The sequence below is a fragment of the Leucopleurus acutus genome, assembly GCF_964270905.1.
Source record: "Leucopleurus acutus genome assembly, chromosome: 2".
Taxonomy (NCBI): Eukaryota; Metazoa; Chordata; class Mammalia; order Artiodactyla; family Delphinidae; genus Leucopleurus; species Leucopleurus acutus.
Genome location: NC_139143.1, coordinates 96,519,974 through 96,590,791, shown reverse-complemented (window position 1 = coordinate 96,590,791; position 70,818 = coordinate 96,519,974). Strand labels below are relative to the sequence as shown.

The 70,818-nt window shown below is 50.4% G+C and overlaps 2 protein-coding genes across 2 annotated transcripts; both read left to right on the top strand.

The window, feature by feature from the left end:
* Positions 1-21,049: 21,049 nt before the first annotated feature.
* On the top strand, positions 21,050-25,462 carry PROK1 (prokineticin 1; the record flags this gene model as incomplete). The annotated part of the gene is made up of 3 exons (XM_082833735.1): positions 21,050-21,121; positions 23,684-23,809; positions 25,343-25,462. The coding sequence occupies 3 exons, from the start codon at positions 21,050-21,052 to the stop codon at positions 25,460-25,462; spliced, it is 318 nt and encodes a 105-aa protein (XP_082689861.1).
* Positions 25,463-49,754: 24,292 nt separating this feature from the next.
* On the top strand, positions 49,755-61,620 carry LOC309957303 (chymosin; the record flags this gene model as incomplete). The annotated part of the gene is made up of 9 exons (XM_082832483.1): positions 49,755-49,816; positions 52,202-52,352; positions 53,179-53,296; positions 54,303-54,421; positions 56,743-56,942; positions 59,039-59,152; positions 59,917-60,061; positions 60,647-60,745; positions 61,483-61,620. 9 exons carry the CDS (start codon positions 49,755-49,757, stop codon positions 61,618-61,620), a joined length of 1,146 nt encoding a protein of 381 aa, XP_082688609.1.
* Between the last annotated feature and the right edge of the window lie 9,198 nt (positions 61,621-70,818).

The window sequence follows — 70,818 nt, the reverse complement described above, 5'->3', positions numbered from 1 at the left end:
GGGAAACAACCATTTGCTTCCTCACGGCAACTCACAGACCACAGCCTTTTGGGTTTTTAATGGCAGAGCCCAGAACGGGCAGGAGGGCTGTGTTGGGTCTTGCGCTTGTATTAGCTCTTCCAGGTGGATGGGTTCCTAGTAGGAGAAGACGAACTGTTTCATTTTTTCTTTCTCGTGTTTTCGCCCTCACCAGGGACCTGGACTTTGCATCCCAGCCAGGTGGGTTGGGACCTTGCTAGCATCTGCAAGTGCAAAAGCTGCACTCAAAGAAGGTTTTCACAGTACGTATTGTTATAATGACCATCTGGGTGATGCTTGCTAACCTTCCCTCTGCAGCAGGCCACTCAGAGCACACCTGACTATGTTCTTCTCCTCTCAAAACCCTTCAGGGGTCCCCATTGCCTTGAATTTGATTAAAAGTCCAAGTTTGGGCATTCAGTTCCTTCATGAACTCCTGCCTGCTTACCCACCGAATCTGGTCTCTCACTCCTTCTTGCATTGAATTTTTAACTAAATTAAAAAAAAACTTTAAACTAAACACTAAACTGAGTTCATTTCTGCACATTCCCCCGCACGCTCCCCCCTCCCTCCAAAATCAGGCTCTGCTCATTCCCAGGATGCTTTTCAACTTCCCTCACCTTCCAACCTGCCTGATACCACACCCCGCCCCCCCCGGCCCCGGCCCACATCCCGCTAACAACGGTCTGCGCTCAGTGAGGCCATGTGGATGGCTCTGTTGTGGGGAACTGTCACACTTACCCTGGTGGCCATCTCTCTGAGCACAGGTCAGAGCCTCTAGTCTTGAGCACAGTGCCGGTCACGTGGTAATCCTATTGCACAATAACCAATATCAAGGCTGCAAAGGACAAAGAACTTTATTTGGGGTCTTAAGAATTGCAGTTTAGGAGAAAGATTTGGGTAAAACTGAAAAAGTGTTCTGGGGAAATAAAAACAATCAGGGGCTTATAAAGGCAAGAGCCATGAGGCTGCCTTCTGACACAAGAAAGGAAATATTTGTCCTTCAGGGATAGACCATCACAGGTTGTTTTAGGGTAAGGGTCTGATAAGCATCTTGAGTTTCTGGCAGAAGTTCTGGATGTCTTTGTCAGGACACTAAGTGGTCAAAAGGTCAGCATCCACCCAGGCTGGGACGTGCATAAGTCACACTTCCTCAGAGGCCTCCTGGCTCTGTTTTAGAGAGCTCACTTACCAAAACCGACTCCATTTTGATTTCCTTTTCACAATCCCTAGTAGGTGTCCATCGAGTGGACGCAAGGTCTTGGGGTCATTCCTCAGCCTGAGATCCTGACTCCAACCCCAGGTTGTCTTCTACCTTCTGCTGGAGCCCACTGACCAGTCCCCCAGTTCTCAGAAGCAGATTCTTCAGTGTTTTGACTTAGTCACTCAACCCACGAGGACTGAGTAGGTGTCAGCCTAGTTGGGCTGGGGGGTGGGGACAAAGGTGCTCACACTTTGACTGGAGCCATATGGAAACAGTGACAACAAAATCCAGTGAGAGAGGTTGAGGGATAAGTGCTGAGGAGGCCAGAGGAGGACGCTGCCCACTCTCTGTTTGCTCCTTCCCAGTGTCCTTCCCTGGGCTCCTTCCTCAACCTCCCCCAGGTCCCCAGTCTCTCTGTCCCTACTACACATTCTCTAGGAAATGGCGGCCACGCCAAGGTGTCCACCTTTCCACTGATGACTCCTAAGTATTCAGGCCCAACCTCTCTGTGAGGATCGGAGAGGTTCAGTGACTTGGCCGAGGCCACACAGTGACGAGCAGCAGAGACGGGGCTTTCTCTCAGGCAGAGTGCTGCACCCCTCGAACCTGCTCTTTGCTCCTCAGGTCCACTCCCCCACTTCTTTGCCTTGCTTTGCCTCCTGGAGGCTGACCTGGGGAATGGCATCCGTGGGCTCCTGTGCTGGCTGGTCTCCAGTTGGCTTTGGCTAGTAGGTCCCTCACACCACTGGAGGAAAGGAAGAAAATGGAACTAGGCATTTATTCCTCTGGCATGCTCCCGGTGAGGTCACCTGGGTTGGCAGTCCCTTGGCCAGAAGGTCGCAGAACCTCTCAAGAGAACTCCTCTACGTGGCTCTCTCCTTCTGGTCTATGCAACGGTCTTCTCCCTTGTCTTCTGGCCAGGAACTCCTCCCCTCTGCCGTTACCAACCCCAAGTTGCTGCACTAGCCCTTGTTTTTCCCCTACACCAAGCCCACACACACTTTTACGAGAAAACTCTCCCTGCACTGTCCTAATTTGAGTCCCTCCCCATTTCTTGTGGGGACCCTGACCAATGTGTGTTCCTCCTCCTGCACATCCTGAACTGGTGAATTACATCGACTCCTACACATTTCTCCAAACGTCCATCATCTGCTACTCTTCCTCCCCCTTCACCCTACTCTCACACCCACAAGTTTCTCAGGTCTGTCCCATGGTCCCACCCCACCTCTGCCACCTAAGGCTGGGCTTTCTCCACTCTCACCCCATCTATTGACATAGCCTCCTGGTTGACAGAGCATCTCCACACTTGACTCCGCTCGTCCATTTCGTCCTTGCTGAAGATTCCTTCAAATATAATAGTTCTTCATCATCCACAAGAAGAAATCTACCTGTATAAGCATGCCTGACCAGGCTCCAGTCTCATCCCTGCTGCTCGTCACTTCCAATCCGTATCCCTGTGCACTGCCCCCAAATGCACTGGGCTCTGCCTGTCTTTCTGCCTTCATAAACATGACTTGTGCTGGCTGGAGCTTCTTCTCTCCACGTCTCTTGAGTGAACTCCACTCAGCCTCTGGCTCCAGCACCCCCTCCTCCAAGGGCCCTGTTCATTTGGCCGCCGCTGAACCTAGTGCTTTGATGATAGCCTGTCCGTTTCCTGGAATGGATCATCTGTTTGCTCACCAGCTTCTCCACCTGATGTATGGCAGAGCAGGAGTTGAATCCAAGAGCTGATTCCCAAGCTTACGCCCCTTCCACCACCCTGTACCCTGCTCCCCACAAGAATAGCTACTTCATGGGGTTATTGGGGATAATGCCTGAAACACAGCAGGAGCTCAATACATACTGTTATGAATGAGAGACCAGGCTGGGAGTCCCCCTATCTCATCTCTTATTTTCTGTGCATCTCCTGGTCCTTCTGGTCTCCTGCCTCCCACACTTAAAGTACGTTTCTGGACAAACTGCTGAGGCTCTAGTCAGAGATGAAGCTCCGTCAGGAAGATTGGATACTGGGCCAGCTGTCAGGAAGCCTGGCTTGTCAGGTCTGAAATTGAAAATGTTAATGATGGGCAGCACTTCAGATGAGTCTGTGTGTGTGTGTGTGTGTGTGTGTGTGCGTGCGTCAACGTGCTGAGGAGGTGCTACCCATCAGGGGCAGGAAGATGGAACTTGCCCCCCAGCAGTCTTGCCTAGCTGCTGGCCTCACTCGACTCTATCTCTAAATTCCTACTTTCTTTGGAAATCCCACATGGGTCCTTCCCAGAACCAGAAAAATTATTTTTCTTTCTTTCTGAAATAGGGCACCTTAATTCCATGACTCTACTTGCCTAGCATTGAGAGACCTCGACCACCTCCCATGTTTTGTTATATGCGGTGGAATATCATTTTTAGGGGAAACCGCTACAATTCAGCCTGTAGAAGCTGAAGGAAAGAGCAGAGAGCCGGTCATTATGGGGACATAGGGAATTACAGGGCTCCTTCCCCTGCTTAGTTGGGATGTAGTTGATGAAAGGGATAACTGCTATTAACCTCATCTCCTCTCCTCCCAAATACCAAGAAGAGAGAGGAGCTGCTTCCTGAGCTCAGCCTCGCTGCTCGCACACCAGAGTCCATCCCCTTAGAGACCCGCATTTGCCAGGCTGGGCTGTTGGGTGGAGTGAGGGGAGATCGTGCCTTTTTTCTGATGTCCCTCACAAGCATCAGTATCTGAGTGAAACCAGAGAGCCCCTGCCTCAGATGGCTGGGACCTGAGCATCCTTTTCCTCCTTTCCCTCCTCCTGGCCCTAGTAGGAACCTGCAAGTTAGAGGTGGAAACAAGTCAAGGGCTTTGGTGAGCCGGGCATTTTTCTTAGTCCTCTCCATCCTCCCTGCCCTTCCTGTCATGGCGCCTGCTGACAGTAATTTCCCAATAGATTGTTTCTCCTGGATTAAGAAGATGTGGTATACATATACAATGGAATACTACTCAGTCATAAAAAAGAATGAAATAATACCATTTGCAGCAACATGGCTGGACCTAGAGATTATCATACTAAGTAAAGTAAGTCAGAAAGAGAAAGACAAATAGCATATGATACCACTTATAGGTGGAATCTAAAGTATGGTAAGCTGTGACAAAGCAAGAGAGAGGCATGGACATATATACACTACCAAACGTAAAATAGATAGCTAGTGGGAAGTAGCCGCATAGCACAGGGAGATCAGCTCGGTGCTTTGTGACCACCTGGAGGGGTGGGATAGGGAGGGTGGGAGGGAGGGAGACGCAAGAGGGAAGAGATATGGGAACATATGTATATGTATAACTGATTCACTTTGTTATAAAGCAGAAACTAACACACCATTGTAAAGCAATTATACTCCAATAAAGATGTAAAAAACAAAACAAAACAAAACAAATGAACTTATTCACAAAACAGAAATAGAGGCACTGACATAGAAAGCAAATTTATAGTTACTAAAGGGGAAAGAGGAAGAAGGGATAAATTAAGAGTTTGGGATTAGTAACAGATACACACTACTGTATATAAAACAGATACTCACCAAGGACCTACTGCATAGCACAGGGAACTATATTCAATAGCATGCAATAAACTATAATGGAAAAGAATATGAAAAAAGAGTATGTATGTATGTATGTATCTATCTGTCTGAATCACTTTGTTGTATACCTGAATCTAACACAACATAGTAAATCAACTATACTTCAATAAAAATAAAGAAATACATACATACATACATACATACATGAATAAATAAAAGGATGCTCCTCCTGGCCTCCCAGGTCATGGCAGTGTTGGTAGGGGTAGGGGTGTGACGTGGAAGCCTGGGGCGTGGGAGAAAGAGGCCTACTGGAAGGGTCTGGCTTTGGTTGCTGCTACTGACTCAGTCCCAGGCCTTTCCCCGTATTTCCAGTTCATCAGCCTAATGTCCCCAGAGCCAGTCCCCACCCAGACCTTCCTGGAAATGAAGTCATGTCAACAGACTCACAGGAGTACTTCATGGCTGCCTTTCTAAGGAGGTTATGTAGGATGTCAACATGCTCTCTCCCTGCCCTGCTGGCCCCCTGTCCTGCTGCCCTCACAGCCCCTCACTTATCTCTTTTCCCTGCTTCTCCTTTTCCTTTTTGGTGGTAAAATATACATAACATAAAATTTATCATTTTAATTATCTTTTGAATGCACAGTTCAGTGTTAAATACTCTGTTTTATCCTTGCTCTTAGCAGCCTGAATGAGAAACTCTTTCCCGGGTCAAAGGGGAGCGTCAGCTTGGATGTCCGATATCTCCCATTTAAATTAAGAGTTTCCGTTCCGTGTTACAAAGAAACTGAGGCACATTAAAAATTTTCGAGCGTATTTGAACATATATCCATCCGAATCAGGCAGCACAAAACCAAAGGTGGTTAAGAGCACACCACTGACAGGAGCTAGGGGCAAACTTTTGATAGAGAAAATGCTGAAGCGAAATGAAGGAATTACTTGCTTGGCTGTAGCTGAAGCAGTTGCCTCACTTGGGAAAGCTCAGTTGCTGTTTGTGATTGGTTGTCCCTAAGTGTCATTTTCTCAGTTTCGAGTACATTGATTCTGACTTAGGTTTGGGGGTGCTTATGTAGCTACCAAGGCATCAGAACCACCCCAATCTAATGGCCTCCTTGTTTAATTACCCAATAATAGCCCATTTGATAGATGTAAATTTCCTGCTGAGCCGGTCTTTCATCAGCTGAAGGCTAATGGGAGGCCTTTTTATTTTTTCAAATGAAAAATTGAAGTGAGCTGGTCCTGATTTCAGAGTGTGCCAACCTACTCTTCCCAGCATGTATAAGGGAAGACTCAGAGCCTACAACGCCCTGAAGGCCACTGGTTTCTGTAGCGCGGGGACCGCTGGGGGAGAGGGGCACTGGTCCGTGGATGTGGAGGCTTGAGGCCTCAGCTGCTTAGAGTGAGGATGGGTCTTTCGCCAGAAGCTTGAACCTGTTTGGAATGGAGCAAGGCTCCATCTGTGGATGGAGGCCCAAGCCCCCTGACGGGCAGCCCTGGTGTCAGGGTACTTTTGGCCACCAGAAATAGAAAGCACTGACTTAAAGCAACTTAACATGTGGTCAAATCAGGGACCCAGATTCTTTTCACCTTTCCGCTCTGTCATCCTCGGCACTGGATTTTTCTGAAGACTGGTTACCTTGATAGGCCGAATCCTCCAATCCCAATGACGGGAGAAACAGGCACCATGCTCCTGGGTATCATCTGGGAGAAACAAAACACTCTCCAAGCACAGACTTTACATCCTTCTCTTTAGGCTGATGGGGCCAACTTAAGTCCTGCATCCACCCTGGAGCCACAGTGGTTACTGGGTGAGTGACGTGATGGGCTGATATGACCTATGTATACTCAGCGCTGGTACGAGGAGTAACCGTCACTTTCCTGAGTCACAGTTTGTAAGCTCCCTGGGGGTTGTGCTACGTGGAGAAGAAGTACACACTGAACGAAATTTGGTTTCTGTTAGGAGGAAAGATGTGGGAAATGGTCTCCTAGAGCAGTGTTTTTCAAACTATGGTTTAACCCATTGGTGGTCATGGAATCAGGTTACATTATGGCCCACAGGCCAAATTCAGCCCACCACCCATTTTTGTAAATAAAGTTTTATTGGAGCACAGCAGGACCCATTTCTTTCCTGTCATCTATGGCAGCTTTCCCACCACAATGGAAACCTTGAGTAGTTACAGCAGAGAGTATATGGTCCTCAAAGCCTTAAACAGTTACTAACTAGACCTTTACAGAACAAGTTTGCTGATCCCTGACTAAAGAGTTGCAACAAGCATTAAAGGATGAAACAGATTAGAGTATCAGAAAATATCAGAGTGCGTTGCATGTGACAAGAATGAGTATTACTGAATGAAAGCTTTCAATTTTATATAAACATACATCCATACTTGTGGGTGCTGGGCTATAATTTATTTCTTAAGGTAGATCATAGTAAAACAGTTTGAAAAACTGCTCTAGAGCACTGATTATTTTCCTTTTTTCTTTCTTTCTTTCTTTCTTCCTTTCTTTCTTGTTTCTGTCTTTGTTTCTTTCTTTCTTTCTTCTTTTTCTCAAGGTATAATTGACATATAACATTATATTAGTTTCAAGTGTACCATGTAATGATTTGATGTTTGTATACATTGTGAAATAAAAGCACCATTCATTTTTCACATAGAAATAGCTTCTTTTTTTTTTTTGCGGTATGCGGGCCTCTCACTGTTGTGGCCTCTCGCGTTGCAGAGCACAGGCTCCGGATGCGCAGGCTCAGCGGCCATGGCTCACGGGCCCAGCCGCTCCGCGGCATGTGGGATCCTCTCGGACTGGGGCACAAACCCGTGTCCCCTGCATCGGCAGGCGGACTCTCAACCACTGCGCCACCAGGGAAGCCCGAAATAGCTTTTTAAAGAGGTCGGTTTGTAATAGTGCTGTCCCTTGGTTTGGGTGTCACCTACCTACCTGAGAGGCTAGGTGATGAGAGGCTAGGGCAGATGCCTTGAGTTAACAAGAGGGGCCATGAAACCAGTTTTTGGTAGTGACCTGGGAGTGCCGGCTGAGCAGGAGTCTGGCAAGAAGAAAGCTGGCCGGCAGAGTCAGACTCAGGAGGGTCCATGCTGGGAGGCGGAGACATGCCGGGCTGGGGCAGGAGTCCCGGCCCTCACTGTAGGTTCCACCACAACCCAGCCCAGCAAGTGCCCTGCCTCTTGTCAAAGTGAAGGAAGACCTCTGAGCTGCTGCTATGCTAACAGTCTGTGACTTTCAGAGGGACGTCCACCTCATTCCATGGATGGAAAACCAAGGACCAGAGGAGACCCTCCTCCGAGAACTCAGGGGCAGGATTAGGGGCTCTAGCCACTCAGGGGCTTTCTACCCACCTTCCTCCTGACCCTGAGTTTCCTTTGGCTCAAGCTCCATCTATACCTAGGAATTTGCTTGTGTGAACTGGACCAGATGGGAACTGTCTGGGAGTACTGATCGCCGGGTTTTCCTCTCCAGAGGACCCTGCTCTGACCTGCACAAAGGGGAGGAAATCTCTCCAGCTGCCCGGGAAAGGGGGTCTGGCCCACCACAGGTTCCCCTGTTTCTGGGCCTCTGACTGTTAGCAATTGCCTTCCTTGTCCTCCATCTCTGGGCCATCCTCTTGCTGAGCTGGGAGTAATTAGAGTGCAAGCAGGCTGAAGTCGCCCAACTGCTCCCAGACCTCCCTGCCCTGCTATTAGCAAGGCAGCACGAGCCTGTTTATGGCTGCTGCCACTTCAAAGACATTGCTAGGCTCCCATAGACGGGTGGCTTTGACATTTATAGGGGAACCAACCAGTTCATGAACCAGAGAGATTTCTGGTGCCTGGGAGATACTCTTATGGGAAGAAGAAATCCATCCCAGATAGGAATGTTCAGAAATTTGTTGGAAATATCCAGCCAAGGGCACATACTAACCCCATGCTTCTTTTCTTTTTTTTTTAACATCTTTATTGGAGTATAATTGCTTTACAGTGGTGTGTTAGTTTCTGCTGTATAACAAAGTCAATCAGCTATATGTATACATATACCCCCATATCCCCTCCTTCTTGCGTGTGTCTCCTTCCCACCCTCCCTATCCCACCCCTCTAGGTGGACACAAAGCACCGAGCTGATCTCCCTGTGCTATGCAGCTGCTTCCCACTAGCTATCTATTTTACATTTGGTGGTATATATATGTCCATGCCACTCTCTCACTTCGTCCCAACTTACCCTTCCCCCTCAAGGCCATTCTCTATGTCTGCATCTTTATTCCTGTCCTGCCCCCAGGTTCTTCAGAACCTTTTTTTTTTTTTTTTTTAGTTTCCATATATATGTGTTAGCATACAGTATTTCTGATGTAACCTCATGGCTAGACAGGCAGAGGGCTCTGAGCATGTCCATGGAGAGGAGGCCTCAGTAATGCCACCCAGATGAGGGGACTCCACCTCAGCAAGTGTCCTGGGGGACTGGGCTCTCCTTTCTAGAACTGCCTCTAGGGCTTTAAGGGAATATTCAAGACCAGTTGCCCAGTGGTCTTTTAACAAGTCAAAGCACAAGTCCTTTGAAAAAGTGAACTGACATGGAACCCCAGGATGTGACAGCTGAGGGTAGCTGCTCTGCGGGACAGGGTAGGGGCCCTTGGCTGGACCTCACGAGCCGTGGGAGCTCCCCCTCCCCCAGGAGAGTCCCTGAGGCACAGCGTCTGCCAACTCCTATTTTGTGGAGGATGCAGATGAAGTCTGAAGATGGTGAGTGGCAAGCTGACTTGGGTTTCCCCAGAAGCAGAGGCTGAGACAAACATGTGGTTGCTGGTGGTTTATTTGGGAGGTGATTCTAGCAAACAGGAGTGAGGAGTAGGGGAAAGGAGGCAGGGAAGGAGGGAATGCTAATGAAAAATGTGTTCTCTCTGATACAGCCTGGATTCTTCCAGGGTCTTCTAGGTTGGTTGGAGCATTTATCGGCTGGCTCCCATCCTCCTGGTTGAAGGCTTCCTGGGACTGGGTAGAAATTAACTCCCTGTACTTGCAGGCTGAGCTCCTGCAGGGCAGAGAAGATGTTGGGGTCTCAGATGGGAAGAAGTGGTCTTCCGGAGACCGACCCTGTCAGCACAGGTAAATCTGAGCTCGTGTGGAACTTTCCATCTCAGCTGACCCTGAAATCAGAGACAAGCCCAGGGGATGTGACATCCGTCATGAGGCCCCAACAGAGCCTGCTATGAGGGACTTGTCCAAGGTCAAGAAAATCAGTGAGCTGGGCCTAGGAGCAGGGCTCACCAAGCAAGAATAACAGGAGGTTTCTGTGTATGTAACTGACTGTGCACCATCGGACACAGACATAAAATCACAGACACATCTCTCTCCCTGTCTCATACACACACTCAGACATTTGACCCTTAGCATTCGCAAGGACTATGGAAATGAACAAAGACCAAAGGAGGAAAGCAGAGACTATTTATTCTGAGCTTACTATTGCAAGGGAGTCAGCCACCAGCCTTGGGTTTTGGCAGGGACACAAAGGCAGGCAGAAGAGTGGGAAAGCTCTATAGTGGGAAAAAGAAGGCTTCAGGCGTGCCCTGTTTGGAGACCGCTGGCTGAGGGAAGCTGTAGGTGAGCCGACAGGGGGCATCCTGTGTGATTGGCTAGGGGAGTATATTTGACTTTCTCTGGCTGGTCAAAAATTAGGGAAGCTGTTCATTATTAATCCAGTCCTGGGCATCTGGAGCTGATTGTTTATGCAGGTTATCGTTGGGCTTCTTGGACTATTGCTAGAGACAGCAAGCACGCTTCCTACAAGCCTGACTTCTAACCGGCTTCCTGGGCCAGTTACTCTAGGTAAGGGGTGAGTTCCTGGGCTGGTGGCTTCAGATATTGGGGGTCAGAGTTCTCTTTTTATATATGGTCTGGCCACTGCCCATTTGTATATTCAGTCTCTTAGGATCTTAAAAGCTACCAAAGGCAAGAATTGTCTCTGCCTCTCTCCCAGACAGTAAGCCGTGTTCCTGTTTTGAACACATCTGGAAACAAGAGGCTCCCTGCCTCTGTGCATCTCATATCTCTACCTGCTGGAATCGACTTCCTTGTCCTGGGCTCAAACCTTCTCCCAGTAACTTCACACTGTCATCCCGCTTCTCGCCCTCTGGAGCAACGCAGAGCGAGCTTCAGCCACCTTCCTTCTAGCAGCCTTTCTCCTACGTAAGAGGCCGTGTAGCATGGTGGTCGGAAGTAGGCGTTTAAAGTCAGGCTTGGGGTCAGATTCCAGCCCTGTGACTTCCATCTGTTTGACTTGGATAATTACCAAGCTTCCATTTTCTCAGCTATGAAGTGGGTAATGATACCTCCTCAGGACTGTGGTAAGCATTAAATCAGGTGATACTGTAGATGGCTCAGTAATGGAGTGCTACTGAGGTCGCCTTCCTGCCTGCTTTTCCAGGCTAGGCACCTAAAGCCCCCTCACCTCTCCCTCACCTGGTTGCTTGGTTGCCATTTCAAGACCTCCCCTAAAACAGCCCACATACCCACTCTGGCTACAAATGGGCCTGTGGTGAGATGGGGAGCCAGCGCAGGTTCTGGGACTCTGCCACCTAGGGCTAGAGGGTCTGGAAGCTGAGGGGTGAGGGTGGTGGGAGAAGGGACAACTCATGGGCTGTCTGGAGAGACAGGTGGTCAGGAGATTAGCAGGCAGCACTTCTGGGTGGGACCCAAGGACTGTAAGGCAGGTGGGGTAGGAAACTGTCCTGCCCATCATCTAACCTTCAAACTCAACTCAGATCCCCACAGTTTGGGAACACAGTCTAAGAGACAAGGGCCCCCAGGCATTCTCCCTAAGTCCAGACCGTGGAGCAAGCCTCTGGGCTCAAGGCCCCTTGCTGTCCTGTCCCTCTTGTGCCCCAGAGTCCCTCGAATATGAACCTCCACGGAGCAGGGAAAGGGCTGGACTGGACAGCAATAAACCTGGCTTTGTGGGTGGGTGGGAGAGCCCCAGAGTGGGACAGGGGAGGGGCCATGGGATGGAATAATGTGGTGGGGCTGGGAGAAGACAGTGGAGCTTATTGATCTCCTCTGTGTCCCTTCTTCAGTCCTTACTGGCTGATCTGCCAGCCTGGCAGTTCCCAAGTGAGCCCGCATCCTGGGTCTGATGCTGGCCAGGCACTGAGGCAGTGCAAGCACGGCTTATGATGGGCGGGCATGGCCGCCTCCTTTCCAGGCTTCTGCCAAACCAACAAGGATTTTCTTTAACAAGAGTCCCAACCCCAAGACCTGAGAAGATGGTCATGTTACTGTCGTTTTCGACTTTAGACCTAAATGACGGGGGTTCCCTCTGGGCTGAGGACCGATGTCCCACTTCCGGGAAAGACATCACAGTTGGCAAGTGTGTTAGCACGCCCTCTCCCTTTGGGCGTCTCAAAAACACGGGAGGGGAGGAGTGAGGGAATCCTGGCTAATGTAAGTGGCAGAGCCAGGATCCAAAACCAGGCTTCTTCGTTCTACACCTCCTTCTCTTCTTCCTCTGCCATAGCTGGATGGAGAGCTTGGGCTCTGCTGCTGTCTTGTGATGTGGCTTCAGGAGATTCCATAACCCTTCTGAGCTGAGCTCCTTCTCTGTGGAGTGAGGAGGTAGGGAGACACTAGGTTGCCTTGGGACTCAGACTTGAGAGTGAAAATGCCAAGTGGTACCTACAGTGGATGCTGGCGAGAGTGCAACGAAAGGCCTCTCCTTCCCATAGCTGGCTTCTCCCGGACGCCGTCGGCCAGCCCGGGCCTATCGTAACTCCGGGCAGTGACACCAGTGTCCTTACAATGCCTGGGACTTTAAGCTCCTATGTAGACCCTGAGGAATCGTGATGGAGGAGTTTAGTCAAAATAATCAGATGCCACCGGGCCCTCAGATTTCCATGAGGAAAAAAGTGTTCCTTTTTCTTAGAAGAGGTTATGAAATAAACCAACAGGGGCTTCCCTGGTGGCACAGTGGTTAGGAATCCGCCTGCCAATGCAGGGGACACGGGTTCGAGCCCCGGTCTGGGAAGATCCCACATGCGGCGGAGCAGTGAAGCCTGTGCACCACAACTACTGAGCCTGCGCTCTGGAGCCCGCGAGCCACAACTACTGAAGCCCACATGCAGCAACTACTGAAGCCTGTGAGCCTGGAGCCCGTGCTCCACAACAGGAGAAGCCACCGCAATGAGAGGGCCGCACACTGCAACGAAGAGTAGCCCCTGCTCACTGCAACTGGAGAAAGCCCGCTTGCAGCAGTGAAGACCCAACCCAGCCAAAAATAAATAAATAAGATAAATAAATTTTAAAAAAGAAAAAGAAATAAACAAACAAACGTAAGCTGTAAATTCCTGGGGCGTCTTCAAGAAGCCAAGATAAATGAGAACTAGTCATCCTGCCTGACCCCTTAGCGGTGAAGCTGGTGGACTATCTGTTTATTTCTGGTCCCCTGGGTTCACTTGCTCTGGACCGTCTGAGAAGCCTGTTCACTTCCCGAGGTGAGGGCAGAGCAATGTCTCTATTCAAACGTGCTCTTCAGAGAGGCCATCTCTGTGGCGATTGCTTGTAGAGGAAATGGGGTGTTTTGATGTGCTGTCGGGTGGCCAGAACCTGGCCGTGTGGGTCCCCATTCCAGGAGCATCCCTGATGGGACCCCCGCTGGAAGAGATGAGGAACAGAAAGAGATGGATAGCCTTTGCGTGAGTGTCTGTGCTAGTTTCCTACGGCTGCCTAACAAGTTGCCCCAAACCTGATGGCTTAAAACAACAGGAATGTATTTTCTCACAGTTCTGGAGGCCAGAAGTCTGAAATCAAGGTGTTGGCAGGGCCATTTGCCCTCCTAGGCTCTGGGGGAGAATCTTCCCTTGCCTCTTCTAGCTGCTGGTAGCTCTTAGCATTCCTTGGCTTGTGATAGCATAACTCCATCTTCACATGGCCTTCTCTTTTCTCCCTAATAAGGACACGTGCCATTGGAGTTAGGACTCACTGGGTAACCCAGGATGATCTCATGTCAAGATCCTCTACTTAATTACATTTGCAAAAACCCTTTTTCCAAATAAGGTCACATTCACAGGTTGGAGTGGGATGGGGTCATGTCTTTTGGGGGCCACCTTTCAACCTGCAATAGTGTCTAAGCACTCTGCCCCGTTGTGTCACGTACTTTTCACAATGCACCTGGGAGGAGGGTATCATTCTCATTTTTCAGAAGAGAAAACTGAGGTTCAGAGAGGTGTGATAACTTGTGCAAGTTTATACCCATCAGTAAGTGGCCGGACTGGGATGGGAACCTAGGGCTTATACACCCAGACAAGAAGGAAGGAGACCAGCATGTGGAAGGTATGGAGGAACAAAGCAGATTGGCCCAAGGAGGAGCTGTGAGCGGTTTTGTGTTGCTGGAAAGGGGAATGTGTGAGGGTGGGGGTGATGGAGATGAAGCTGGAGGGGGAGCAGGGCTGGGCCATTCATACCCTTGGCTGCCGGCCCGAGGAGTTTGGGCTTGATCCTGAGGTTGGTGAGGATTCCTTGGAGAACTTTGAGTGAAGACCAGATCTCTGGGCTGTATGGAAGATGGGTAAGCCTGGAAGGAGGGGGCCAGTCAGGAAGATGTTAGGAGATGCTGGTGGTGAAGACGGAAATGGTGGTAGAGTCTGAGGTCCAGGGGAGGGCTGAGTGACAGGATGACATGACTGATGAAAGCAGGGAAATTCAGGAATCTAGGAAACTCCCAGGTTGGGCCACTGAGTGTGTTGCAGTGTCACTATTGGAGAAGGGAACACAACAGGAAGGATGGGGCGGCGGGCACCCATGCTTTGTAGCTGCGCGAGAGCTTTGAACACCTTCCCTGTGTTCAGTTATGAGTTGATTACTTCCCAGGGTCCTTGCAGAAGGGCACGTGTGGGACCTGCGCCCTGTAACCAGCCCACGTGTGCCTTCCCTTCTGTAGGAACAAAGCAGCAGGAAGAAAGTGGCTCTGCGTGGGGCCTGGATGTCAGCCGATCTGCCCCGGGGGAGACACTTTCCTTGTTAGCCGATTCTGTGGTGTGGTTCTGGGCACTGTTCCTGGATGTGAAGCTCCATCCTGTTTCTCCAGACCCCAAGCCATTCAGTGAACTACTTACTAATCTTTATTAATTCCCTTTTGCTTAAGCCAGCGGACTGATTCTGTTATTTGCAACTAAGAACCCTGAGCAATATGAGTGGGTTTAGGCGTGAGAGTGATAAAGGATGCTGGAGGAAGGGGCATGTGAAAGTGAGGTGCCCGGCTATCAGCGTGTGACATCCAATGGGCTGCTGGCTAGACAGGCAGGAGCTGGGGTGGTCGGGGTGGAGAAAAGTCGGGGGTCATCAGAACGTAGGTGGCTGTGAAGCTCCCTTGGGTGCGGGTGGAGGGACAGGGGGCTAGTGGGAGTGCAGCCCCAGGGCATCTCTGGAGGAGATTGAGAAGGGTGGGGGGACCTGGAGAAAACGATGTCATGAAAAGTAAGAGAAGGATTTAAAGAAAGAGTAGGTGCCTGTGTCAACACCTGCAAGTGAGCCAGATGTGGATTGAAAATGGCGCTTTGTATTTGGCATTTTTTTTGCTTTTTATTATTTTAATTTAAGTTTTTTTCTTTCTTTTCTTTTTTTTTGGCCGTGTGGTATGCAGGATCTTAGTTCCCTGACCAAGGATCAAACCCGCACCCCCTGGATTGGGAGTGCAGAGTCTTAACCGCTGGACCACTGGCGAAATCCCTGTTTATTTTTTTAAAAAAATATTTTATTGAATTAATTAATTTATTTTGGCCGCACCTCATGGCTTGTGGGATCTTAGATGCCCAACCAGGGATTGAACCTGGGCCCTCGGCAGTGAACATGGAGTCTTAACCACTGGACCACCTATTTTTTATCTTTTAATTAAAAAATTTTATTGAAGTATAGTTGACTTAACAATATGGTGTTAATTTCCGCTGTGTATTTGGCATTTAGAGGACAAGGGCAGCTTAGAGGAAGTGGTTTCACTGGTGGGGTAGGAAGAGAAGTGAGGCTGGAGGGGCTGAGGAGGGGAAAGGAGGAGAGGAAGGTGGTCTATCTACCTAGCAGCTCACTGTGTGGGGAAGGAGAGGAACAAGGTGCAAGCTGAAGGAGAGAGCAGGGCCGCATTCAAGGGTAAGTTCAAGGGCAGCGGCTGTGAGCGAGAGCTTGTGATGTGGACAGTGTCAGGGTGACCGCGGGTGATGGGTCCAGGTTGTGGGGTGTTTCTTCTTAGGTACTTGATAGTCTCTGATACATTGTAATCGTGTCTTCCATTTAACTACGTCTTCCAGTTGTAGAATAAAGAGGTCTCGTGATCAGTCATTGGAACCTCAGTTAGACAGTTGGGATGGAAGTAACTTGGTGGGGACTCAAGATTCAAGGACTGATGGGAACCTGGTCCTTGGTTTTAAAAATCCAGCGAGTTCTGAAGATGAGGTAGATGGGGTACAAGTTGTCTGTGGGTTAGGGAGACTCAGGGGCCTAGGATGGAATCTACCTGGATCCGGATCAGGAGCCAGTTCACCTTGTGACCCCTTCTTGTGGGAACAGCCACTAACAGCATTAGTCCTGTTGTTCTGTGTGACCCCAGGCACTGCACTCTGCCTGCTCTAATTGGCCACTTCAGCTGCTTCTGCTTCTTTTTGACAACTTTTCCCCCGAATGTGTCCAGCCTAAGGTCCTAGCTAAGTTTGGCTAGCCTGAACTTATGACCCTGTACCTCACTGAACCTAGTCTCTTCTCTAAGTCTCCTCACTCTGCTTCAGGAGTTTTTAGGTATTTTTGTACTATGGGCACCTTGGAAGCCCATGACTCCCACTTAGAATAGTGTTTTAAAATGTATAAAATAAAATATGTAGGATTAGAAAGAATTATATTGAATATATAAATATATTTAAATATATATATTTATATATATTATATATTATATATATATTTATATTGAATATATAAATATTTATATTAAAAACAAATCTGTGATGTGGTAATACATGTGCTTCTTATTAACATATCAAATAACGCAGTCTAGACTAACAGCTACCATGATTTCAATGTCGTGATGAGCAGAGATATTTTGAGCTACGTGCAACAATAGCCACATGGTATTAAAAGATCTGTGATTTCTCTTGGTGACAAGAACACAGGTACTATGAATACTTCTGTGTGTGTGGCCTATGGTTAGAAGAGAAGAAAGTGTTACAATTCAGTTAGCAGTCAGTGATAATAGGATGCAATTATTTTTTCTGCCCAAGTTCATGGATCCTCTGAATTCTGATCATCAACTGCTTGGGGAGCTGTGACCCCAGGTTAAGAACTTCTGGCCTGGATGCTCCAGTTTCCATTGTTTGATCGCTTATTTCTTTTTTTGGCCACACTGCGTGGCTTGCGGGATCCTAGTTCCCCAGCCAGGGATGGAACCCGTGCCCCCTGCCGTGGAAGCGTGGAGTCCTAACCACGGGACCACCAGCGAAGTCCCTGATGGCTTATTTCTTTCTTCAGTGAGTCAGAGTCAGCTCTTATTTAATCATTAACTACTAACGAACCACTGATAAAGTGATCACATGTGTCACTCTCAGGCAGGAGCAGTATGGCCCCTGGACATGTACTCGCTTTCTAGTTTGCAGAGCCATGGCCTCATGGTAGAGCTGGAAAGGGCCTCGGACCCTCTAGGAGCCAAACTTATCCCATGTAGGAGGGTGAGCGACCTCAGGGACTGTGCCAGGTCAGGGCTACCTGGGCCTGCACCCCCATCCCAGGGCTTTCCTACGCCATAGGCGTTTCCTATGCCCGAGCGAGTGAGTGGCCCTTGCTCAACACACACACACACACACACACACACACACACACACACACACACACACACACGGTTGTATAAACAGTCCCGCAAAATGGTGACACTGGCACCACAGCACTAATGCAGAGAAGCAGGGGCCCGGCCCAGACACGAGGCAGCTCTCTCCTACAAATGCCCACCCGCCTCACTCCCTCTGGCCATGGGGGAGGTGGGAAAGGTTTGCCCAGCACATCTTCTCCCCAGCTTTCCTCTCCCTCAAGGGAGGCAAGTACAGCGTCAACACTTGTCACCATTTCCCCGCTTTCACCACTGTTTTCACCTCTGACCTCCTGCTACCGTCTCCGGTTCCTGCCGGCTTAGCTCAGGGCCCTTCTCTCCTTCCCACTCTCCTTTTCTGCACTACACCTGTCAGCCAAAAAGTAACCCTCATCTGGCTAACACATGTCAAGGGTACTGTTGAAATCCACCTGGCAGAGGACAGGAGAGCTCTCAGTTCCAGAGGGAAATTAGACCCGACGGCCGTGAGCTCCTGGCCCTGACTTGTGGAAAGCTCTCTGTGAAAGTCTGCTTACATGAGTTATTGGGCCCAAAACTCCAAAGCTCCCTGGAGTCTCCTCTGGGGTTTCCACCAAGTCACTGCCTATCCCTCGCCTTCCTCTAATTAAACTGGCTTTTCCTCAAGCACCAGTATTCGAGAGAAATAAAGTGCTTTCAATCAATGTTATTGGTCCTGTTTGCAGCGGTATTTCTTGTTACCATTCTTCATGCCATTGTGAGGGATAATTAGTTTGCGGGGGTTGTGGGGAGCGAGGGAGGGGGTGAGAATGGGAGGGGAGGGCGGAATGGGGGTGCTAGCCTGAGAATCGCTGTCATCTAACGTTGTGTCTTGGGATGTGACCTGTGTGAGGCAGGCAGTCTGTGTAGGGCGTCCTGAGCGTGCAGGGCTGCCTCTGTGCCCCCTCCCAGCGCCCGGCACCATGCCGCCTTCTCCCTCGGTAAGTTGCTGGCAGGTGGTGGTGTCTTGGTTCTCCTGTCGTGTGCCTGGCTCAGTGCCATGGTGTACGGATGGGCTGTAGACACTTGTCATTTTGATTCTCACCTTGCAGGAAAATTTCATACGAAGGCAGACAGGCCTATCTTTTTACAATAGAAATTGCCAATAGTTGAAAATGCTGCTGTGTGCCAAGCGTTGTGCTGAGAAATTCACAAGCATCATCTCGCTTAACTCTCCAAAAGCAGCCAGAGAGATCCTTCAAAGTGTAAATCACATCCTGCCCCTCCTCTGCTCCAGACACTCCAAGGGCACCCGTCACACTTGTTGTCAGGCCCCTACCATGTCCTACAAGGCTGGTATGGCATGACCCCTGGCTCCTGCTTCAACAGCATCCCCTCCTCTCCCTTCTCCAGTTCACCACACTCCTTACTGCTCCCGGAACTGGCCAAGAAGGGCCTGCCACAGGGCCTTGGCACCGCTTCTTCCCCTCAGGCTCTGCCCAGCTAACTTCTTCACTTCATCAGTCTTCTCAAGTGTCACTTTGGAGAGACCCTCACGCCATCTAAAGCACCACCCGTGTCACGCTCTGTCGTCTTCCCTGCCTTCCTTTTTTTTTTTTTTTTTTTTGCGGTACGCAGGCCTCTCACATTGTGGAGCACAGGCTCCGGACGCGCAGGCTCAGCGGCCATGGCTCACGGGCCCAGCCGCTCCACGGCATGTGGGATCTTCCCAGACCGGGGCACGAACCCATGTCCCCTGCATCAGCAGGCGGACTCTCAACCACTGCGCCACCAGGGAAGCCCCCCCCTTTTTTTTTAGCATCTTTATTGGAGTATAATTGCTTTACAATGTTGTGTTAGTTTCTGTTATATAACAAAGCCTGCCTTCCTTTTTAACAGCACTCCACAAACCTAGCCATGTTATTACAAATCTATTTGTTTATTTGTCTATTACCTGTCTCCCCCACATGAGGGCAGGGACCTTGTTTTGTTCACTGCTCTATTTCCAGCACCAAGAACGGTGCCTTCAATATAGTAGTTGTGAAGAAATATATAGTCAATGAATAAATAATGGACGAATACTCATAAAACCCCATGATGTAAGTGCTACTCTTAACTCCATGTTATAGATGAGAAAACTGAGGCTTAGAGAGATTCTCGCTATTCTCAGGGTCATTAAACTAATGACCCTGGAATAAGAAGTCAACGCCCCAGTCTGTCTCTGGGGTCTTATCTGAGCTGCTGTGCTGGGTCCTCTCTCTTTGCACTCATAAATGCCTGTCAGCGTGTCTATGTGGGAGCCCTATTCCCCTGAGACACTCCAAGAAAAAAGTGTTTGGTGGATGAATCTGTTTAGGAAATAACTACAAGTTGCATTTCTCTGCTTGGTTTTTCAAATGCTTGTTAGCATATGAAAGGCTCTGAAAAATCCTTCAGTAAAAAAGCTAGTTGAACTGTGTAATCAGTGTTTCCCAGAGCTTCAACTGTGGAAATCTTACGTTTATGTATTTCTGTGCATAACACCTATTAGCATATTGGGGGACGTAACTTGGGTGCCAATGGCTTTTATCACTGTGGAGAGAAGCGGGGATTGTCTGGTAAAGGGTCCTGGGAGCTCTCTGGGTCGGCTGGCGTGGGGAGATCTGGGCTAGGTGCTTCCCCACGCAGCAGGAGGGGCCGTGCCCAGAGTCACCTTCCCCAGGACTGGTGTCTGCATCCACGGTGTTTGTTCGCCCTTGGATAAGGCCACTCTCATGCTCAACGCATAAAACAGGAAGGCGCGTGGCTCCTGGTACCTTTTAGCTGCAGCCCAGCCCAAGCACGCTTTTCCACAGGGACCTGTGGCCTGGCTCATCTTCTGCCCTCTGGTTCCTGAGCCTCTCAGAGGGCGATTCCTTGTGAGTTTTTCAGGAACATCAACCCCACAAGCCTGGCCTTGTTTTCTCACTGTCTCATGTCTCCCCATTGGAACTTTAACCTTCTAGGGGACCATGGACACTGCCTTCCCACTGTGTCCTCTCAGCCCCCAGCTCGTGCTGAGCGGACAGTTAAGTGCCCAGATTGTTCTTGTTGGCTTGCGTGTGAGGGAATGATCCTGAGCGTCTGTCACATGGTTTGGCGCAGGGAAGGGTAAATGGCGATGCTGTAAATCCCTTGATTTATTGCCAAAGCCCTCCCCACCCCGCTCCAAGCAGAATAGAAGGATGTCCCAGAGGCAGAGAGTACTGCGGGGTGCGATGCACGGAGCCGACTGGATCTCTGCGTCCTGAGAGAGCAACTGTCACTGCCGCCGATGGTTCATTTATTGGTTTTGGTGGTGATCTGATGTCATTAGGGATTCAGGTCTCATCTCCATCTCTGAGATCATCTGAATAACAGTGTGAAGAGGAAGAGAATAGAGGAGACAGGCATCCACGGGCAGCCTGGATCGGACGGTATAAATCTCTGGGGAGAGCCTGGCCTTCCCAGCTGGCGGGCTTGAGGCTGAGCGGAGCCGGCAGTGTTTGCCATCACCCCAGAGTGACCATGAGAGGTACCACGCGAGTCTCAGTCATGCTCCTCCTCGTGACTGTGTCCGACTGTGCCGTGATCACAGGGGTAAGTCGCCCAATATTCTCTACTCCCTGGGTTTTGGGAGGACGTCAGGGTCTGCACGGGTTGGGAGCCAGGAACCGAACAGGAGGCAAACCAAGGGCGTGAGGAGCCAGCCACCAGACAGCACTTCCGAGAGGCATTTCACAGAATTTTCACGTTAGTTAGACCTCACTCTGCTAAAGGGGATCTGCTTTTGAGAAACTGTGTAAATCAAATTCTGCTCTCAGTGCATTAGGAGAGCATTGCAAATTCTGAAGTTTGGAACTTTGGTCAAAAGAAGATTCCTATTGTGTAATAATGAATTCTTTTAGAAAGTGGATTAGCACCCCCTAATCTATCTTTTGTGTAAACTTTGGTTTTCATGTATGGTCTAGACCACATGTCAAGTGTAATTTACATAGCAAGTTGACTTAAAGGCTGTGACCTTATTTAGCTTCTATTGGGTACGTTTAATCTCTGCTTTCTCTACTCTTAAAGAAAGCCTGTCCTGAAACTCTTTCTTTCCCTTATGGTTTATGTGTTTTCACTCGGTGCCCAGGTCTGATAAGAATAAGGGCGACGCCAACACCTGGCTGAGTGACCCAGAAGCAAGTGTCGGATAACAAGTAGAAATCCGGTCCCACTGTGGGCACACCCGGGCGGGCACATCATGGTATTCGAGACACCCCAACTGTGGTTCTCTCTCAGAAGTTTGGTTTCACCTGGACCTACCCTCACATGGGCACATGTTGTGTGACAGTGGTGGGACAATTCTTACCAAAACGGAAAGTAATGGCTTACCTGAGAGTTTTCCAGATAAAAGCCACCAGAAAAAAAAGAAAAGAGGGACATTCACTTTTGTTTCAACTTCCTCTAACTTTTTACACAGAGAATGGAAATGTAGAGAAAGGCCAAACCATTCCTGGAATTGGATTAATTTTAATGTTCACAGAAAGGGAAATTTCTTTCTTCTCCCTTTTAGAGGAAAAAGACTGAGTTTCAAAGAAGAACAAGTATCAAAGGCAAGCCAAAGCTTTGGAGACCCAGAGCATAAATACAACTGTCAGGGCAGAATCGTACCGAATGAATGTAAACCACCAAAGGCTGTCTTCCTATTGTGTAGCTTGGAGATCAGGAGGGTAAGAGCAGAGGATAGAAGCCGTGGTTACCCCGCCGAGAGGGACGGGTGCAGCGGGTTGACCCTGAGTCTGGCCCGGGATGGGGGAGCGGAGGGGCATGGGAGGCAGGTCTGAGAGATGAGGAAATATCTTCCTAGTAAAGGCTCCAGTTTGACACTTTGCAAAGCACAGAAGGAGAGGAAGCTGCGGTAAGAGGACCCACATGACAGACCCGACCACAGGTAGTTAGAACTGTTCCCTCTGTGCTCCGGGCCTTGCTGCTGCCCTGAGTCTGACCCTCAGGAAGAGGCTGGGTTCTACCATCCCCGCCCTCCCCTGCTCCCAGGACTGTGACCATCCCAAATGCAGGCCTGGGGGGTCCCTCTTCCCAGAGGGCGACAGCGATGCCCCACCTCTCTGGGGGAAGAGTCAGGTGGGGTCTACTCGGCCCTAACCCTGAGCTTTCAGGGACCGGCTGGTGTGTGAGAAGTACCCTCGCTAGGCTGGAGACCGGAGTGGCGAGGTGACTGCCACCTACACCTCCTCTGCGTGACGAGCAGCCCCGGCATCTCCCACCTTCCTCCTGGGGCCGAGCACATTGCGGGTCTTACAGTTCCTGCCTTGCCCCACAGCAGCCAGAGGGCCCTCCATGGCCTTGTGTTGGTAAATAAGAGCCCAAACCCCGCTCCCAATTTTGGCTCAGAAAAGCCGCAAAGCTTCTCTGGAAGTGGAAAGCCTGGGTCTTTCTCCAGTGTGGCCTCCTGTGAGTCTGGAGCCGTTCCGTTCTGTCTTTCCCGATCCAGGCTTTTGTTTAAAGCGGGCTTGTGTGGCTTTACAGACGGCACCTTCCAGGTCACTTAGCCCCTGCTCTGGGAGCCCAGCCCAGAGGGGTCCATCCCTCTCTGGGGGCCAGGCAGGCCAGCAGAGAAGCCCCAGGGGAAACACCTGTCAAGGGGGTGCTGGACCCTCAGATGAGGCTGGGCTTCTAGTGAGGACCGAGGGGGACACCATGGGCAGGGGAGGCACCAGCCCTGAGTGCTGCCAGGTGAGGGCTGGAGAGTCCACATCCACAGAAACTCAGCACTGACCCCCTGGGGTGCAGGCCATTGGGGCCCTCCCCCGCCTGAGGATTTGAATTAATTCAATCCCACCAGCGTCCACCGAGCATCTCCTGGTGCTAGAAAAGCTCCACCTCCTAAGCTCTAGTCCCTCAGAAGAGGACAGCCTCCCTGCCGAGTGACCTCGAAGGAGTTGGGGGCTCCTCCGATCCAGCTCTGCTGCCCAGCTGAGCCCCGAGCACCCTGCCGAGAGAGGCGCGGGGGCAGCATTGCCCTAGGTGTCCCGGGAGGCCGCGGCCTGGGTGCTGTTCCCAGCACCTCTCTCAAGGGCTTTTGGATGTGCGTTGCCTCTGGTTTCTCTGGGATGGGCCTAATGGGCACTAACGACCCCTTTGTCTTCCACCCCGCAGGCCTGCGAGCGGGACGTCCAGTGCGGGGCGGGCACCTGCTGCGCAGTCAGCCTGTGGCTGCGTGGGCTGCGGGTGTGCACCCCACTGGGGTGGGAAGGAGGGGAGTGCTACCCCGGCAGCCACAAGGTACTGCTCACACTTGCTCAGGGCACAAGGCCACGAGCCAGAGCCGGCACTGGACCGCAGTGTTCTGACTCCAGTCTAGGAATATCTCACTGCCTCCTTGCTTTGGGGGTGGCCTGGGGTGCAGTGGGGTCCGAATCACACAGCCTGTTAGACCTGGGGGCTGGGACCCCAGCTCCTCATTTGCTGAAGGGTCCTGGGCATCAGTCACCTCATGCATACAACGAGGGGAGTAGACTGACACGTCTGATGTTTGTTGCTGATCTGATGAATTCCAGCTCTGAGAGGCTCCTGAATGCCCTTTGCTGCACGGCATCCTTCCCTCAAGAACACGACATGGGAAGACTGTAAAATGGGCTCCCAGCCAGGGCCTGGGGTGGGGGAGGGGCAGGGTGAGGCTGGCCAGGCCCCTGGTGCACACACTTTAAGGAGGTTCACCCTTCTGTGCCCCAGGTGCCCAGCGCCTGCCTTGCTCCCTCAGGAGCTCCCAGCAGAGAGGGCACAGAAAGGCCACAAGGCCTTTGCTTCTGAACGTGAGGTGGATGCAGCAGCAACTGTGGGCTTGTACAGCCTTCCCGGGGCTTCCTGTGCTCCAGGACGCCCTTCAAGCCCCTCTGGGGAGCACACCTGCACCCAGGGGCATCCTCCGGCTGTGGTCCTCCCTGGCAGGGCCTGCCTGGGAGTGAGGAGGTGGGGGGAGACAGACGGGACAGAGCACAGTCCTCGTGGTCCTGGGGTGTGTCAGGGGGTTCAGCTGCAGATCTATATTCCCAAAGCAGGCAGCAGAGGTGATACAAGCTAACGCGGAGTGCTTGCTATGTGCCACGCTTCGTATTAAGTGCTCTTTGCAGTTTAAACCTCTTTACGTTTATAGTGTAAACCCCTTTACAACCATAGGTGGTAGCCTCTATTATTAATCCATTTTACAGACAATAAATTGAGGCACAGAGAAGCTAAATAACTTGTCAGTTGCCACACAGCTGGGAAGTGGCAGACCTAGGACTGGAGCCCAGGCTGCCTGACTACCTATGCTCTGAACCTCGCCTATTCATCCCCCTTGAGGAAAGCTCAGTGGTTTCGCCCTCCTCTGGGTGTGAATCACCCGGCAGGGACCACGTCCTGTATAGCTGCATCCCCGGCCCCCAACACGGGATGGAGAGTATAACGGGTGAGCTATAAGTGATATTCGGTTACGGATGTAAGTGTGAGTTTGTGAGTGATCACGTGGGCTGGGTCAGCGAGGGGCCCCGGGGGGGCAGTGTGAGGGCCTGTGGGGTTTTAGGGCTGTGGCTGTTCACAGTGTGTCACAGCCAGATTGCCTGCGTTCAAATCCTGGCTCCTCCACACGTTGGCTGTGTGATTTTGGCACGTTGCTTAGCCACTCTGTGCCTCAGGTTCCTCCTCTGTAAAACTGATTTTGTTGTGCTGGGATGGTGGCAGTGAGACATTGGCCAGGGCTGGGCCGGCCAGAGGCTCCTGCCCTGGGGGCCCATCTCCCTTTGGTGAAGGTGCCACCCTCTTCCCTTCTCTCCCCAGGTCCCTTTCTTCAGAAAACGCCAGCACCACACCTGCCCCTGCCTGCCCAGCCTGCTGTGCTCCAGAGGCCGGGATGGCAGGTACCGCTGCTCCACTGACTTGAAGAACATCAACTTGTAGGAGTTGTCTGGTCTCCGGTCACCCACCGGGCCTCTTCCTGAGCACAGGCTGGGGTGGTCTCTCTTGGACTTTTATTTCTGCCCTGTGGCCCAATCCTGCAACCCACTGCTGTCGCATCGCCACTCCCCACACTGCCTACCTACCCCCCTCCTCCCTAGCGCACACAGGTGCACCCACGAGACACGCGCCACAGGGTGACCTGCAGGGTCCAGGCTGGTGGCTGTGGTCCTGGGAGTAGTCTGTGTGCACTGCTCAGGCTGCCTGAGGGGCTGCTAGTAGCAGGAACATATTCCTTCCTCATGTCTCCGTCTGCCTGCCCTGCCTCTCTCCGTCCTGCACGTACTCCTCTGCCTGAGTCGGTGAGCTCGAGGAAGGCGTGGGGAGCCAGGAGGTCAGTCGGCCTCCAGACGGCTTCTATGGGGCCAGCCTGTGGCCTGCCCCCCGGGCCAGAACTGTGGGCCTCCAAGGCCCCTCGTAGCGCAAGTTACGTTACCCAGCGATGCCCCTAGTCCCACCGCCTCCCCATGAAACGCAGACGGTGGTGGTTCAGTCTAAACCAGCTGTTGACATTTTAGGTGGCAATGAGGGAGTTACCTTCGACAGCTCCTTCCAAGGGTCAAGAGCAGGTCTGTGACCTTGAGGAGGCCTCTGGCATCTGGCCAGCTTGGGGAGGGGTCAGGAGCGGGGGTGGGGCAGGCCGATCACTGATTTCCGACACAGGAGGCAACTACCATCCAGGACCACAGCCAGGCTGCATGTGCCCCGTATCTAAACAAGTCATCTTCTCTAGAGAGTGAGGTCTGCCTGAAGTTCAAAGCAGTTTGTCTGGGCGTTATATCACTGGTCTCCATCTCATCTGAAACACCAGCCTCACTCAGCACCTCACATCTGGTCCCTGCCCGAGGCTTGCCCAGGTCAGCATGCTGATGCCGGAAGCTGTGCACACTGACCACTAGTTGCAGAATAAAAGCATGAAAAAGGGGTGAGTGGCCATGGTGTTCCTGCTGCACTGGTGTGGGGACGTGGGGAGGGGACAGGACTGGGCTGTGTCCAGGTAGGAGAGAGATGCAACTGGAGTTCCTCCACCCAGCTGGGGCAATTTTTTGGAGAAAGTGGATTCAGGGTCTCTTTTAATGAAGGGCTCAAGGCAGCTCAGTGGGCTCTGGGCGGAGAGGGTGTGGTTCAGATGGATTGGATACAGGAGGGGGCCGTGAGCTGGCATCTGGGTGGGAAGACCATTAGTGAGCTCAGGACGGTGGCAGCTCCCTTTTCTGAAATTCAGTCCCTTTTGTTTAGTGTCAAATACTTGATGCCACTCAGTTCACCATGTGTGGGTGAGAAAGTCCATATCAAGGATGGGCTGGTGAGGCCCTGAGCCTGTGTCTGAACCAGGGGCTGGGAATATCTCGGAAGTGCCAGGCTACTATCCCCATGGTGCCTTCTCACCTCAATCCCTAGTCTAGGAAAATGCAAAACATAAGATGAAAACACGAATGAAATATCTAGGAATAAACCTACCTAAGGAGACAAAAAACCTGTATGCAGAAAATTATAAGACACTGATGAAAAATATTAAAGATGACACAAATAGATGGAGAGATATGCCATGTTCTTGGATTGGAAGAATCAACATTGTGAAAATGACTCTACTACCCAAAGCAATCTACAGATTCAATGCAATCCCTATCAAACTACCACTGGCATTTTTCACAGAACTAGAACAAAAAATTTCACAATTTGTATGGAAACACAAAAGATTCCAAATAGCCAAAGCAATCTTCAGAAAGAAAAACAGAGCTGGAGGAATCAGGCTCCCTGACTTCAGACTATACTACAAAATTACAGTAATCAAGAAAGTATGGTACTGGCACAAAAACAGAAATATAGATCAGTGGAACAGGATAGAAAGCCCAGAGATAAACCCATGCACATATGGTCACCTTATCTTTGATAAAGGAGGCAAGAATATACAGTGGAGAAAAGACAGTCTCTTCAATAAGTGGTACTGGGAAAACCGGACAGTTACATGTAAAAGTATAAAATTAGAACACTCCCTAACACCATACACAAAAATAAACTCAAAATGGATTAAAGACCTAAATGTAAGGCCAGACACTATCAAACTCTTAGAGGAAAACATAGGCAGAACACTCTACGACATAAATCACAGCAACATCCTTTTTGACCCACCTCCTAGAGAAATGGAAATAAAAACAAAAATAAACAAATGGGACCTAATGAAACTTAAAAGCTTTTGCACAGCAAAGGAAACCATAAGCAAGACGAAAAGACAGCCCTCAGAATGGGAGAAAATATTTGCAAATGAAGCAACTGACAAAGGATTAATCTCCAAAATTTACAAGCAGCTTATGCAATGTCCATATTGCATATGCAATATCCATATTGCATATATCCAGCTCAATATCCAAAAAACAAACAACCCAGTCCAAAAATGGGCAGAAGGCCTAAATAGACATTTCTCCAAAGAAGATATACAGACTGCCAACAAACACACGAAACAATGCTCAACATCATTAATCATTAGAGAAATGCAAATCAAAACTACAATGAGGTATCATCTCACACTGGTCAGAATGGCCATCACCAAAAAATCTACAAACAATAAATGCTGGAGAGGGTGTGGAGAAAAGGGAACACTCTTGCACTGTTGGTGAGAATGTAAATTGATACAGCCACTATGGAGAACAGTATGGAGCTTCCTTAAAAAACTAAAAATAGAACTACCATACGACCCAGCAATCCCACTACTGGGAATATACCCTGAGAAAACGATAATTCAAAAAGAGACATGTACCAAAATGTTCATTGCAGCTCTATTTACAACAGCCAGGACATGGAAGCAACCTAAGTGTCCATCGACAGATGAATGGATAAAGAAGATGTGGCACACCATATACAATGAAATATTACTCAGCCATAAAAAGAAATGAAATTGAGTTATTTGTAGTGAGGTGGATGGACCTAGTCTGTCATACAGAGTGAAGTAAGTCAGAAAGAGGAAAACAAATACCGTATGCTAACACATATATATGGAATCTAAGGAAAAAAATGGTCATGAAGAACCTAGGGGCAAGACGGGAATAAAGACACAGACCTACTAGAGAATGGACTTGAAGATATGAGGAGGGGGAAGGGTAAGCTGTGACAAAGTGAGAGAGTGGCATGGACATATATACACTACCAAACGTAAAATAGATAGCTAGTGGGAAGCAGCCGCATAGCACAGGGAGATCAGCTCGGTGCTTTGTGACCACCTAGAGGGATGGGATAGGGAGGGTGGGAGGGAGGGAGACGCAAGAGGGAAGAGATATGGGAACATATGTATATGAATAACTGATTCACTTTGTTATAAAGCAGAAACTAACACACCATTGTAAAGCAATTATACTCCAATAAAGTTGTTAAAAAAAAAAAGATGAAAACACGTTGTGACCTTGTGTTTCTCAGAAGCCTCTGAGAAAACTGGTTTCTGAGGTCTAGGGGCTCTTGGCTTCCCTTATTTGCCCTTGACCCTGTCACAGCTCTGCCCAGGGTGTACTCAGGACAGGCTTTACTGCAGGACCCACCCAGCCCGGGCCTGTGCCCCACACAGGACGTGTTCTTCAGTTTGGCTCTGTTGACAGATACTGACTCCTGCTCTGCGGACTTGTCCCCTTCTTCCAGCCCGTGAGTCTCCTTGCCCCTGACTTTAAGGCTCAGGTACTGGCTACAGAGTTCCTTTCCACTTCCAGGAATCCAGTTTGCCCATCCTGTCCTTTGGATCTCCAGGAACTGCTGGCTGCTGCCAGGTCATGCTGTGTGTGAGGCCTTTCCCAGTCCTGCCACCCTCTGCAAGCAGAGCCAGCCTGGGTGGGGCACCGCTGCAGGCTTCAGTGCAGGGAGCGGAGGGGCGGGGTGACTGCAGGCACGAGGGGCACCCCTCTCCATCCCCACAGGGAGCTGGCTGATCTGCAGACCCATGGATGGGCCGAACCTTCCCTTTACACTAACTGGACCGATTCTCACTTTCTGTATCAGAATTTCAAGGAATGGATAATTGGTCTCTGCTCCAGTTCCCCGGTTTTTTTCCTGAAGACTGGAGAGAACACAGGGGAGGCTGGGGAGGCTAAGAAAAGCATATTTGTGAGAATTCTTTATATTCAAGGATATATTCTTCATAAACATAGTTAGAAAAAGAATCAAATTATAAGAATAATACATCCATAATAAGAATATATTCTAGACGAATTAAGAGTTAGAATTAGGTGAAGTAAATGGGCAGCCCTTCAAGATGTGGGTCCCTTTAGTGACAGCCTGACTTCCCCTTATTTGCTGCAACCCTTCCTTCCCAACTGGTGGAGTCTTGTGCCATCTATTGGCTAAAGTGGGGATGGCACAGAAGAGCTGAGGTGGGAAAGATGGAAGCATCAGAACGATGAAACCTCTCAAAGCAGATGGGAACCACTCCCCAGACATTCCAAGTGTTAGATTCAATCAGAGGTTTAGAGGGACAACGTTTCCACCTCTGTAAAGAGGGCTTCCACAGTAAGGAGCGCATGATAAATGCTTAATTGCCCCTTTGGGTCTGGTCCCACCTTACAAACTTCTTTCCTGGAAGCCTCTGTCATCTTCCTGTAAGACATCTCCTCTCACGGCTTCTCCAGGATTAGGAAAGTGGAGGTGGATGGGGGTCAGAGGAAGATGACTGGATGCCCCACTGGCCTGTCTGTGTGCACCAGGGCACGGCACAGGAAGAGCTGCCTCTCTCCCCAAATCTTCATTTTCTCTGCTGGTCATGATGGTTAAGTGCTTCCACTGCCCCCTAGTATCAAGTCTGAAGCTCAAGAGAAGTCTAGACTTTTCTGTCTCCTACTGTCCTTTCTTCCTGAGCTCCTTGTCAACTGGCCACCAAATTCTGTTTCTATTACCTCTTAAAGGTCTCTCGACCCTGCCCCTTCTCCCTCCAGCCATTGCTGTGTCTGAGCCCTCATCCTGCCTGGTGTGGTCTGGGGCAACTTCTTCCACCTATTCTCTCTGCCTCCAGGTTCCCCTTAACTTCCACCCCTGCGTGTCCACCAGTCATCCTTCTAGGCAGCGCATTTCCCCGGTTCTTTCCCCATGAAAAATTCCCCCAATGGCTTCTCAGCAACAAAGGAGAAAACCCAGTCTACTCAGGGAGCGAAAAGCCCCTTGTGGTCCAGCCCTGTCACCCCCTCCCTGTCTCTCCCACCCTCCCCACCAGGCTTCCCGGCCTCAGGACTGTCTCAGTTTGTGGAGGATGCCACGTGTGTCTTTGCCCAGGCTGCTCCCTCTGTGGGGAATGCTCTGCTTTCCTCTGATGTCTGGTGACTTCCACGTATCCTGCAGGTCAACTCAAATGCATCCCCCACCTCCACCGCATCCATCAACACGAAGGACACACTGCAGACGGCGAGTTGGCACTCGCTCTTAGAAAGCATCCAGTCTAGGTCAGCCTCCACCGCGGGACAAGGAAGGGCAGTGTCTGAGTCCTGTTTGTGTCCTCAGGGTTGAACGGTGGAGGCCCCGGGCTGGAGCAGCTGCACAGCCAGAGGACAGAGGCTCCGGACAGCTGATCCTGGGTAGGAATAAGGGTGAAATAGGACCCACTCCTTTTTCCAACCCTGGTCGGGGACCATCCCTAGCCTCAGAAGCTCAAAGCCGTAGAGTCACTGCGGAGAACAACTTTTAGGTGGACAAAGACTCGGCTTCCTCCTTGGCCCCCTGAGGCCCCTCTTGACCTCTGCAAGTTGCCACTGAAGACTTCCACTCAAAGTTTATAAAGAAAGGGCCCCATGGGAGCCTGCAGCCAGCCAGGAGCCCGAGAGAACAGTGTGTGGGCCTCAGGAGGACCCCTGGGCCCAGGCCACAGGAGGTCCTCCATCCAGAAGATTCTTTCTTGTCTCAGCCCCCTACTTGGAAGGCTCTGCTGCCCATGGATCATAGGGACTTTCGTTTCATTTAAATATTAGTGCAACTTGGAGGAAAAACATAGGTGTGGTTCTTAAAAGGGATCAGAGCCCCCGGCGGGCCTTGCCTTATCCTGGGCAGGAAACAGCTCCCGACCTAGTGAGGACAGAGGGGCCTCTATCTGGGGGCTGAAGATCAGTGAGAAGGATTAGTGAGAAGGGCCTAAGCAGAGAGAAACGCTGATGAGTACGAAGGCGCGGGCACAGTTCTGACAAGAGACAAGGCATAGAGGAGCCTGTGAGATTCTGTCACGAAACTAAGTCCCGAGGACCAAGTAAACAACTCTGTCAAATGGCAGCTTGACATTTTCTTGTCATTTTGCATTTTGCTCTGTTGGCGGATCTCACGGAATTAGCAGCAGAGTTGCCTTGCTACTGGGGTGACACAGTGGTTAACAGCACAAGACTGTGTGACGTTGAACCCTGGTCAGGCTGCTAATTAGATAGGGACTGTGGGCAATTTAGTAAGTTCTCTGCTTCAGTTTCCCTGTCTGTAAAATGCCAATATACTAATAATAGTGTAACTGAGCAGCACCCTATGGGGCCTTCCCGGGACAAATCTCCCCATGTCCTCCGCCTGCTTCTTGTTTGTACAAAAACTTTAGCCTCCTAGGCCTTCCCTGAGTTCCAGAGAATAAAGGTAAAATCAGAGAAGTGAGAAAATGCAGAAAGGGAAACAGTCAAGCAAGACAAAATAATAATAGTTTAGCCATTATACAAAGTCAAGGACTGGAGATAATAGCCTGAGCCATGTTCTCTGAGCAGTTCTGCAGATACTGAAACCCCCAGCAGGTGGGAGAAGTTAACTGTGTGCTGCCCACAAGCACGTAGACCCCAGACCGGTTGGAACCGGAAGGCTGATGATGCTGACCCCCCTTTACCTCACCACCAACCAATCAGAAGAATGTCCATGAGCTGATCACACACCCCACAACCCTCTCCCTCACTCTGTCTTTAAAAACCTTTCCCTGAAAGCCACTGGGGAGTTTGCATCCTTTGAGTCTTAACTGCCTGGACTCCCTGCAATAAACACTGCACTTTCCTTCACCACAACCTGGTGAAGTAGACTGGTGTCGGTAGACTGGCTTTACTGAGCACAGGCAAGGAGACCCAAGTTTGGTTACATAAAAATACTACCTACCTCTTAGGGGTGCTGTGAGGATTAAATGTCAGTGCATGCAAAGTGCTGAGGATAGCCCTGGCCCTTAAAAGCATTGTGAGAATGTTTTATACATTTTTTTGTTTATTTATGAAGACATCTCAGACAGTCAGTACGGGAATCTCTCTGCCTGACACACTAAGGCAGTGTTACCTGGGGCATCTCCTCAGTGAGGTAAACTCATAAAACTGCCAGGAAGAAACAAAAACCTGCTCTTGGATGCGTTTTCCTTCCCCAGAATTTGAACACGGTAGGAAGAAATCCTGGTTTGTCTGGATCACGCTCCATTATTATTATGTCGTTTAAAAGCACAGGTTTGGGACTTCCCTTGTGGTCCAGTGGGTAAGACCCTGTGCTCCCAGTGCAAGGGGCCCAGGTTCGGTCCTGGTCGGGGAACTAGATCCTGCACGCATGTCGCAAATCAGAGTTTGCATGCCGCAGCTCAGAGTTTGCATGCCGCAACTAAAAATGATTCCGCATGCCACAACGAAGATCCCGCGTGATGCAACTAAGACCTGGTGCGGCCAAAATAAATAAATAAATATTTAAAAAATTAAAAAAATAAAAGCACAGGCTTATGTGGGAAAAGCTCAATAACACTCCATTTGGGAACATAGATACACAAATCTTATCTAAGAGCTTCTTAATACCCTGCTTATACACATGAGTCACTGTTTCCAAGTACAAAGGAATGTTTGCTCAATATGGGCTATGATCTTAATACTGCGTTATTCAATTTTTTTTTTTTTCTAGAAAAAGCATAAGGAGAGTGGGCTCTGAATTTTATTCTGGCTTTTCCCAGATTGTGTTCAAATTAAACCTGCCAAAGCATGTATGTCCCCTGAGATAGGCATCTCGGTGGCTGGTGGCCCCAGTAACTAGGAAATGTCATTCACCCCGTAGACCTGCAGTGTCCAAGCCTCAGTGTACACAGAAGCCCAAAGCATGATGTTAAATGCTGGTTCCTGGGTTACCTCCAGAGACCCAGATTCAGTGGAGCCTTTAACAAGCCCCCTCCAGCTGTGACCGATGCAGGTGGTCCCTGCACCTCCACCCCCCGAGAAACGTTGCCCTACCCTGTCTGTCACCCCGACCTTTGGAGGAAATAAACATATAATGAAGATGCTACTTTTTCCCCCAAGGGACTGAGAGATTACTTTCCATTAGGAAAAGCTCCAGTCAATCTAGAGTGTGGTCTTTATATTAAAACAAGGATGGGCAAGACAGGAGAGAAGACAGGGAGAAGGGGGTAGAGGCTGGGTCTGGGTCTGTGCCCATCCAGAATTAGATTTCAAAGTGGGTGTGACTGTCCCTGGGAAAACCTTAGTCACCCAAGTGGCAAAGGGGGAAGAGGACCACAAAGAGAGGGGACCCCCAAGAGGCTATAATTTTCCATCACTTGAAGGCGGACTGCTGGAGCCCCACCTGGATGCTAGGAAGACCTGCAGGTGAGGGGGCAGCACTGGTGCCCCAAGGCCCCTGCTAGGAGGCGAACACGTGTCCTACGTATGCTCCCAGGCCCCCATCTGGGGCCCAGCTGCAAGAGACCCGCATCTGAGCTGCCAAACGGATGCTCGGTGTCAGCTGGGCGTGTTGGGGAATCAGGGCAGCAGAAAATAAGGTCCAGGCCCCTCGGCTTGGGGTTGTCCCGCCCCAGGAGCCTGCTGGGGACGGGAATCTCCGTAAGGAGCCCCAGGGGCAGAGGTAGCCCACAGCTCACTCCCAGGTGAGGGGAGGGGAATCACACATCTGAGAGCCCAGGTCGGGATGCCTTATCTGGCCTCACTAGCCTCCAGGGAGGGACACTGAGAAGGCGCCTGGGGGAGGCCTCATGGGGAGGGGCAGAGGGAGGATTGTCTCAGGGGGTAGGGGATGGGGAGACTATGCTCTTGGGAGGATTTGGCGCCAGCAGGGCACTGAGCCCCAGCTGGGCTCCCTGAAGAGCCTCCGGTGGACAAGATGGCCCCAGGGCCCTAACTGGCAACGGGCAGCTGCGAGGTCACTTAGTGGTGGTCTGTCAGTAGTCTGCTCCCGGGGTATTTGGTCCTTCCTTTCCTTAGGGCCTGTGGGCACCTCTGATCATGGGAAAGGCCTCTTGTGGCCACCACACCCCTGGACAGCCTGCACCCTCCTAGGAGCCCCGGACCAGGGGAGACCCATGGAGACTGCAGTCTGTGGGCCAGGAAGGCCTTCGCCGGTTGCCCCAGGGATGCCCTGAGCTCCTGGGGAGCTGGGGACAATCAGAAATGGGGCCATATGCTGCCCCCAGCGTCTCCCGCCCTCCTTCCCAGACGCTGCTTTCCCCACGTCCTACCTGTCTTCTCCCCTCCACGGGGTGCTCTGTCCCTCCCCTCCCCTTCTGTCTGGGTGTCCAGTCCCTCCTGGTGGCACTGAGACCAAAGGTTCAGATTCTCAACTCAGCTCCCTGAGGGGTCAGGGGTCCTCAGAGTCTGTTTGCGCCTCTGCTACTTGGGGACAGTGACTTCCGCCGCCTCACCGGGTTGTAATGAGGTGGACCCCACAGCAATGCTGCCCAACCCTCCTTGGTGGGGGACATCACTTGAGGGTGCCCGTTAGGTACCCAGAGTCCTGTGCTCTGTCCCAGAGCTGCTGGATCCAGATTCCTGGAAAGGGGGGCCTGGGGTTTTAGCTGCTTGAAAAACAATGCAAAGGGATTAAGCAAGGAGACCCCAGCGACTCCCTCTTCTTGGTCAGATCCTGACTCTGCCCACCACTTGCTACCTGGAGGACCTCAGGGAAGCAGCTAATTTTTAACCTCAGTTTCCTCCTCTGTGAAATGGCATTCCCACTGGGACTTCCCTCACAGGGTTTTTGTGGGCCCAGAATGAGATGGTGCAAACCTTGGGCACAGTGAGCTCGTGCACTGACAGTGCTCTGTAGGCCGATAGAGGGATTTTCCTTCTGTTCATATAAAGTGGGTTTTGTGCCCCTTCAATAGAGAATGGTGTCTGAACCAATCAGTCACCAAGAGCAAGTATAGAAACTGGACTGTGAACTTAGTCAAGATGGGATGAGACAGCCTATGTCCCCTCCCTCCTCTGACCCATCATGAAATGGGCCAGGTGGGAGGGAGGCTGACCTCCCACAGGGAGGAAGCAGGTCAGAGCTACTCTAGGACCCTCCCTTCCAGTCTACCATTGCTGTCTTTCTTTCTTTCTTTCTTTCTTTTTTTTTAACATTTTAAACACCACCTCAAATAGACCCACCCAGGACTTTAGTGCCCAATGTAGTCCCTTCATTCCATAAACCATCACACGGAGTCAGTCTATTCAGTTCAAAATGAAAATTTTAACTCGGGCTATTTATAATTCCCACGATGGAACGGGTGTCAGTTTCAAAGCAGTCACGCCAGGTGTCGACTTGGAAGCTGAAAGGGAGACAAGCATTATTATAAATGAATGTTGCCAGTGATTAATACTTGATATTTTTAACACACATTCATCTCAGAGGAAAAGACCCTCTTTACTTAGTGTGGCCGGATGTTGTGCAGTCCTCCCACTGACGAGGGGTTGCCAGAAATCTTTGTGCGTAGCTTCAGGCAAAGATCTGACTGACGAAGTAAAAAAGTGAGTTCTGAAGTCAGATCCTCTGTAGACCTGCCTCGTCAGGCGGATTCTGTCAGGTTTGGGCATCCTGCACTCCCTTCGCTCAGCCCATCCTTTCTCCTCTGTGCCTCCTGCTTCAGTTCTGGGCTGGTCCGGGCTGGAGAAACCACTGGTTGGTTCCATCATGGCCTGGGAGTCAGAGACTTTTCTTGAGTTTGGGCTCTGCCCGTGAGTGAAGTGGCTCATCGTGGAGACCGACGCTGGCGGCTGCCTGCAGACCTGTCTTATTTTGTCTGCACAGTGTAAAAAATAAATGGTTACCTGTATTTAAAAGTTGGTATATTTCCCCCCAAAGCTGCATTTCCTGTATCTCTTAGAAAATGGGAAGTCTGTGGCATCCCATTGGGTTCCCACAGTGGCACTAACTGGTGGGAGTGGTAGCCAGCTGTCTGTAGTGGTTTATTTTTTAACATCTTTAGTGGAGTATAACTGCTTTACAATGGTGTGTTGGTTTCTGCTGCATAACAAAGGGAATCAGCTATACATATACATATATCCCTATATCTCCTCCCTCTTGCGTCTCCCTCCCACCCTCCCTATCCCACCCCTCTAGGCGGTCACAAAGCACAGAGCTGATCTCCCTGTGCCATGCGGCTGCTTCCCACTAGCTATCTATTTTACATTTGGTAGTGTATATATGTCCATGACACTCTCTTACTTTGTCCCAGCTTACACTTCCCCCTCCCCGTGTCCTCAAGTCCATTCTCTACATCTGCGTCTTTATTCCTGTCCTGCCCCTAGGTTCTTCAGAACCATTTTTTTTTTTAGAAAAAATAGATTCCATATATATGTGTTAGCATACAGTATTTGTTTTAGATTCCATATATATGTGTTAGCATATGGTATTTGTTTTTCTCTTTCTGACTTCACTCTGTATGACAGACTCTAGGTCCATCTACCTCACTACAAATGACTCAATTTCGTTTCTTTTTATGGCTGAGTAATATTCCATTGTATATATGTGCCACATCTTCTTTATCCATTCATCTGTTGATGGACACTTAGGTTGCTTCCATGTCCTGGCTATTGTAAACAGTGCTGTGATGAACATTGTGGTATATGACTCTTTTTGAATTATGGTTTTCTCAGGGTATATGCCCAGTAGTGGGACTGCTGGGTCGTATGGTAGTTCTATTTTTAATTTTTTAAGGAACCTCCATACTGTTCTCCATAGTGGCTGTATCAATTTACATTCCCACCAACAGTACAAGAGGGTTCCCTTTTCTCCACACCCTCTCCAGCATTTATTGTTTGTAGATTTTTTGATGATGGCCATTCTGACCGGTGTGAGATGATAACTCATTGTAGTTTTGATTTGCATTTCTCTAATGATTAATGATGTTGAGCATTCTTTCATGTGTTTGTTGGCAATCTGTATATCTTCTTTGGAGAAATGTCTATTTAGGTCTTCTGCCCATTTTTTGATTGGGATTTTTTGGTAGATGGTAGCTGTCCAGTTTTCTCAGCACCACTTATTGAAGAGACTGTCTTTTCTCCATTTATATCCTTGCCTCCTTTGTCATAGATTAGTTGACCATAGGTGCGTGGGTTTATCTCTGGGCTTTCTATCCTGTTCCATTGATCTATATTTCTGTTTTTGTGCCAGTACCATATTGTCTTGATTACTGTAGCTTTGTAGTATAGTCTGAAGTCAGGGAGTCTGATTCCTCCAGCTCTGTTTTTTTCCCTCAAGACTGCTTTGGCTATTTGTGGTCTTTTGTGTCTCCATACAAATTTTAAGATTTTTTTTTCTAGTTCTGTAAAAAATGCCATTGGTAATTTGATAGGGATTGCATTGAATCTGTAGATTGCTTTGGGTAGTATAGTCATTTTCACAATATTGATTCTTCCAATCCAATAACATGGTATATCTCTCCATCTGTTGGTATCATCTTTAATTTCTTTCATCAGTGTCTTATAATTTTCTGCATACAGGTGTTTTGTCTCCCTAGGTAGGTTTATTCCTAGGTACCTTATTCTTTTTGTTGCAATGGTAAATGCGAGTGTTTCCTTAATTTCTCTCTCAGATTTTTCATCATTAGTGTATAGGAATGCAAGAGATTTCTGTGCATTAATTTTGTATCCTGCAAATTTACCAGATTCATTGATTAGCTCTAGTAGTTTTCTGGTGGCATCTTTAGGATTCTCTATGTATAATATCATGTCATCTGCAAACAGTGACAGTTTTACTTCTTCTTTTCCAATTTGTATTCCTTTTATTTCTTTTTCTTCTATGATTGCCATGGCTAGGACTTCCAAAACTATGTTGAATAATAGTGGTGAGAGTGGACATCCTTGTCTTGTTCCTGATCTTAGAGGAAATGCTTTCAGTTTTTCACCATTGAGAATGATGTTTGCTGTGGGTTTGCAATATGTGGCCTTTATTATGTCGAGGTAGGTCCCTCTATGCCCACTTTCTGGAGAGTTTTTATCATAAATGGGTGTTGAATTTTGTCAAAAGCTTTTTCTGCATCTGTTGAGATGATCATATGGTTTATATTCTTCAATTTGTTAATATGGTGTATCACATGGATTGATTTGCGTATATTGAAGAATCCTTGCATCCCTGGGATAAATCCCACTTGGTCATGGTGTATGATCCTTTTAATGTGTTGTTGGATTCTATTTGCTAGTATTTTGTTGAGGATTTTTGTATCTATATTCATCAGTGATATTGGTCTGTAATTTTCTTTTTTTTGTAGTATCTTTGTCTGGTTTTGGTATCAGGGTGATGGTGGCCTCATAGAATGAGTTTGGGAGTGTGCCTTCCTCTGCAATTGTTTGGAAGAGTTTGAAAAGGATGGGTGGTAGCTGTTTTCTAATTGTTTGATAAAATTCACCTGTGAAACCATCTGGTTCTGGACTTTTGTTTGTTGGAAGTTTTTTTTTTTTTTTTTTTTTTTTTGTGGTAGGCAGGCCTCTCACTGTTGTGACCTCTCCCATTGCGGAGCACAGGCTCCAGATACACAGGCTCAGTGGCCATGGCTCATGGGTCCAGCCGCTCCGCGGCATGTGGGATCTTCCTGGACCGGGGCATGAACCCGTGTCCCCTGCATTGGCAGGCGGACTCTCAACCACTGAGCCACCAGGGAAGCCCTGTTGGAAGATTTTAAATCACAGTTTCAATGTCATTACTTGTGATTGGTCTGTTCATATTTTCTATTGCTTCCTGGTTCAGTCTTGGAAGGTTACACCTTTCTAAGAATTTGTCCATTTCTTCCAGGTTGTCCATTTTGTTGGCATAGAGTTGCTTGTAGTAGTCTCTTAGGGTGCTTTGTATTTCTGCGGTGTCTGTTGTAACTTCTCCTTTTTCATTTCTAATTTTATTGATTTGAGTCCTCTCCCTCTTTTTCTTGATGAGTCTGGCTAATGGTTTATCAATTTTGTTTATCTTCTCAAAGAACCAGCTTTTGGTTTTATTGATCTTTGCTATTGTTTTCTTTGTTTCTATTTCATTTATTTCTGCTCTGATCTTTATGATTTCTTTCCTTCTGCTAACTTTGGGTTTTGTTTGTTCTTCTTTCTCTAGTTCTTTTAGGTGTAAGGTTAGATTGTTTATTTGAGATTTTTCTTGTTTCTTGAGGTAGGCTTGTATAGCTATAAACTTCCCTCTTAGAACTGTTTTTTCTGCCTCCCATAGGTTTTGGCTCATCGTGTTTTCATTGTCATTTGTCTCAAGGTATTTTTTGATTTCCTCTTTGATTTCTTTAGTGATACCTTGGCTATTTAGTAACGTATTGTTTAGCCTCCATGTGTTTGTGTTTTTTTACGTTTTTTTCCTGTAATTCATTTCTAACCTCATAGCGTTGTGGTCAGAAAAGATGCTTGATATGATTTCAATTTTCTTAAATTTACTGAGGCTTGATTTGTGACCCAAGATGTGATCTATCCTGGAGAATGTACTGTGAGCACTTGAGAAGAAAGTGTAATGTGCTGTTTTTGGATGGAATGTCCTATAAATATCAATTAAATCTATCTGGTCTATTGTGTCATATAAAGCTTGTGTTTCCTTATTAATTTGCTGTCTGGATGATCTGTGCATTGGTGTAAGTGAGGTATTAAAGTCCCCCACTATTATTGTGTTACTGTCGATTTCCTCTTTTATAGCTGTTGGCAGTTGCCTTATGTATTTAGGTGCTCCTATGTTGAGTGCATATATATTTATATTTGTTATATCTTCTTCTTGGATTGATCCCTTGATCATTATGTAGTGTCCTTCCTTGTCTCTTGTAACATTCTTTATTTTAAAGTCTATTTTATCTGATATGAGTATTGCTCCTCCAGCTTTCTTTTGATTTCCATTTGCATGGAATATCTTTTTCCATCCCCTCACTTCCAGTCTGTATGTGTCCCTAGGTCTGAAGTGGGTCTCTTGTAGACAGCATATATATGGGTCTTGTTTCTGTATCCATTCAACAAGCCTGTGTCTTTTGGTTAGAGCATTTAATCCATTCACGTTTAAGGTAATTATCGATATGTATGTTCCTATGACCATTTTCTTAATTGTTTGGGGTTTGTTTTTGTAGATCCTTTTCTTCTCTTGTGTTTCCCACTTAGAGAAGTTCCTTTAGCATTTGTTGTAGAGCTGGTTTGGTGGTGCTGAATTCTCTTACCTTTTGCTTGTCTGTAAAGCTTTTGATTTCTCCATCGAATCTGAATGAGATCCTTGCCGGGTAGAGTAATCTTGGTTGTAGGTTATTCCCTTTCATCATTTTAATTATATCACGCCACTCCCTTCTGGCTTGTAGAGTTTGTGTTGAGAAATCAGCTGTTAACCTTATGGGAGTTCCCTTGTATGTTATTTGTCATTTTCCCCTGCTGCTTTCAATAATTTTTCTTTGTCTTTAATTTTTGCCAATTTGATTACTATGTGTCTCGGCATGTTTCTCCTTGGGTTTATCCTGTATGGGACTCGCTGCACTTCCTGGACTTGGGTGGCTATTTCCTTTCCCATGTTAGGGAAGTTTTCAACTATAATCTCTTCAAATATTTTCTCTGTTCCTTTCTCTCTCTCTTCTCCTTCTGAGACCCCTATAATGCAAATGTTGTTGCGTTTAATGTTGTCCCAAAGGGCTCTTTGGCTGTCTTCATTTCTTTTCATTCTTTTTTCTTTATACTGTTCCATGGCAGTGAATTCTACCTTTCTGTCTTCCAGATCATTTATCCATTCTTCTGCCTCAGTTATTCTGCTATTGATTCCTTCTAGTGTATTTTTCATTTCAGTTATTGTGTTGTTCATCTCTGTTTGTTTGTTCTTTAATTCTTCTAGGTCTTTGTTAAACCTTTCTTGCATCTTCTGGATCTTTGCCTCCATTCTTTTTCCGAGGTCCTGGATCATCTTCACTATCATTATTCTGAATTCTTTTTCTTGAAGGTTGCTTATCTCCACTTCACTTAATTGTTTTTCTGGGGTTTTATCTTTTTCCTTCATCTGGTAAAAAGCCCTCTGTCTTTTTATCTTGTCTATCTTTCTGTGAATGTGGTTTTAACTCCACAGGCTGCAGCATTGTAGTTCTTCTTGCTTCTGCTGTCTGCCCTCTGGTAGATGAGCCTATCTAAGAGGCTTGTGTAAATTTCCTGATGTGAGGGACTGGTGGCGGGTAGAGCTGACTGTTGCTCTGGTGGGCAGAGCTCAGTAAAACTTTAATCCGCTTGACTATTGATGGGTGGAGCTGGGTTCCCTCCCTGTTGCTTGTTTGGCCTGAGGCAACCCAACACTGGAGCCTACCTGGGCTCTTTGGTGGGGCTAATGACAGACTCTGGGAGGGCTCACACCAAGGAGTACTTCCCAGAACTTCTGCTGCCAGTGTCCTTGTCCCCACGGTGAGCCACAGCCACCCCCCGCCTCTGCAGGAGACCCTCCAACACTAGCAGATAGGTCTGGTTCAGTCTCCCCTGGGGTCACTGCTCCTTCCCCTGTGTACGATGTGCACACTACTTCGTGTGTGCCCTCCAAGAGTGGAGTCTCTGTTTCCCCCAGTCCTGTCAAAGTCCTGCAATCAAATCTCACTATCCTTCAAAGTCTGATTCTCTAGGAATTCCTCCTCCCATTGCCAACCCCCAGGTTGGGAAGCCTGATGTGGGGCTCAGAACCTTCACTCCAGTGGGTGGACTTCTGTGGTATATGTGTTCTCCAGTCTGTGAGTCACCCACCCAGCAGTTATGGGATTTGATTTTACTGTGATTGCACCCTTCCTACCATCTCATTGTGGCGTCTCCTTTGTCTTTGGATGTGGGGTATCTTTTTTGGTGAGTTCCAGTGTCTTCCTGTTGATGATTGTCCAGCAGCTAGTTGTGATTCTGGTGCTCTCGCAAGAGGGAGTGAGAGCACGTCCTTCTACTCTGCTATCTTGGTTCCTCTCCTTGTGTGTTTCTTTTTAGTTACAAGTGAACTTTAATTTTTAAAATTGTGGTAAAATGCACATAACATAAATTTAGCATTTTAACCATTTTTAAGTGTACAGTTCAGTGGCATTAAGTACATTCACATTGTCTTGCAGCCATCAACTATCCGTCTCCATAACTCTTTTCTTCTTGCAAAACTGAAAAATTTATACCCATTGAACAATAACTCCCCATTTCCTTCCTCCTCCCACATCCTGGCAACCACCATTCTGCTTACTGTCTTTATGAATCTGACTACTCTAAGTGCCCCATATAGGTGGAATTACACAGTATTTGTCCTTTTGAAACTGGCTTATTTCACTTGGCATAATGTTTTCAAGTTTCATACACATTGTAGCATGTGTCAGAAATTCCTTCCTTTTTTTTTTTTTGCTTTTTAATAATTTTAGTTTTTCTAATTTTGTGTTAATTTCCCATAGCACCTTGGCAATGTTGAAAATACGAATACAAGGATGTACTCATTTTAACATAATGTGCATGAGCATGTGTCACACCATTGACGGGGGGCAGGGAGCAGTTTTGACAGCAAGAACAAACCTAAGCAATAGACAAGAGAAGCCAGATAACTGGTTCTGACTCCCAACCCCGAACATTTAAGGGATATCACTCAAGGGACACCTGAATCAGGCAAAAAACAAAATCCAATAATGGTGTGGATTGTTTCTTATACTAATCAGTGTTTTGTGGTGCAAAACTGAAAATAAAACCATTTTATTGTATACATAGCCTGTTAATATCTCACTTGTACTTTCAGGACCATCTACTCAACAAGTTGCAGCTTTTAAAAATAAAATTGAAGCTATTTAATAATCAGGTGGGTTTTAAAAGAGAATACACTCTCAACTTGAAATCAAATTCTCTTTCAACTTCTTAAAATGTCCTCATTTAATTAACGAGGACCGAAATGTCTATGTATCTTCTTGAAATCTGACTAAATTAGCATACACCAAAAAGCCCAAAGTTAAATTAATGGCCACCAAGTTGTAAGGAATTTCCTTTCTAAGCCTGAATAATCTTCCACTGTATGTATCTACCACATTGTGTTTACCGATTCATCCATCTAACCTTAGGTTGCTTCCACCTTTTGGTTATTGTGAATGATGCTGCTGCTGCTACAAACATGGGTGTACAAATATCTTTTTGAGATTTTACTTTCAATTCTTTTGGTTATATAATTGCTGTATCATATGATAATTCTGTTTAATTTTTTGAGGAACTGCTACACTGATCTCCATAGTGGCTGCACCATTTTACATTCCCACCAACAATATAGAAGTGTTCCAATTTCTCTGTATTTTTGCCAACCTTTGTTATTTTCTGGGGTTTGTTTTATTTATTTATTTGTTTTGATAGCCATCTTAATGGCTGTGAGCTAATATCTCCCTGTGGTTTTATTTTCATTTCCTTAATGATTAGTGACGTTGAGCATCTTTTCATATGTTTCCTGGCCATTTGTACATCTTCTTTGAAAAAATGTCTATTCAAGTCCTTTGCCCATCTTGTACTCGGGTTACTTGTTTTTTTTGCGTGTGTTGTTTAGTTGCAGGAAGTCTTTATGTATTCTGGATGTTAACCCCTTATCGGATATTTGGTTTGTTTGCAAATATTTTCTCCCATTCTGTGGGTTGATTTTCACTCTGTGGATAGTGTCCTTTGATACACAACGTTTTTTGTTTTGTTGTAGTTTATGTTTTGTTGCCTGTGCTTTTGGCATCATATCCAAGAAATCATCGTCAAATACAATGTCATGAAGCTTTTGAAGTTGAAAGTTTGGATCAATTCTTCTCCCCAACTATCTAGTGATTCTTTAAAACTGTATTTATAAAGCAAACATTCATGATCTCAAGACGCGTGACACAGATTCTGTTTCGTCGTCCTGCAGTGGCTCGTGTTCTCCCTGTCCACCTTTATTGTCCCCTTTGAGCCCTGCTTTGTCCGGTCATGATGTGGGTGTCTTGTGAAGCTGGAGGCACAGTTGGGAGGGACCTGATTTTTACCAGAGAATCTTCCCATCCTTTTCTTCCTCTCTTCCACCCCACTATTCTTCCTCTTTTCAACTCCCTACTGAAAAAACAGCCCCAAATGGGATTTAGGAAGCTGCCAGCCCTGCTTCCCAAAGCCTTAGCTGAATGGCTTTCCCTTGGAGCAGGGCCCTGGGTGCTGAGTAGCTGGTTCTTTTGCTGTTTGGTTTCCATCCTCTTCCTTCTGAATATGCTGGATGTCAAAGTTATAAATAAGGAATTTATTTGGAGAGGTCTTTAGATTATCTCAATCTTTAAAAACTTTTTATTTACAAATAATTTCAAATTTACAGAAATATAAAGAATTCCTGAAACCTTCACCCAGATATCCCAAATGTTGATACCTGACCACACCTGCTTTATTCTCTCTCTCTCTGTATATATATGCATATATATATATATATATTTATTTCTGATCTCTTAGAAAGTAAGTTGCAGACACAATGCTCCTTTACTTCAGTTTGTCTCCCCAAATCAAGGACATTTCCTTATAAATATTAAAATCAAAATCAGTACAAATATCAAAGCCAGGAAATTGACATCGATACAATACTATTAGTTTTTGACCAAGTCCTGTTCCCCAACTATTTAGTGATTCTTTAACACTGTATTTATAAAGCAAAACATGATCTCAAGGTGCATGAACCAGTGATCCGGAGACTTGGTTTGCTGGTGGCCCTGAGTTCTGCATCGGAGCTGGGGATTGCCTTGACCCTTCCCTCTCTCCCATCCTCCCCTTTCTGCCTCCCATTCTGAAAGCACAGCTGCCCTTGTGCTCAGCATGGAATGGGCTTCCCTGTTGCTGTTTCCCATAACTCACAATGTGCTCTCCCGTGTGTGCAGGGCAGGGTCCCTAACCCCGCCCTTCTCCCAAGAGGACCTGGCAATTCCATGAGGCATTGGGCAGACATTCTCAGGGCTCAGGTCACTTGATGCAGAACAAACAGAGTTGCGGGTTTGGAGGCTGGGTGCTGGTCTCCCCCCAAATTTCTGCTGACCATGGCTGGAGGACCGGCCAGGATCCCACTCACAGGGATCACTTTGGGAGCAGGAGGGGAGAAGGGTAGGGACTTACAAATGTGCAGGGCAGTCTTCTGATGTGTTTTCTAGGTTTCTGCCCTTCTGAAGTCTCTCCCAGCTGAGCTGCATTAAAGACCCTAGGACCCCTCCCACCTTCTTCAGCCCCAGGCTTGTTGAGTGTGGATGGGATGTCATGTTTGCTGAACTGCAGGATTTTGGTGCTGGGAGGGTCACGTGGTCAGACTGAAAGACTGCACCGTCAAGAATCAAACCTACCCAAGTTTCAATCCCAGCTCCGTTTATCATTAGCTGAGTGATATTGAAAATTAGTTAAGCTTTCTAAGCTCCTGTTTGCTCATCTGTGACATGGAGACCTTTTAAAAGAGTAAATGCATGGTGTCTGACACTAACTAAGTATGGTATAGGCTTTAAGTGTGGCTGAATAATATTTTGAGGTACTGATTTATGACTTTTTAAAAAACTCCTCTCATTTTTCTCCTTTCTCTTTTCTTCAGGAAAGGAAAAGCCAGCTTTACCTTTCTTTGCTCAGGGAAGATGTGGGCAGAAAGCAGAAGGGACTTGCAGGGTCTCCAGGTCAAGATGTGTTTCTCCTGAAGCCCTGGGGGAATTGGGGGCTCCTCAGAGGGTGTAGAAGGCAGAGGCAGGGGAGTCAGGCAGATTCTGAGTGGCGGGGACCTGGACCCTGCTTCCTGTCAGTGGCGCAGGTAGGTGGCAAGATCAGGGTGGAGTGGCCACGTGGCCTGTCTTGGGGAGGATGACCATGGAAGCTTCCAGAAGGCTGGGGGCTCAGGTGAGACACGGAGGCAACAGGGACCCAGGCAGGGACAAGGAAAGACGACAGGGCACTGCTGCCCACCCACGCCCCCGTAAACTTGGTGGGCTGGAGAGTCACGTGTGCCAAAGCACATCTGTGGGGCACTGTGCAAAAATGGCTAAGGTTAATTTGCCCCTCAGTCTGGAGGGCTCCGGGCACAGGGCAGAAATTCAACTGATTTATAGAGCACAAAAAGAACTGCTGCTGTGGACACATCTGAGATTCAGACCAGCTCCATGAGCTTGTAAATCCCACATTTCACAGATGAGGAACCGAGGCCAGGGAACGATTGAAATGTTCAAGGTCACACAACCGCGGTCGCTATGCCGCCTACTTGTAGAAGGCCTAACAAACAGCAACCCTGGACTCTCTTATCTTTGACCCTCACATGACCCTCTCAGTGCCATTGTCTCTACCCTACAGAAGAGGAAACTGAGGCACACAGAAGTAAAGGGATTTGCTCAAGGTCACAACACCATGTGGCAGACCCAGAGTTCAAGCCCAGGGTAATTACACGTGGAGACCCAGGATTCAAGTCCAGGATCATTCCACGTGTACTTTACAGAAACCACGCTCCCCTGCCAACGAACCCCTGCAGAGGAGGTGTCTGGCCCTTTGGATCACAACAGGGTCACATACCAGGGCCAATTTGTCCCCCACCCGACTGTGGCTCCCTGGGGGTGGAGATGACACCAGCTCCACACCTCTGTCCAGTGTAAGCCCTTAGGAGATTCTCAGGATGTGTTGAGTTGGTGGTGTTGCCACTCACGTCTGAGTGGAGGTCACAAGGTTGGGTACCCAGGAAAGGCTGCCCCTGGGCCCTGATTTTGTTTGAGCCACTTTTGTGGGTCAGTTCCCAGACTCAAGGAATCTAGACCAAAGAGAGTCGCTCCCACCTGGCTCTGGGTACCCAGTGATGAAATCTTATCGTGGCTTTTCTAAAAGCTTTTTGCAGTTTTTGGCCTGCTTCCCAGGGATATACAGTCCTAACATCCTGTGCAGTCTGGGGCAGCCTTCCTGATAGCGTGCACTTGAATGCTGTTAGAATGATCCCAATCTTGTGAATAAACACGGAGAAACCAGTGCTTTGGTTCTTGGCTTTGAGGGTCACCTTGCTGACAGAGAGGGGGCTGAGCCTGACTTCCAAGACTCATTGTTCAGTAGTGTTTGCTGCTGGGTCAGGCTGGGCCACTGGTGACATGGAGCAGGGTGGTATAGCACTCTTGCCTGATGTGCTGACCCCTGCGGGTCCCAGCCCCAGATGCTACCAATGGCCCCATTGCTCACAAGCATGGCTGTCCCAAGGAATGTCCAGAAGTTGAGAGGAGTGAGCTGGAAGCAGTGCTGCCCCAGACTCGACATTGTAAACTCATGAACTTCTCACAGCCTGTTGGGCCCTGTGGTACAGTGTATGTAGAGCATCAGACCAAGAGTCTTGTGGCAGTTCAAGCTCTTCTGCCTTACGGGCAAGCCCTTTAACCTCTCTGAGCCTGCATCTCTTCATCTGCAGGACACAATAAAGATGCGGCCTGCTAGTTATTCCTCAAGAGTGGCGGCAAGACCATTCATTCATTCATTTGCTTAACCAAGCATTTAATTGAGCATCTACTATGTGGCATGCTGGGTGCTGATGTGTGGGAGGAAACAGCAGTCGGATGCAGGGCCACTGGGACAGGACACGCAGGCCCTGCCTGGCCTGGCAGGGCGGCGTTCTCAGGGAAGGAAATGGGAAACAAGCTGTATCATCAGGTGGCGTTTTTTTCTCTCCGCTTCCCTGGTTTTGGAAAGAGAGGGTGCCTTGACGGTGTCGTGAGGGTGCTTTTGGAAAGCTGGATGTGCCCACGGCTGCTTCCTGGGACCTGAGAAGCAGCAGCATCCTGGGCTACTGGGAAAGGATATGAGGGTAGGCATTGCCATGGCCAGGGTGGGGTCTGCCTGTCCTCCTCAGGCCTGTCATAAAACACTCAGATTCCCTGTCGACTGGCCTCCTGAGGCCCTTACAAGTCAAATACAGGAGCTTCTGGATCTGCCCCTCCCAGACCACCCCCTGCCCATGTCCGGGGCCCACCACAGGCCCACCACATGCTCACCTCTTCAGCTCCCCAACCTGCCCTCTCTGTTCCAGGCCCATGCTTCCCTCTTCCACACCACCAGGCCTCCCTCACTTTGCAGACATCTGTCCTACAGGGTGTGGATGGCTGGCACTCTAGTCTCCCTCACACCCGTGGTCCCAAAGCCCCTGCCTTATTCTAACTTGAGCCTGAGCTTCCAGTTCATAGCCTCCCCTCACTCCTGGGATGTGACTTCCACTTTGGTGGCTAAGTCTTTGTTTTCCTTTTTGCCCTAATGCTCTCCCAGGCTACAGGCCTGAGAGCATATCTGGCCAATCTGGCCTGGACCCTGGGACCCTCTCCTCATCACAAGCGCCTGCATGTGTGCCTCCAAGAAGCTCTTCTGGGTCCTCTGTGTGTGGCTTAGATGCGCTTAACCTGTTCCCCAAACCTGACCATCATGTCATAGCTTCCTCCTTCCCCTCCATGTGTGGTACATGCTTGCCCTCCCCGTTTACCCTCCTCAGGCCTCCCAACTGTTCATGGGATCTGGTGTCTGCTCCCTCCCCTTCCCAATGCGCTTCCAACATGGAACAAAGGGCCACACCCTGGGGGAGCAGGAATCTTGGATCTGTGGCTCTCTTAGATGGAGATGACAGGCTGAACAGGCACTCTCGGCCTCAGATGCCACTTGGGGAGTAGACTGAGTGGACCCTGGAAACCTGGCCTGGGAGGACTGGGCAGGGAGACTCCAGGATAGGGCCGGCTGGGGCTCCTGTGAAGTCAGGCCCAGGGATGGGAGGCAGCTAGGGCAGGAAGGGGCTCACTGGGAACAGGCCTCTTTACAGACCATAAGGTACGACATGAGATAGGACTCTGGCAGTGGCTCCACCTGTGTTAGCCCAAGAAGTCCTGTTTGAAAGGGGAAATCAGATCAGGAAGGTGTGAGTGACATTTCCTGGCCTGAAGATCAGGCATGTGTACCCTTCAGCTTTGAAGTCCCCGGAGTGGCCCTTATCAGAGCAGGTGTTGTGTAGTCTGGGTGCTATCTTAATGTGTTTGTGGAGTGGCCTGAATTTAGGGGCTATCTCTGCAGCCTGGGCTCCCAGCCAGAGGGAACCCCGCATTCTCTATAAAGGCTGTTGGGAGTGGGCACTGGCTGGAGTGGTGGCCAGACCCAGGTCCAGGATGAGGTGCCTCGTGGTGCTACTTTCAGTCCTCGCTCTCTCCCAGGGCACTGGGATCACCAGGTGGGTGTCAGGCCCCAGGGGAGGGGATGGGCATCGCACGCATCGGCTCTGTGTGGGTCTCTCCATGGTCTTCCAGCCATTGTTCCCCCGGGAGTCCTCAAGGACATGCTACAGTTTCCCAAGATAGTCGCTCCCGGTCAGTCTTGCCTTCGTGTTTTGGGCCTTTCCCTCTAAGGCGTTCCGTTACTCTCTTCAGGGCGTGATGAACGAGAACAGGGGGTCAGATGGGCTGCCTGGGGGATTAAGGGCATGGCTTCTGGAGTTAAACTGCCTGCGATTTGATCCCCAGCTCCATCACTAACGTAACTCTCTAACACCACTTAACATAAATTTGTGAAATTAGGGTGACAGAAGTATCCATCTTATGGGGTTATCATGAGGGGTATATGAGTTAGTATTTGTCAAATGCTCTGAACAGTGCCTGGCACATTGTAAGAGCTATGTGTGTGTCTGTTAAACAAAATAAAGTTCTCGTTATTTTGTCCAAATCCTTTGTGGGTGAAGTTCCCAGGTTCTCCTCCCAAAATAATAACTGATACTTATGGAGCTGCATGCTACTAGGTGCCAGACACTTAACTAGGTCCTTACCTATACTAAGCCTCAGGGATTAGGTAGATATATTATTTGCATTTTACAGATGAGGAAACTGTTGTTCAGGGAGGGTCCGTGAGCTGCCCAAGGCCACATGATTAAAAATGGAGGAGCCGGGACTTGGTCCCAGGTGGTCCCAGTCTTGGTCCCAGACTCTTGCCAAAGACCGTCACACTGCCTCTGGTTCCCAGGTTCGAGCCCTGTCAAGGTCCGAGCCCAGGGAAACCTGAATCCATCCCTGGGAAGCAGGATCCCTAAAAAGAGGTCCAGTGTCTTTGACCAGTGGGGGCTGCTTGTGGTGGTCCTGAAAGTGGAGTTCTTCCAAGTGTCAGGCATCTGGTGGCCTCAGCACAGGCCTGGAGGCAGGAGTGGGTGGAAGTTTCATGGCGGCTGGAGCCTGTGTTCAGGGCCGCCATAGTGGGGCGGTGGACTGCCTTTGATGCTCGCTTGCCCTGAGGGAGGCTCTCTGGGTCTTGTGTTGTGATGGGACAGCTCAGCAGAGTTGCAGTTACTAGTGTGGGAGTCACCAGGCACTCAGCCAGTGGATCTCGTAGCCAGTGAGAACCGGAGCTGGAAAAAACAGAAAGTACTGGGGGCTTGAACATGGGAAAGGGCAGCTGTGGGTTTGCTCCCAGGAGCTCAGCCCAGCCTCCTTCCTTTTGGGCTGAAGTTCTTTTCTATCATCAGAGACAAAGGCTGAGAAATGTCTCGAGAACCTTTCATTTATAAGTCAGGTCCCTGCTGATGTCACACCTGAGGGTGGGAAGGCGCCAGACGAGAGACCATAACTCACATACGAGGTTGTTCCACGTGGGATCCATTTGGGACATGAACAACATGAGAAAACCCGTTTTCTTTATGGGTCTTAAAGCTGCTGCCATTTTATTACTCTCAGAGCACTTTCACACCTGTAGTCTCCAGTTGTCCTTAAAATAGGCCCATGGAGGAGGACCATGTGATTCTTAGAGCTGGGAGGGACATTGGGAACCATCACGCTCCAGTCCTTCAGTCTGCAGGAGAGGAAACTAAGAGCCGGAGAGGTTAAGCCACTCAGCTGGTCCACAGCAGGGCCCCGATACGGCTGGAAAGGAAGAGAGAATGCATTTCGCAGAGAAGCTGGAGCTCTGCGGGCTTTGGGGAGACCAGGTCTTGACCCAGCTTCTGCCGTCTTCCTTCTTGATTCTCTTCCTGCTGATCTGCCTCCATCACCCAACATCTAAATTCTAACCAAGTTCCCTGGGGACCACACTCTGTGCTGAAACCCTTTGAAGAATTTCCACCCACGTTAGGCTGCCCAGAGAGCAGAGAACAGGGGTTGGCAAAGGGTAGGAGCATTGTCATAGCGTTTTCCAGAGTGTGGGGGACACTGTTTTTCTCTCCAGACAGTATGCTTCTGGAGGGTAAGACTGTACCCTTTTCCCCATTGTGTCCCCTGTGCCCCATACGGTGCCCGGCACATAGTAGGTCTACAGTAAGAACTGGAGACTGAATGAGAATACGCTTAGTGTCTTTCAAACCTTGGAGTTGCAAAGCTCATTAGCGGGTTATAAAATACATCGATTGAGTCTCCACCAGCATTAAAAAAGAGAAAGGAGTAGGAAATGTCAGAGTGCATTGCATTTAGTAAGGGCTGGTGTGGATTTGTGAACTGTCGTAGAATGCAATTTTCATTTCGGGTTATGGTACAAGATTGGGGGGGTGGCTTATGGAGCCCAGAGCCTCTGGGCACTTCTCTGAGGCTGGGCAGCCCTGTGGAGATGCCCACCTCACCACTCATTCTTCCCCTTTCCCCAGGATCCCTCTGCACAAAGGCAAACCCCTGAGAAAGGCACTAAAGGAGCATGGGCTCCTGGAGGACTTCCTGCAGAAACACCAGTCTGCCGTCAGCAGCAAGTACTCCAGCTTCGGGGAGGTGGCCAGCGAGCCCCTGACCAGCTACCTGGATGTGAGTGGCTCTGCCTGCCTTCCCATGATGATTCCCACACAGTGTGTTGGCTGCCCCCTGCCTCTTTCATTCTTTCAGGAGTCATGGCACCCCGGGGGATGTGGGGCCGTCTCCCAGCCCTCAGTATCTCCCAGGGGCCAGCAGGCCCTGTAAAACCAATCCCTGCACCTCAGACGACCTTCCTGCGGACAGCATCCCTCAGGGGTACGTGGTCTGCTCCCAGATCCAACCTCATGCCTGCATTTCTGGGCCCAGGGAACCCATGTCTTGGGCTGGGCTTGGCACGGAGGGGGCAGCTGCCTGGGACATGGCAGGAGTGCCCCCTGTGCCCTCTTCCTTTTTGGAGACTGTCTCTCTCATCTGTCACTCTTGGCAGTAAACAACCTGCTGTTTTTCTCTTCTGTGCCCTCGTTTCCTTATCTAGGTCGTCCCCATGCCTGCCCCGGCCCCAGTACTGACCCGTGAGGAGAGCGGGAAAGGAGGGGCGGCCAGGACAGCTTGGGTCTGGGGTCTGTACCTAGCTGGTGCCCCGTCACTATGTCCCTCCCCCTGGCAGGGTGGCCCAGGCTCCCTACCAGACAGGGCTTACCTTTTGGTCCAGTGTATGCTTTGGGGGCTGATTCCGGCAGTGGATGTAGGGCTTGCGGGAGGGGCAAGACACACATGGCTGGGGTCGGAGCTCAGCGTGGGGACCGGGGATGAAGAACCCCCCAGGGATCCTCCTTCCATTTCTTCCCTAGGTCTGTGGGCAGAAAGCACGGGGCCTACAGAACTGAACAGGCTCCGTGCCGAGCGTCAACCCTCACCCAGTGCTGTCTGTCCTCAGAGTCAGTACTTTGGGAAGATCTACGTTGGGACCCCGCCCCAGGAGTTCACTGTGGTGTTTGACACTGGCTCCTCCGACCTCTGGGTGCCCTCTGTCTACTGCAAGAGCAACGCCTGCCGTGAGTGACCCCCACCCCCTGCCCTGCCCACCCCTCTGCTCTGCCAGCCACGGTCAGGGTGGCTGGGGGTAAACACAGGGGGAAGGAGAGCTTGCTTGGACATGCCCAGCCTCGCTCAACCCTTCCAAATGGCCAGAGACTGGGAAGGTGTGCAAATCACAGGCTGATGGATAAAGCACCAGTGAGAAATGAGGGGACTTTTTTCCTTTTGTTTTTGGCTCTATTAAGAGCCAAGGCAGACTCCTTACCCTCGCGGGTCCTCAGTTTTTCTTTCTGTAAAATGGGTCTACGGCATGCCAGTGGGTCCTGGGAGAATGAAGTGAGAGGCACTGAGTAAACTTTTTTGTTGTTGTTGTTGTTGTTTTCTGGCTGAGTGTTTTGGGTCTTCGTTGCTGTGAGCGGGCTTTCTCTAGTTGTGGTGTGTGGGCTTCTCATGGCGGTGGCTTCTCTTGTTGCGGAGCACGGGCTCTAGTTGCACGGGCTTCAGTAGCTGTGGCATGTAGGCCTAGTTGCTCAGAGGCATGTGGGATCTTCCCGGACCAGGGTGCGAACCCATGTCCCCTGAACTGGCAGGCGGACTCCTAACCACGGCTCCACCAGGGAAGCCCCTGAGTAAACATTTAATATATGTAAATAGTTTATTTCTCCCACAATCCTGGGAGGTTGGTGCTCTTTTTGTCCCCACTTACCAGGTGAGGAAACCAATGTTTAGTGAAGCAAAAAGAGTGGCGGGAAATTACGAAGCTGGTAGAAGCCGGTCCCGGGAAACCACAGGGATGGTTTTCTTCTTCCTTTTTTTTTTGTTTGGGAGCTACGAAGGTAGCACTGGGGGTCAGAGAGTTGGGTTGAGCAGCAAGGAATAATTTTCTTGCTTATTTTCAGTAGAGAGAATCGTTAGTATTTAGACGATATCCTTACAAGACCTGGTGAGGATTCAGCTCCCACTGGCACTGTCGAGTGGTGAGAAGATGCTACAAGCCCCACTAACCCTGAGTCTGTGTTCCAGAAAATCACCAGCGCTTCGACCCAAGCATGTCGTCCACCTTCCAGAACCTGGGCAAGCCCCTGTCCATCCAGTACGGCACGGGCAGCATGCAGGGCTTCCTGGGCTACGACACCGTCACTGTGAGTGGGGCTTGGGGCCAGCCAGCCCTCGCCTTCCCCTCGCACCAGCCACTCTCCCACCCAGAAACCCGGGCTCTGGGCTGTGCCACAGCTGGTGCCACGAGGCCCTTTGGGTCCTGGCCCTGTTGGTGGCCCTGTGGGGGAGGAATCTGAGAGGGATTTTTGTCAGCAGCAGCTGTGGGGTGTCCCTCCCTCCCTTCCCCGTTTCCTTCCCATGTCAGTCCCCAGAGCCCCACCCGACGCGCTTCTCTGGGTCCGGTTTCCATCCTCCTAACCCTTTTCTCACTTGACCTGGCCATAGTGAGTCCTGAATCCTGAGTCTTTGCCAGTTCTGAGCTCTTCAGCGTCACCCGTGTGATCTCATTTTAAATTTAGTTCTTTCAACAGCCCTTTGAGGAAGGTATTCTCACCCCCATTGTTCAGATGAGGGACCCGAGGCTCAGATGAGCTGATGACTTGCCTGAAGTCGCACAGCTGGGGGACAATGGGAGCTGAGTGTCAGACCCACGTCTCCGACTCTCTGGGCCTAACCTCATTCTTGATCAGTCACAGAGCAGCATCTTCTTTCATGTCAGAGAGCATCTGTGCCCTCTGGGCAAGGGCTCCCCTTGCTCTTGTTCCTTTTCGGCTTCTGAAGTACTTAATACAGTGGCCAGCACATAGTAAGTGCCCAATACACGTTAACATCTTTCTTTTCGTCCTCATCCACCATCTAAGATTAAAACTCAAGCAGCATCCCTTGGTGCTCTTCCCCTTGATCTTCCTTTAGTTCTTCCCGGAGTCTGGCTGAAGTCTTTTCTACTTCAAGCCCAAAAGGACACAGCCCTTCTCTGCTGACAGCCCTCTCCTCGGCTGAGGAGTTGCCCTCCCAGCTCAGGCCTCCCCAGGAGTCAGCGCCAGAGCCACTGGCTGAGGTGGCCCCGCACACAGGCGTCTGGAAGGCCGATTCCCCTGCCGAGGTTTTGCTATTTTCTGCTATTTTGGGTTCTGGGGGGAAATCCTGCATCTTCACGGAAGAGCTGGCCCTTGCTGTGGGCCTGAGCCGTGGTGCACCTTGCTGTCTTTGCTCACCCACCTTGGGCAGGGAGTGGGAGAGAGAAGCTCAGGGGTCAGGACCTCCCTCCCCCCTGCCACCCACAGAAGTCTCACATGAAGTGAGAATGAGTGGGGCACCCAAGGAAGAGAAAGATCAGTGTGCGTGGAGCAGAGTGAGCTAAGGGACCAGAGCATGAGGGGACTCTAGGACGCAGGTTTCATCCTGAATACCTTCAGTAGCCTGTGGAGCAAGGGGTGACCTGAGGACGTCCACTCTCCATCTCTCTTTGGCTACCTGTGTGTAGGATGGGTTATAAGGGGACAGAGTAGAAGCAGGAGGCCTGGTGGGCCGCTGTGGGAGCTCAGAATAGGCTAGTGGACGCGTCAGCCTTCCAGGGAAGCGGGCAGGTTGATAGGACACTTTGGGGTTAGCACTTCTTCGCAGAGTGCCGATAAAGGTTCACTGATCATACATTTAGTAAGTGCGCGATAAATGTTCAGCGTTCATATTCTTTAGTCTAAGCACTGCCTTGAGATGCAGGTGTTATTATTCCCTGTAACAGATGCGGAGGTTGAGGCTCAGAGAGGTACTGGTCCAACGTCACACAGCACACGACAGAGCAAGGATGCACAGCGGGATCTTTTACTCTTCTTTTTTTTTTTTTTACGGTACGCGGGCCTCTCACTGCTGTGGCCTCTCCCGTTGCGGAGCACAGGCTCCGGACGCGCAGGCTCAGCGGCCACAGCTCACAGGCCCAGCTGCTCCGCGGCACGCAGGATCCTCCCGGACCGGGACACAAACCCGTGTCCCCCGCATCGGCAGGCGGACTCTCAACCACTGCGCCACCAGGGAAGCCCCAGCGGGATCTTTTTCGATGCAAACTGCGTGCGTGTTCTTTCTGTCCATCATGCTGCTCCCACGGCTCTTCCCTGGGAGATGCCCTGGTGCAGCAGCTGATGGCAGGGCTTCAGGCTGGCAGAGGGCCTTGGAGCATCCCTTGTTTTATGCCCTTCTTTGGGCTCACTCCCAACCTCTGCACCATGAGCACTGCTGTCCGTACCCCCAGCCATGCTCTCTCTTCCCCTGCCACCCTGTCCCCTGCCTCATCAGACCAGTTCCCTCAAAACCACAGCACAGAGCTGGGAAAGGAGGCTTTTCTCTCTTAAGCTCACATAACTACGCTGTCTAAAAGAGGGAGGGCGGGCTGGCAGAGCCTGACCCTCGACCTTTCTGGGTCCTCTGCCTGCAGGGCCCCCTGGTGGAGGTCACTCTGCCTTTCTTGCAGGTCTCCGACATTGTGGACCCCCAGCAGACCGTGGGCCTGAGCACCCAGGAACCTGGTGACGTCTTCACCTACTCCGAGTTCGATGGGATCCTGGGGCTGGCCTACCCCTCCCTTGCCTCTGAGTACTCGGTCCCCGTGTTTGACAACATGATGAACAGGCACCTGGTGGCCCAAGACCTGTTCTCGGTTTACATGGACAGGTAGGAGCTGCACCCGGCGTGGGCTGGACTTCCACATCCTTGCAGGGGCTGTCGGCTGAGGAGTGTCCACCCCTTGGGGACGCTGCAACACAAGGGTAGTCACCAGCATCCAAGCAAACCTCTCCTTGCTTCCAGAAACATCCAACCTCCTGCCTAAAGGTCCCCAGCATGGTCACTGATGCAGCCAGAGTCCACTGGGCCAGCATTTGACTTTCATTTCTGGCATTTAAAAAAGGGAGACTGGGGCTTCCCTGGTGGCACAGTGGTTGAGAGTCCGCCTGCCGATGCAGGGGACGCAGGTTCGTGCCCCAGTCTGGGAAGATCCCACATGCTGCGGAGCGGCTGGGCCCGTGAGCCATGACCGCTGAGGCTGCGCGTCCGGAGCCTGTGCTCTGCAATGGGAGAGGCCATAACAGTGAGAGACCCGCGTACTGCAAAAAAAAATAATAAATAAATAAAAAAAAGGAAGCCTGAATCCATCTCTGCATACGGGCTTTTTATCTCTTTTCTTCCAAAGCGGCAGGCCTCAGTAATCATTTATTGATGTCCCTGAGACTCACAGATGTTTAGAGCAGGCTCTAAAGGAGTCCAGCCTTCTCTTTTCAATATGCAGGGAACTGAGGCTTGGGCGGGATGGTCACCCTCAAACTGGTGGATGAGCCATGTCTGGGGCCCAGGGCTCCTGACTCCCAGTCCAGTGTTCCCCACTCTACCCGCCTGATGGGGCAACTCTGCTAGACAGAGGGGTGGGTGGCAGGACTGGCAGAAGGGAACCACACCCAGGAGAAGGAGCTGGGTAACCCAGGCAGGGGGAAGTTAGGTGCAGTCATTCATTCATTTACTCAGTAGATATTTATGGGTCCTTACTATGTGCAGGGGCTGTGCCAGGAGACGGGGATACAACAGCAAACAGGACAAACTGGGAGTCAACTTTTTAGCAGGGGACACGGACAACACACACATCATAATTACGTATACAATTATGATGACAGTTGTGATAAGAGCACTCCCTGCAGGGGAGATCTGCATGTACTGAAGGCTTAATAGTAACAGGCAGCCCAGTCTGACAAGATATGTGTGTGGAGAGTGGCCAGGGGAAGCTTCGCTGAGGCCTGAGTGGGTGGTATGCAGGTGAGGCAAAGGGATGGCACATTTTAAGCAGTGGGGCGACATGTGTCAGAGCCCGGAGGTGGGACAGAGCTTGATGAGGCCAAGGAACAAGAGCTGCAGAGTGAGAAGCAGGTAACCCACAGTGTGCCGGTGTTTCCTGGCCATGAGACAGAGTCCCAGGAGGAGCAGAGAGGGTTTGGGCTGGGGTGGCAGTTTTTTTTTTTTTTTTTTAGAAGATGTTGGGGGTAGGAGTTTATTAATTAATTAATTAATTTTGGCTGTGTCGGGTCTTCGTTTCTGTGCGAGGGCTTTCTCTAGTTGTGGCAAGCGGGGGACCCTCTTCATCGCGGTGCACGGGCCTCTCACTGTCGTGGCCTCTCTTGCTGCGGAGCACAGGCTCCAGATGTGCAGGCTCAGTAGTTGTGGCTCACGGGCCCAGTTGTTCCGCGGCATGTGGGATCCTCCCAGACCAGGGCTCGAACCCGTGTCCCCTGCATTAGCAGGCAGATTCTCAACCACTGCGCCACCAGGGAAGCCCTGGGGTGGCAGTTTTCATGCAGAGCATGTGGGACCTCATTGAAGATCCATTCTCCTGCTCGAGGCCAAAGGGCTGGGGGCCGAAAGCCTTGAGTGGTGGGGGGCAGGGACACAGTGGCCTGAGCAGAGCCAGACGGGCACGTGACCTCCTACTTCCTGACCTCCCCTCCCACAGTAATGACCATGCTCTGGGCTCTAGTGCTGCCTCAGCCTGGGTGGGTGCTGCAGAGTTCAGAGAGAAAGGATGCTGCAGCTGATATCAAAGAAAAGCCCGGAGTACCGGGAAGGTGGGAGAGCTCATCTGAAGCCTTTGGGGTGGAGGTGGGTGTTGGGGGCAGGGAGGACAGTGCGGCAGGGTCTGCATCGCATCTAACCCTGCGTGGGGCTGGGCTACCTCCTCACAGAGCCAGGGTGTCGGAGTCCCACATCATGACTTTCCTTGGTTTCAGGAATGGCCAGGAGAGCATGCTCACACTGGGGGCCATTGACCTGTCCTACTACACAGGATCCCTGCACTGGGTGCCTGTGACCTTGCAGAAGTACTGGCAGTTCACCGTGGACAGGTGGGTGAGCGGCGCCTGTGGCCCCGCCAGAGGCTGTCTCCAGGTGTGGGGATGTGAGGGTCTGGGTGTCAGCCCGGTAGCTCGTAAGACCGTCACATTAACGTATGAATCAGATGCTCTAAGGCCAAGTGTCTTTGTCAGTGAGAATGCTGAACGTTCACTTACACTTTATTAATAAGACTAGCTGTGCTTATCCAGCACCACTACCTGCCAGGCGTTGTGCTGGGTGAGAATATGACTGCCTGGTTTAGTCCTCACTAGAGCCCTGTGGGGGTGGCGCTGTGATGATCCTCATTTTGTAATTTACTAACATCGACTTTGAACCTCACGACCATCCCTTGAGGAAATCAAGAACAGGGTGGTTAATGTACCCATTTTGTAGATAAGAAGCCTGAGTGTAAGAAGACTGGGGAATTTGCAGCAAATAAATGGCAGGAGAAAGCTTGAAACCAGATCTTTGGGCAACCAGGGTGGTACTCATTCCACCCCTTAATGCCTGTGACTTTGTTGTTTCATTGAAGTTTCTGTCCCACAGAAGGTCAGGTGGCCTCCACTGAGCCCCTGGGTTGGGAGAAAATGGTTTCGGGTCTTTTCTCTCAGTTCAGGAAGTTATGGGGGCTCCAGGAAGGAGCCCAAAGAAAAGGGTCTGGGGTGGCTGGACTTCCTTCCTGCCAAGGATCCTGGCAGGGGAGGCTAGGAGGGACCCAGGGAGGGAGGGGTGGATGCCGGATGCGCTGCGAGGCCGTCCTATTTCCCCTCTGCAGTGTCACCATCGGCGGTGTGGTGGTGGCCTGTGATGGTGGCTGTCAGGCCATCCTGGACACGGGCACCTCCATGCTGGTCGGGCCCAGCAGTGACATCCTTAACATCCAGATGGCCATCGGAGCCACACAGAACCAGTACGGTGAGGTGAGGCCAGACCCTTATCCCCACCTCCCCAGACCCCCCTGAAGAGGGAACCCCTTTGCACATGGAAGAAATGACAAAGGGAAATGGTGAGGGGCTTGGGATTCCTGCAGGGGTTGGGGGGCATTCAAGATGGCCTCGCTTTTCTAGCTTTGGCTCACTTGCTGTTGGGGGCCCCATGTCTCGTGCAGTGGCTGCAATCTGACTTCCTGTCCGCAGGGAGGGTCCTACATCCCCGACTCACTGAGCTCTGCTGCGCCCTCTTGTCCCCCTCCACCCATGGGTCTCCCCTCTTCCTCCCTGACAGCTAAGTGCTCTCAGTGTCCTTGGGAGCTCTGGCTGGGCTTGGAGGGGAAATGTCGAGGCAAACAACTCCTTGTCTCGAGCTGGTGTCTGTCCCTGGGCTGGTCCCCATCGGTGTGACTCCTCTGAGGTCTAAGGATCTCCCTGGGGGTCCTCTGAGTAGCAGGTCCCTCCCCACTTCTCGGCTGCCGTGCAGAGGCAGAGGACCCACCTGGGACTTTCTCTGCTACTGGCAGTCAGATCACACCCACGGCCCTTCTAAGAGGACCTCCCTCTGGTCTTTAGTTTGACATCGACTGCGGCAGCCTGAGCAGCATGCCTACGGTGGTCTTTGAGATCAACAGCAGAATGTACCCACTGACCCCCTCCGCCTACACCAACCAGGTATGAGTCTCCGGAGAGGAAGCCTGGGCTCACCCAGCTCCCCTCCTGCCTCCTGGCAACTCAGCACATTGGTGATAAGTGGCATGGGCTAGATGGAGAGAGCAGGACGTGCGTTTAGACCACCGGGCCTTTCTGAGTGGGGTCTGTGGTCCTTGGGCCTCATTTGTGGCTGTGGCAGCCTCATCCTGGGAGAAATGGTGCAGACAGGAAGGACCGAGCCCAACGGCCTGAGGGAGGGTGGGATGGGACCACAGCCACCCATAGGAACCTCCATCCACTGCGCTAGCTTCTAAGCCCTGGGGCCTAGGGCTTTGTCTGGGATTTTTCTTGATAACCTGGGCTTTGTGGGGACCCAACCCTCATCCCTACTGCCCTGCCGGCTTCAGCTTTGACCTAATCCTGAGCACCCCGAACTGTCAAGGTCTTGGGTCCCCAGGCCTGTTCTGGCTGGTCACCAGGGCCGTAGGTGCTAAGAGCAGGAGGACGGGGGCGTGGGGAGGGCCAGTGAGGGGGAACGGGGAGGGGACCCACCCGGTGATCTTGGATCTGACACTTCATTTCTGAATGTCAATTTTTTCGTCTGTTGAGTAGATGAATCTGATACTTGTTTGCTTAGCTCAGAAGGTGATTTCAAGGGTGAGAGGAAATAATAGATGAGAGAGTGATTGGGGGTGGGGTCCGGAGAGGCACAGCAACTGGGGTTGGGACCAGCTTCATGTCAGCCTTCCCTTTCCCAGGACCAGGGCTTCTGCACCAGTGGCTTCCAGGGTGAAAATAATTCCCAGCAGTGGATCCTGGGGGATGTCTTCATCCGGGAGTATTACAGCGTCTTTGACAGGGCCAACAACCGCGTGGGGCTGGCCAAGGCCGTCTGATTGCACCTCGGACCAACAACCTCACTGTCCCCAAACACACGCACATACACACATGCACCCGCACGCATGCACACACACATGCACACACATAGGTGAGGTTTTTAAGCAGACGGTTCTCAATAAATACTACATCTCTGCAAAGCCTGGCTTCCTTTGGGGCTGAATCCCTGCACCGCTCTGGGGGTGGGATGTGACAGTCACGTGGTGTGTTCGGCAGAACGGGGGCCACATGGGTAGGGGAGCACAGGGGACACTGTGGATGGATGGAGACTTTCACAAGGGAATTGGCCATTTCAAGTTCAGGTCAGGTTTTTAAAAGCAAGACCAGTCTTGCCTTCCTGTTTTCCTACTCCCCGTCTTTCTGGGGAAAGAGTGCAGTAAGGGAGACCTTTGCAGGATGAGACTTGTGCCCGGGGAACAAGGGCTTGAGGTCAGGCCGAGTAGAGAATATTGGCCTAGGGAGAGAATGGCTCTAGTTCTATTAAGACAAGGCCTTGACTGCCATTTGGAGAAGACATTAGTGGAACAGGCAGAGGGCTTCTGGGAAGATCTGAGGGTCCTGAGGTTGCTGTGGGGAAGAACCACAGCCCAGAGTCCCATCCTCAGTCTTAGAGGCTCCACACCTGACTTGCCAGCGCCTGAAAAGCAGCTGCAGCGCCGGAGTGGGCCCATGTCCACTGGCTCACAGAGGCAGATATGTCAAAGGTCAGCAAAGACCACAGCTGTCAGTGAACAGACCACGCATGCTCACGGGTCCCTGCAGTCTTCTGAGGAGGGGAGAGTCCGCCGAAGAAATACAAATATCAGGGGGTCAGAACAAGGGCCTCTAGGCAAAGGTAAGAGGCTTTTCTCAGTCATGCTGCTTTGAGGCGCTGTGAGGGGCAGCTGACCAACCTCCTGGGGAGATTCCAGTGCTCGGTCACTTGGCAGGAGCTGTGCACGTTTGCTCCCTCGACCCTCCTTCCCTTCTCTGCACCCCTTCTTTTTTTTTTTTTTTTTTTTTTGCGGTACATGGGCCTCTCACTGTTGTGGCCTCTCCCGTGGCGGAGCACAGGCTCCGGACGCGCAGGCTTAGCGTCCATGGCTCACGGGCCCAGCTGCTCCGCGGCATGTGGGATCCTCCCAGTCCGGGGCACGAACCTGTGTCCCCTGCATCGGCAGGTGGACTCTCAACCACTGTGCCACCAGGGAAGCCCCTGCACCCCTTCTTCTGACAGTCTTTTCCCTAAAGGGGACGGTACCATTGATCAGGCTTCACTTTTCTAAATCACAGACAATCTTGCCCCCAGGACAGTCACTGGGCTTTAAGTCACACCTTTATAGTGGCTGAACTCTCAGAAGGCCTTGGAAAGAGGTCTGGGACTGCATTATTATCTAGTCCCTGCCCTCACTATATCCTGACCACACGTGCTCTGCAAACAGCAGGGGGCAGGTGAGTCACGTGGCATGTCTCAGACAGCCGGAAGCTACAGGTGTGGCTGTGACACTTCACAAAGGAGGCTGTCCTTTAGGAAGGGGGCAGGGGGCTCCCACAGGAGCTGCGGATGGGGTCCTGCTGACGGGACCCTCTGGGGGCATCTCCTGGGGTCTTTCCCAGCTGTACCCGAGGACAAACAAGATGGTACCCGGGGTGGTGGAGATGCTGTGTCAGTGGCTTTCTCGTCTGCGGCTGAGCAGCCGGTGCTGGCCGTGGAGGGAACTGGGGACCTCTGGTAGGGAAGAAGCAGGGCTGCACCGTGGTGGGTGACGTGGGGGAGGAAGGGCTCAGGCGTCAGCCCTGGGGAGCTGAGGGGTCTGGGGTGGGTTTGGGCAGAGGACACAGGAGGATGTTCTGGGACTTCGAGGGCAGAGGGCAGCGTTGGAGCTTCAGCCTGACGGGGTCGGGGAGGCGAGTGCGGTGCTGAGTAAGGTCTGGCATCAGGCACTTTTTAAAATCTAAGACCAATTCTGCCTATTTGCCAAGAAGGAGACAGAACTGGGCCACTTTCATTATTTTTAGGCTTCCTGTAGATTAAAAAAAAGCCAAACAGGCTCACAAAAATTGTGTTATATTTCAGTGGTTTTCCCTTAACAAATTGTATCTTAAACATCCAGGCCTCAGTTGGAGGTAATGTAGAAAGTCGTTGTATTTATGTGATGACTTTCATAAATGGGTAGCTTGGACCAAATGGTCCCCCACCGCACCCACTGCCCACCTGGCCCGCGTAGAGACCCTTGTCCCGAGGGGGCAGCGCCCTCTGGGTCTCATGGGCCATGGCAGCCTCACAGTCTGCTCCTGGGATTTCTCCTAGCTGCAGAGAAAGGCCTGCTTGGAATGTTCTCCACAGTCCTACCCTTTGTCCAACGTTTAAGTGTCCTTCAAATCTCCCTTCAGTCCAGACCTCTTTAGGATCTCCTGACCAGGTCCGGTTTGGTGCCCTCCTGTGGCCCTGCCGGGCCCAGCCCTTTCCCTAGGGTACACTTGGTATTTTCATTTTCTTGTCTGTCTCCCTCACGGACAGTGGGCTCCCTGAGGACAGACACTGTGTACCTCTCTTTGATATCTTGGAGGCCTAACTCATGGAATGCCCCTATCAGGTATTGTTGCATGAATGAGTGAATGAATGGACAAATGATTCACTCGTCCTGACCAGTCATACTACTCACTGCTGGTCTCCTCTTTCCTCCCCATCTTCACAACCGCCCGCCCTCACTGCACACTCAGGCCTGCTCTCTACCTTTTCCCTCCCATTGTGAGCCTGGGGAACGGCTCAGCACATGCTGGGAGGACACTGAAGGGGAGAGAAGGGGCCAAGCTGTCTGCAGGGTTTTAAGTTTCTGCCAAGGGGCCCACACCAGGCTTTGAAGCAGGCCCAGATCACTGAGGGTCTGCAAGGGGATAAAGGAGCCTTGGAAGGGGGCACATCTGCCATTCCCTGGTGAAGAAGCCAAACTGGAGGCCAGTGAGGCGCTGTGATGCTGGGAGAGACCTGGCTGACTCACTACCAGGTCTCCTACCTGCGCTGTCTGCTGGCGAGAACCAGGGCCTGGCGGGGCAGCTGAGGAAGTCTCAGTGGCCATTCACGTCCACCCTCTATGTAGTAGCTGCCATCTGTCTGCTACCGTGGCCTCACCCAGTACCCTGCAGGCCTGGCCCCTGGGCCTTTGCTCATGCCGCTCCCTTTGCCTGTTTTCTCCTTTCCACTCTCTCTGACCTGTGAGCTGTTCCTCACCCTTCAAGACCAGCTTTCAGTGTCCTCTGAGGTGACACCACACTGCACCAGACTGCTGCCTCCCAGCTTCCTAACTGCTCAGCAGGGATCTTTAAAACAGCGTTTATCTTGCCTTTGTTATTCACTGACATGTTGGTCTCTCTGCTAGAGTCCCTGATGGACAGCACAGCATTTTTACTCTCTGAATCTTCAGTGCCCAGGGAACTTCCTGGCACACTGTGGAGGCTGAGAAAGAGCCCAAGGGTGGCTTATGCCTTGTGATATGAGTGGGCAAGTCTCTGACCCGGTGGCATGAATCATAAGTGCTGAAAAACTGGGGCTCTCTCTCTCTCTCTCTCTCTCTCTCTGACACACACACACACACACACACACACACACACACACACACACACACACACACACACACACACACACACACACACGAGTCTCCAGGTCTCCTACCAGTCCCTGCCCCGGCCCTGGCCCTGAGTACACAGGCAGAGGCCTCAGGCCTAGAGCCCTATTTTCAGTTCCTCTCCCTCCTTGTCACTCATTTTCCTGCCAGTTCTTCTCTTGCTAATGAGAGGAAGCTTTGGCCAGAGAGAAGCTTTGGAAAGGAAGGAAAGTCTTTGAAATGGAAATGTTATGACAAAATGATGGATTGTTTTCTGGGCTGTGCAGTTTGTTTCTTGCTTGCAGCAGCAGAAGGGGAGAATATCTCTGCACCGGGAATGGTGGAGGTTGCCCACGCCAGGAAGCCCTTGACAGCAGGAAACACAAGTGAAACACACACTAAAAGCAGGAAGCCGGTGGTGGGAAGGTAGGGCGAGGGAAAGCCCCAGGCAGGCAGAGGAACATGGCCTGGATGCTGCCCAGGAGCTCTGGTTGGAGCTGCGGCCCCCGATGGGCCAGGGTGGGCAGCAGCTTCCTGCTGAGGCCAGAAGAAACATCTGGTGTAGCCTTCGGCCATGGCCACAACTACCAGCCTGCGGGGCTGGCCTCTGGGCCTTTGCTCAAGCTGTCCCCTCCATGTGATGTCCCTTTCCACTTTCTCTGACCTGTGAGCTGCTCTTCATCCTTTAAGACCAGCTTAAATGTGCCCTCCTCTGAGAAGCCCCCTTACTGCCCATGATGCCCGCCTCACCCAGACCCTCCAAATGGCAGGAATACTCGCTGGCTGACCCCTGGCCACTCGGTTTACTTGAGGTTAATTAGAATTGTCACCTGTCTTGTTTATTAAAAAATATGTTTTGAGTACCTACTGGGTGTGAAGCTCTGCTCTATTCACCGTGTCCCTCAGTGAACACAGCACATGGAACCTCCACCCTCATGGAACTCTGTGGGGGGCACAGACTGTGGAAACAAGAAGTGTGTAAACTGCGTAGCAGGTTGGACGGCTTTGAAACCGATAGGTGTCGTTGCAGGGGGCTCCAGGAGCACCGTCCTTTATGTCTCAGGGCAGAAAGAATTGAGTGAGAGGCAAAGTGATAGATACGTGATTTATTGGGATAGGACGCTTGTGAGGCTTACAAGCGGGCAGGCGAGCGTTGTGCTGCCCTGAGTGCTTAGTGGGTTCCATTTTTGTAATCAGAAGAAGACAGGGGAGGGGGAGAAGACCTTCTTTGTCTTTCTTGAGTAGATGTCACGTTTCCGTAAATGATTGTTTTTTGTGTGTGTGCCCACCACGGGGCAGGTTGTAGGCCTTATTCTCCACTATCGTTTTATTGTTTTTAGGGCGTTGTGCAAAGAGCATGTCCTAGGGGTCAAAGAGCATGTTTTGGGGGTCATTAACTTATTGAGCTCACTGGGCGGGCCATAGGTCTCATGCTACCGTTGTTTTGTTGTTCTATTGTTTTGGGGCATGTCTCGCGCCTCTGTTGCATGATTTTGTGCTAATCAAGCTAGCTTGATTTTGCTGTTAAGCGAACCAATCTGGCTCTGATGTTAAGTGACCAGTTCTACTTTATGAGTCAAGCAAGCCCACATCGTTTCAGGATTTTCCCATGACTTTCTGGAGTGACCATTCATCTTCCTGTGGTCTCCCAAAGCCCCTTAAAGTTCCCTCTCTATCTACAATTCCCTAATGGGGTCTCTAAGCTGACTATTTGATTATCCTACTCAATCCCTATCAGTTTGAAGCTCCAGGGGAGGAAGTAGAGCCGGGTGAGATGATGCAGTGCTGCGGGGAACAGGCTTGCTCTAAAGTGAGGTGAGAAGGGTAGGCTCCATGAGAAGGTGATGTTTGAGCAAAGACATGCAAGAGGTGGGAAGGCATGTGGATATGAGAGAGGCAGGAGCATTATAGGTAGAAGGAACAGTGTGTGAAGATTGATCAGCCCTTAACCAATAGAAGTTGCTGGTAGATAAATAAGGATACATTATTTTTTGCTCATGCCTCTTATGTTTCTAAAGAGTTGACCCTGTCTTTGAGGGCAATAATCATGTCTCAATCCTTTTGTATCCTTCATAGCACTTATGTGTTTGGCACAGAGCAATTGTTCAGAAGATGTTTGTTGAACAAATAAACACACTCCAAACTGTCCTCTAAACGCTTAAGAGCATGAGGCAGCTAAGCACTTGTCCTGGAGCGCCCTCTAGTGACCGAATCTCAAAAGCCAACTTTGTATACATTCTTTTGTATCTGGCAAGATTCCTCATCACCCCAGGCCAACCAAACAATAGGATTCACTCAGTGCCTACTATGTACAGGGCATGATGCCAGCTTCTGCAGGAGGCACTGACTCACAGGAGGTGTGGTCCCTGCCCTCAAACCCCTCGCTCACAGGACCTCTCGCTGGTTAGCCTTTCCCTTCTCAGTCTTTGTTTTTTTGGGATCCTCCGTCTCCATCTTTCTGGATCATCTGTCATACCAGAATTACATTTTGAGCTACAACTGGCAGGTGAGGATGTGCCGAGTGTGTGCCTGAGGGGCTTGGGGGCGGTGTTAGCCCTTCCAGGTCGGCCGAACAGCCCTCCACCCCAAGGAGTTCCAGCTCCAGGGAGCTTGGTGAGCAGCGGGGACCTGCTGCTCGAGATACTCCCTGGAGTCGGGCTGGGGCTGGTAAGATGCAGACCAAAGTTGTCTCCCCATTCTGGCTTGTGGAGTTGTGCCTCCTTTTTGGAGACTGCTCCCTTCGCACCTCGTCTGGGCGAAAATAAAGTTCCCTCGGAGGTGCTGGGCCTCCCCCGTTTTGTCCTTGTCTACCCCTCTGGCTTGGACCACAAAACCTGAGTCTCTTTCTTTCTCAGAGCCCCGTCTAGCATTGAGACCAGAATAGCTGTGTCCTTGAAGCTTTATTTTTAGGGCCCGTGAGAGGCATCAAGGAGCTTCCTGGGTAGGGGCAGCCACACTTCCTGCAGCTTTGGACTGTGACCTGGGAAGTCCTGTAAGCCAGGCCCTCCCGTGGGAGCACCAGATCTCAGCCAAGTTTCCCAAATCAACTCCCTGGGGGGCATTTCTCCACAAGAGAGTCATGCATAAGCAGTGGAGTGGACTGTAGGCAAACTGGCTGTCCGATACCTAGGCTTGTGGCCCTGGGACCCCCAGGGTCACCCTGGTGGCCAGTTTCTTGACCTCAGCTCCTAAGACAAAGAGGCAGGCAGGCCTAAGCTGGAGGGATGCTGGGGCCAGAGCTCTCGTGCCTGCACCTGCAGCCCTGGTGGGTTTGGAAAATATGCAAAGAATAGAGAATCTCGAAGCACTTTCCTGAGTACATTTCCAGGGAGTCCCAGACACAGACCAGTTAGGGAGAGAAGCTGGGATCTGAGAAGCTTCAGGACTGAGAGACCTATTGACAGGCTAGGGTAGAAGGTGACATATGGATATTCTAGTCATTGGTGGGCTATGGATTTGGACTGTATTTGAAGGATTTATTTAGACACAAGAGGAAGAGGAAGGGCTTTCTGCCACCCACAGGGTGCTCCCTTGCAAAGTTCACTGGGCACTTGTGCATGTGTCTCCCAGGCCTCTATGTCTCCTCTGACCACTCAGACCTCTGCGTCTTCTTTGCCTTGAGAAGTGTCTTAATCCGGTAGGGCTGCCATAACAAAATACCACAGACTGGGTGGTTTAAACAACAGAAATTTATTTCTCTTGGTTCTGGAGGCTGGAAGTCCAAGATCAACTTGTCAGCAGGGTGGGTTTCTCCTGGGTCCCCTGTCCTTGACTTGCAGATGAGATGGCCACCTTCTTGCTATGTCCTCACACGGGCTTTCCTCTGTGCCTGCACATTCCTGGGTATTTCTTCCTCTTCGTATAAGGACACCAGTCATATTGGATTAGGACCCCACTCTTAGGACCTCATTTAACCTTAATTGCCTCTTTAAAGGCCCTGTCTCCAAATACAGTCACAATGGGGGTTAGGGCTTCAAATATAGATTTTGGAGCGACACAGTTCAGTCCATAACACGTGGCATCCTGAAGGGGTGTCCTCCCTTCCCCACTGTGTCTGTCAGCCCGGCATCACCCAGCTGCTCATCTGTCCTTCCCCATCCAGCCTTGAAAAGTAAATACCGACCCCCTTCCTGGGCAGCGGGGAGGCTAAAGCTGCCTTACCTGCTTGGAAACACTGCAGCTCCTTCTGGAACGGGTCAGGCCTCGAGGGGGTACCAGTACTAGGTGGGATTCAGCATGACTCCCCGAACAGGGGCAGAAGGACACTGAAAAATCCCTTGCCCCACTGGAGGTTCCTAAGTTAGAGAGGTGAAAGAGGGTGACACAGGGGACTGTGGCCTTTCCCACGCAGCTGGCGGCCCTGGCCTGAGGTCTGGGACAAATATTCTGGGAATTTGCCTGGGCCTTGTCAAAGTGAACGCTCTCTTACTCTCTCATTAAATATTTATGTAACATACCTAGTACTAGGTGCTAAAGCCACGGTGGTGAGCAGAACACAACTTTCACCCTTTTAGAGCTTTGTAGGGGCACCAATTATCAGGAACTTTATCATGGTGAGATTTACTGGGAGAGACTGTGTTTTAGAATTTAAATACTCTGTCCCATTGTTCCTTCAGTTGATTGCAGTGTCCTAAAAACCCTGGTAATTCCAAAATCAAACTCCATCTGCCAGACTGTTTCTTAGGCCAATGAGTGTCCCAGTTTTTAGTCTAGAAGGTATGGTCCCCATTCAGCCTGTGCTTCAGAGCCCCTGAAGTGGAGCATGTCTTTGCATGGAGGAAAGGGGAGCAGGCCTGGCACCTTGAAACCTCACCCACTCAGCTGCTCTTGCAGCATGCCCTACGCTGGCTTATGGAAGCCCTTCCCTCCCTGGGGCAGCCTATGACCAGCTCCCTCCGCTCTGCTACTCCTGGTGGGCCACCTGGACTTCACCAGCCTCTGGAAAGGGCCCCAGATGAGATGTCATTTTTATAGTCCCAACAGGTTTCGAGAGAGGATCTGAGAGCTAAAGCCAGAGGGCAACCGAGAGCTGTGACGTGATGGGGACATCTGGGAAGGGGGAGTTGCTGCAGGCCGCTCCTGCAGAGGCTCCGCAGGGCTCGGGGGCCCAAACTGGGCCTGGCGGGCTGGGGAATAGGCACCGCCTCTAGGATTTGCCTTGAAGCTTTCGGCAGCTTTGACTGCCTCCTTAGATCCATTGGTGGGCAGCCCCCAGCGTCTAAGACCCTGAGAGCAGATGACTCTCACGTCAGGCCTCCTGGCACTGCAGAGGATGTCTGGTGGGGGGGTGGGGTGGGGGGTGGGGGGGTGCCCTAAAGGCTGTGACTTCAGTCTTTTTTTTTTTTTTTTTTTTTTGCGATACGCGGGCCCCTCACTGTTGTGGCCTCTCCCGTTGCGGAGCACAGGCTCCGGACACACAGGCTCAGCGGCCATAGCTCACGGGCCCAGCCGCTCCGTGGCATGTGGGATCTTCCCGGACCGGGGCACGAACCCGTGTCCCCTGCATCGGCAGGCGGACTCTCAACCACTGCGCCACCAGGGAAGCCCAGTGACTTCAGTCTTTGATGAAATAAGACCTGATCCTCCAGGGTGGGCCTGGTTCAGAGGCTCTCT